We start from the raw sequence: 72,089 nt of genomic DNA on the forward strand, positions 1-72,089 counted from the left end.
CAATGTTCAACTGGCCTTGTTTCAAATTTTCAAACTCGGCTCCCTTGTCCTTCCTATATGAAACTGGAAAGAACCGTAGATAAACTTCAGTTTTAAACACATTCCAGGTAATGGCCGTACCTCGTAATTCCAAAGCCCGTTTTGTCGTATTCCACCAGTGTTTAGCAACATCATGCATCTGGTGTCCGATCAGTTTCACCCTCTTTTCCTCAGTATACTCCAAAGAGTTAAACAGTGATTCAATGTCGTCCAACCAACTTTCACATTCCACGGAATTCTCCGTTCCTTTCAAAGTCGGTGGATGAAATGACTGAAATCTTTTCAACAATTGCTCCATTGGAGTAGGGGTCACATCCATGGGAGGATTCGATGTACTTCCCTGTTCTGGTATCCTTCTCGGAGGCATATCTGATAATCGAAGAGGTTAGTAATTCCAAATACCACTTACCAGTTTCAATCCTCCTCGGATCATCTTACAGCTGATCCATTCCAATAATATACAATACCATATCAATATCAGATAATTCAGGTAGCATATATTAAAACAGGAATCATGCTCGCAATCAAAAGCAGGAAAGAAAATCAATCTACCCCGCTCACTAGCTTCTATCTCAGTCTAAGGGATCTATCACTCTGATACCACCTGTTGTGGGGACCCGGACGCTAATCCAGTTCTAAATCATCTTTGGGACTAATTAATCAATTATAAAACAGGGTCTAAAGTTTTTTTTTTTTTTAAAGTGCGGAATGGAGTGAAATTAAAACATATATACATATCAGTATATAAAATACAAATCCTGTATTTCAACATTTATTCCAACTAGGGTTTAAACTAAAGTCAAGTGTTTAACCCTACACCTAGTCCAAGTCCGGTGCCACCACTCTAATCACGATCTAGCTCTTCATCTCCTCGACCCTGGACCTGTCCCACCTGTTGTCAAGTACACATACAGACAAGACAACAGCCGGATATACCGGTGAGAATATAATTCCCAGTATAAATCAATGAAACATGCAATCATATAAACAATATAAAGCATATAATCAGGTAACATGAATATGTATCAAAATCTGAAACATAAACAATCTCAAATCAAACTGTCGACATCAATCATAATTCAGACTAGACTCAATCCTAGTCTAGGGATCCCGGTTTCCAGATGTTGGCATGTGTATATCGACTAACAGTGATAGAAAAGACTCCAGTTCTATCCACGCCGATATGGTATCGATCAACAGTAATAGAAAAGACTCCAGTTCTATTCACATCGATACAGTATCGATCACCAGTAATAGAGGAAGCTGTTATTCTATCCACATCAATATAGTACCGATTAACAGTAATAGAAGCAACTCTAATTCTATCCACATCGATATGACATCGATTAACAGTAATAGAAGAGCTACAATCTATCCACATCGATACAATACTGATTAACAGTAATAGAAAAAGCCACCATCCTATCCACATCGATAGCCAAACATCCAGTGACAGACTCTGGCACATCCGCCAATACACCATCTTATGACATCGTGCAATGTGCCCGTGGTAATCCCACCACTAACGGCACTTCTGTCATAAGATGACTCCTCTAATACCTGCTGTCTAAAATCAAGAGAACAAGTATATCAATCAACTCAATGCAAATATCCATGCAATAAAGTAAAGTATGTGATTTAGGGAAACCCAAGTCTAAACCGACTCAAGTCCATCTCCCAATACCACATTGACTTATACCTTTCGTTGCAGTCTCGGTTTCCCGCTCAGTCAAAGTCCTGAACTCAAAGCATGTCTGGTACTGACAATATCAATAGTCTCATATCAATATACTAGTCAATTCCATAACAATCTTGATCAATCTGGAGTTAATTCACAATTGACGGCATAACTATACAATCTCAATATTCCCGTCAATACAACATCACGAGATAACAGTTACACTCCATAACCTATATCCCATTCAATCTATAATCAATCCATAATCCATATCTGTCCAATAGCAACTGATTATAATCAGAAAATCATAACAATTCCATAATCAGTCTATTTCTTAATCTGACTTCGCTTCTACGATGTCTAACATGTCAAGAACATCATATATGAATCCTATTTAATTCTGACAATAGTATAGTTTCAAAGCATGTCAAAACGTAGCAAAACTTATGTCAAGTTGTAGCCTACGTCAATAGGATTACCGTGTCGAAGTCGGATTACGATTTGGACGGACGGATTTCTCGCGAATCGAATTTTCCTAACAAAAGTCGAAGCTTTCCCTGGATTCTCGTTTTCCTTCCTATTTCATTTCTGAAGATTCATTTTGCATGTATATATATATATATATATATATATATATATATATATATATATATATATATATATATATATATATATATATATCTCGCACATGCAATGAGCCAAGTGGCCGAGTGTGCCTATTGCACGTCTCGCGCATATGCGCGATTCATTGCAGCGCATATGCGCGAGAACAACATCTCCGCGCGTGTCTTGCACACTGCCTCGCGCATATGCGCGCACACTATCGGCGCATATGCGCGGGGCCAATCAAAATTTAGGGGGGCTACTGTCCCCTTTGCGCATATGCGCGCCATCACTCGCGCATATGCGCGAACCCTTCTGTTCGATGCGCGCATGTGCGCGCATTGTCCGCGCATGTGCGTGCTATTTCCTTTGCACATACACACACTTTTCACACATACGTGTATTTCGTGTCCCGATTAATCCTTTCATAATCATATCAAATTATAATTCAATAATTACGGATTAACAGGATTAAATTTCCGGACATTACAATTATATACTGTCTTTTGGATTTTTTTAAAAATATTTCCTTGAATTTGGAGGAATCCAGAACTATTTATATGAATCTAGTATTTTAAACTATATTTTACCTTAATAATCTTAATAGTTCCTAACCTTGATTAGATTTTTTGTTTTAAATATTCTAAAATATTATAATAAAATCTGAAAAATAATAAATATCGAATATATGTTCAGATCCATAATTTGAAAAATATCTTCTCCTCAAACAAGTGAGTTAACAACAACAACAACATCAACAATATGTCTAAAAAATTCAACCTAGGCTCTGATTTCATTTCATGACAAATTTCTAGTGATTTTCTAATAATAATCAAACCATGGTTATTTTGGATAATTTTAAAAAATATTTATACTCAAAGAACCAAATTAAACAAATTTTTTAAAAGATGAAAATTAATTTAGAAACATGCAAAGAAAAAGGATCTAATTAGAATTTTGTTAAACAATTTATATCAAATTGAATTTGTACCCGTATATCAATAATCGCTCCATATAATATATAGGTCTACCTATATACTATAATTGCAATTAAATTTTGAAGGTAGCAATATGTATATAATGTAGACACATGTGATTACAATGTTGGAAGGGATAAGGAGGCAAGTCATCAAAGTTTGATGCGACCATCTACCCAAATTAAATTTTATAATAAATAAATAATTGTCTCCTCCATTATATCATACATAATTTCCCACTAAACATATAATATTCATTTCTAATATTGGAATTCTAAGTGAAGGGATCACAATGATATCATCATTGCAAGAATAAGATCAGGAAGAGCCATGTCTAGAGTTCAAAAAAAAAAAACACAAAAAAATTCGATATAAATATTACATTTATCAAAATCTGATAATAAATTCAATGCAAAATCTTATGAGACATATCTCTTAACTAACTCGATTCATGAAATCTTACTATTTTTTATATTAAAAATATTCTTTTTCACTTCAAATATGTAGCAGATCGACTCGTCTTAACCATACTTTATTTATTTATTTTAGTTTCAATTTCTTTCTTTATCCTTTATTTTTTTTAGTTTCGGTTTCTTTTCTTTCTTTTTTTGAATATTACATATTTTTCACTATCTAAATTGTATATTTCTGTATTCCCATAAATTCTAAATTTATAGTTATTCTCGTACATTTTATAATTTTTTTGAATATTAGCAAACTTGTTGGTGAACTTTTTTTGTTCAAATATTTTTATATTCTAATTAAATAAAAATCGACCAGTATAAATTTTACCACTTTCATTAAATTAAATATTAGTCATAATTTTGGTTTGTTTTATCATGTCTAAGTCTTCTCTGATCATGATTAGTAGTTAAGAAACATTAGGAAAATGTAATTTTCAAATCATAATTTATTAGCGTTCATCATGACTTTTCTCGATTCAAACGGTCAAGGAAAAAAAAAAGAACTTACGAGTTGTCTTGGCCATTTTTATTAATATATTTTGGTTGGAGTAGAATTTTTTGTTCCTAATTAAGAATTATTTTGTAAATATTTAATTATATATCAAATAATCCCTTTTTCAAAAAAAATAATATTGAGTTATTTCAACTAATTAGGTCATTTGTTCCCCTCATATATATATAACTTGGGAAATAAATCTACATTGTATCACCAATGACGGTGGGTGGGGATGGCATTGTACAAACTATTCCCTTCTGTTTGCCAACTATTATAGATGGTGATAAGTCAAGTCCACCTTCGTCCTCCTAACCTATTTTCATATTTTAGGTAAGATCATTTTTTTAATCCAATGTAAAAAAAATCTGGCAAAAACTTCTCTGAGACGGTCTCACGGATCGTATTTTATGAGACGGATCTCTTATTTGGTCATCCATGAAAAAATATTATTTTTTATGCTAAGAGTATTACTTTTTATTTTGAATATCGGTAGGGTTAACCCGTCTCACAAATAAAGATTCATGAGATCATCTCACACGAGACTTACTGTATATTGTTGATTTTAGTATTAGTTCTATATTTTTTTAATTTTGATAATGTATTTTTTTGTAAGAATGATGACATAAAGAAAAAGTAGACAGCGAGCCACAACATGATATTTGATAACATAAATAATTAAAATCTAAAAAAAAGTATACATGAATAAATTTTTCTTTTTTTTTTAATTAGTTACTGAAAATTTCGTTCTTATATCAGATGATTCTAGTTAAAATCAATAAATAAAACGTTTACTTTTTTCAAAAAAAAATAAACATTAGCCAACAGACAATTAATTTTAGAAATTGAATTGTATATTTTCAAAGGATGAATATCATTACTTCAGCATCATGCATTTAATTGTAATAATTTAAAAACGTGTCTGCGTTTCCTTTTTAATTTGTATGATTAGTCACGTAATTTAATTAATTGGTCTAATCAATCATTCATCGCCTCTCCCTTTTTATCATTAGCCACGAAATTAACTCGTACGTACGATACAAAAATCATTATTTTCTCAGAAATTTCCATTGATTAAAAAGTGGCCTGACTTTCTGTTATTACACGAAAATGGATGGTAAGTAAATTTTATGTACATGAATTTTATGTAAAAAATATGAGGAAGATTGCTAGCATTTTAATTTCTTAATAATGCAAAAAATATTCAATGCACTGGTATTATTCAATACGTACGTACCGGGACAAAAACACTGCACAAATTAATTTATGAGAGTGGTGGTTGTCGTATAATTTCTGGGTTCACACATCTTTTCCGAATCAAATAATTAAATTTCTGATCTATTTTTCCAATAAATCATAAATGAAAAAATAATAAAATTTGGCAGCCCTCTAAAATGTGGTTTGGTCATAAAATCTGCATGATCTGTGGGAGACTGTGCGAGAAGAAAAACAAAGAAACTTTTGAATCTTAGGCCCCCCACCTCCCCCTCTCTTTTTTGTTTTCTTTTCATTTTATTTACATAAAATAAATCTTATAAATTCAATCCCCACATAAATTATTGATTTTCTGTTAGAAAATAAATTGCCTTTGTCTACTTATGGGTATAAATGAAAAAGGATAATATTTTTTTTCCCAAACAATATTTAAATTATATAAATTAATTGATTTTCTTGTCTTATTTTTGGTATTACATTTAAAAATTATGAATTTATTACTTAAATCGTGATTTTTTTTTTTTTAAAAAAAGATGAAGTGGTGTTGATGCTTCGATTGTTTCCTTTTGCATCACAAGCTTCGATGCTACAATGTCACCTTAGTTTAATCAATACGATTATTTGTCATATTGGCAACAATTTTTTTCTTAATTTTAATTGGGATAATACAAAAGATAATTTATATTAATTTTGTCACGATAACCCCAAGTCTTTAATTTGCTAAATTAATAAATGATATCATGATTAGGATAGTATATATATATATAATGCAACTATATAATTATTATAATAAATTTTTGTTTTTGTTTTTTAATTTAGAATAGTTTCAAATTTTATATTATTTCATAGATATACTTCGTTCAATATTTTATATGTATTAAATATATGTATAGCCTCGATCGCTCACCAATATAAATACCCAAGCCAACCCCGATTTCTTATTTTTATCACTACTTTCCGTAAAGCATTCATCACCTGTCGCCGATCGGACCCGAAAATATTTTATCATAGCTTTTGCCAAACGAAAGTTTGATTTTCTTGTTCTTGTATCTAGTTTCCTCCATTTGTCTTAATTTGTAGTTGTGTTCGAAAGAAATCTCCCAATACAAAATAGTGGACAAGGGATTTGTTTTGCTCCAAATTCAATGGCGATTGAAGCGCAGATGTATGCAGAAAATCTTGGTTTTGCTTTGAAGGGTCCTCAGGAATTGTTCACGGAAAACGCTTGTGGATTCTTCGATCCTCAAAAAAGGAGTACTTTATACGATCATCAAGAAAATCTCAACTATTTGCCCGATTATTCTTCCAGTCAATTACTCCCAAATCACAGCTGGAAAGATCAGCAATCGACGCCTTTTTCTCAGAACTTTTCAACACACACCGAGAAGCAAAGAATGGAGATTGATCAGTTCATCAGAATAAAGGTCTTTTTCTTTTTTCACATTTATCAACGTTTTTTTGTTCAAATATTTCATTTGGGATTTTTAATATACATCAGATTCGAGAAGGATTTTGATCCATTTTACATTTCTTGAAACAGAACGAGAGATTGGGACTCGCATTACAAGAACAAAAGAAACAGCATACGGCGCTGATCATAAACAAATGCGAGGCAAGAACCAAACTTTTATTCAACCAGAAAGAAGAGCAAATGGCAGAAGCATCCAACAGAACATTTCAACTGGAGAATATGTTGACAAGAATGGAGATCGAGAGCCAAACATGGCAGAGAGTGGCTAAAGAGAAGGAAGCCATGGTTGCATCACTGAACAACGCAATCCAACGCCTGAAAGAGACTCTGAATCCACCACCAAATGGTGTTGATGATGCAGAATCTTGCTGCCAAAACATTGATGGAGAAAAGACAGAAACTGGGAAGTTGGGGAACATGAAAAAGATGGTGTGCAAATGCTGCAATTATCGGAATTCGTGTGTAATCATTCTGCCATGCAGACATCTTTGTTCATGCAGGGATTGCGAGGTTTTTCTTTATTCTTGTCCTGTTTGTAGAAACGTGAAAAAATCAACCATCGAGGTATCGGTTTAATTTTTTTTTTTTTAAATATTGATATAATTTGAGGAAGTTGAAGGATTCTTCCCGTATCAAGAATTTGATGGCTTCGTTTTCTTATTCTGAAAATTTTTTTGTTTCTTTGTCAGTTAAAAAAAGAGGCGCAGTAAAATATTTTTTTCACCTTTTTATAAATATAAGTTAAGACAACGTATTGAGGAGGTTATGCTTAAAATTGGAAATTGTGGGAAGTCAAGGACCAAAATTTTCTAATAATAATTAATAATAATTTGATGAATGAATTTTTTTCCTAATAATATAATTGTGGCAAAGTCTATTTATGGGGTTAAATCTATTTTAACTCACGCGTTAATGCGTCACATGAAAATAACAAGTATGATTCGTAGAATTGTCATTATGAAGATTTTTAATTTGTTCGTTCTTATTCTAAAAAATCTTTAATTTTTCCATCATAAATGTGTTTTTAATAATGTAATATGGTTTTTTTAAACCCTCTCATAAATTTATATTCGATAGAATGGTCCATTCGATCTATAACTATTATGAAAAATGATAATTTGGATATAAAAAAATAATATTTTTTATGTTAAAAAGATTCGTTATTTACGCAAGTGTATATATATATATATATATATATAAAATGATAATAAATTTAAAATATTTTAAAAATATAATTCAAATGAAATTACACCTTCTATATATGGTTGTGCATATATCCTCAAATAAAATGTCATTATCGAATTTTTTTATTAATAATAAAACGACTAAATTTTCGGATCATCTCGAATTCAGAAACGTCCAACAGAAGAAGCGAACTCAAAGGAAACTTCTTCGTAAGGGTCACAGCTGTGTGCGCCAAAGATTTCACTTACAGCATTATTCTCGTCAAACTATAAAAAAAAAAAATTAAATTAATACTCCTTATAAAAACAAGGAAAACAAGAAATCAAAAATTCATTAAAAAAAGATTTAAATCAAATTAAATAAAAAGTAAAGGAAATTTTATTTTTGTTAAATATTTACTGTGTAAAAAATACACTCTAAATACACACAACCAAATATCCTACGCTTTTTTTTATTATAAGAATATTAATTGAATTCTTTGTATTCCATTTTCAAAATTCAATTTTGAAACTTGTGAAAATAACCTCAAAGCTTGGACCCATCCGAGCAGAAACGCAAGTTGATTCTTTGTATTTTCTCTTACCCACCTATGTTTTTAGTGAGATAATCTCATATAACTATATTTGTGAGACCAAGACGAATTGACTCAGTTTATATATGTAGTAAAAGTAATATTTTTAGCATAAAAATAATATTTTTTCATGGTTTAAATTAGATATCTGTCTAATAATTTTTTTTGATAAATAATAATAAAAAAAGTCGAATTAACCCCATCGTCAACTGGGCTAGCTAGCCCATATGTATAAACATAATTGAAACCCAATTTTGTGGATTACCCACAGGAAGAAAATATTGGGTTTACATTTTCGTCAAGACGACATTCAAAATTTCAAATAACTTGGTCTTAGATTTTTATTAGATACATTTTTTATGCAGACAATTTTATTTTTATTTTTATTTATTTTTTACTCATCGCAGTTCAATTATTCTACAATGGTAGTCTGAACCCAATGGAGAAATCATGTTAGAGGATGCAATAACTAATTTTTTAAATTATTTTCCCTTCTACTTTTGTTTTTTGTTTTTTTTTTAACAAATGTAATTGGCACCTTTTAGACAAAAACACGAATATTCACGGCATTCATCCATCATATATGCTCGCACTAGCTCGTTATCTATACATGGCCGGACCTTTTATGAGACCAAGGAGGCTACCGTCTCAAGACCCGGTTCTTAAAGAAGTTCAACATATATATTTTGAGTTGATAACCTACTAAAATAATTTTTTTTTGCCTAATATTAAATAATAAAGAAGAGTAATTTGAATTTTTTTTTTTATAATTGATCAAACTAGATCTTTTCTTCAAGTTCGGTTTAAAATATTTAAAAAATATCAAGAGACTTTGGGGCATTTATTGAGTTTGGAGAAGTTAACGAGTTAGTTTCTGACTAGCATGATGAAGTATTGTATAGAGTTTCAACAATTCTTTGATATTCTACCGTGTTTGGCAAAACTGAATGATTTATTCTCAAATACTTATATTGTCTATAAGATTTTGTTAACTATACTAGTGACAGTTGCATAAGCAGAAAAAAGCTTATCGAATGTGAAGTTAATAATTAAACACTTATCTTTGATCAATAATATCACAATAGATTAAATGAGCTAGTTGTGTTGTTGATTGACAAATAAATTATCTGAAACTGGATTATACAAATTATATATATATATTTTCCTAATAGCTAGACGGTTATTATTTATGTAATTATTTCAAATATTTATTGACTTGTTTTTCATGCAATATATATTGTTTCTTGTCTATTTATGTACTATTTGTTTTATTTATTATTTGCTAATTGAATTTTAACATTATTTATAACAACAAAAAAACCCAATTTTTAATTTTCGCCTCAGGCCCGATCGGATTCAGATAAGGCCATGTATTGACACAAGACAAGCAACAAATGGAAGTATAGTCGGAGGCTCGGATGTTTCGTGGAACGAATGATACATCGAAAAATGGCACGGGTTGAACTTGTGAGACGAGTTGGAGAATTATACTGTTGATATCCCGAATAAATATATAATATATGGAGAAGTATGGATCGTAAATATTTGAAATATTGAATACTCATTGTTTATATATTGATTTTTGTTTTTAAGTCCAACCAAATATGTGAATTTCTAATTTCTCCTTCTTTATTATTATTATTATTATTATTATTATTGAAAGGAATATTTTATTCCTTTATTATTTTGCTAAATTGATATTATCAATTTATGATTTTGCCTTTCTAGATTATCAAATATTGCTTCATTTAATTTAAATGATAATATCTTGGTTTACTTATTTGTAGATTATGAGATCTTGCTTGATTTAATTCTAGATGATAATAACTTGATTGATTTATATCTAGATATTATATGATTTGTTTTTAATATGATTTATATCTCCAAGATATTCTATCCATGTTTAAAAGAGTGTTATCCCTAATGAAAATATGTTTTCCATATTTTGTAGGACTCTTCTATTGAATAACTTTTAGGTCAAGCCATCTATTTAAATATGAGAAGTCTTGCAGCCGTACAGTGGGGTTCTGAGAGTGCTTTTAGAGAGAGAGAAAAAAGGCTTTAGAGTGAGAAGAGACTTTTGGTGAGAGAGGCTTTTCAGTGTGTTGGACAGTGTGCTTTTCACAGAGAAAAATCAGAAGAGTCCAACATTTATTTGTTCTACAGTTTTTTGTGTGATCGTGTGATCACTTTGTTGTGGAGAGGAGGTGTTGGAGTTTTCAGAGTGCACATAAAGGTCGGCACAAGAGTTCTCGCTTAGAAGAAAAATACGAGAGCCGAGCCTTTCCTTGTGAGAAGTTTTCGTGCGATCGGTTGATCACTTTACAGCGTAGGAGAGCTGCTGGATTTCTCTGAACACACACAGAGTTCAGATATTGAAGATTTTCGTGTTGAAGATTTTGTGTGATTGATTCACATATACAGTGTTGCCGATTGGTGTTGCCAACACTCAAGAACAACACTGACGCAGAGTGTTGATCGAAGAGTGGTTTCGTTTGGTTTAAGCAACACACTTTTTTTTATTTAATGCATCTAGTTTTTATGTGGTTTGTTTTGATGCATTTTTAATCCTTGGAGTGTCAAGGAATTTGGTTTTGTTTTCTCACTAGTATTGTTTTGGTGTAAACGATTTACATAATTTTTCTAGTGAATTTTTTGCCATGAGGCATCGCACAAGTATTCGTACTTGTGAATAATTTAAATCTGGTGTTAATTTATTAAAGTTATATTTGTGTGTTAAATACTTAACTTCCGCTGCCGTGTTGCGTACAGTGTTGACAACACCGGACACAACACTAACTTCTGATACACACATTATAATAATGTTTTTATATTTATTTCCTGCACAACAACAATTCCTTACAAGTGGTATCAGAGCCAACGCTTGATACACTAAGTGATTGATTCTGGTTTATTGTTGTTTTTGTTTGCAGGAAACTTTATAAAATCTCAATGGACGTTTTATCCACAAACACTGCTGTTTTGAAGGAAAATTTCTGGATGCAAGTCAACCCTCACGGTGTTGCCTCTGGTGTTGCAACACCGGGCCGCAACACCACTTCAAAATCCTTGTGTCTCAATGCTAAATCTCACGGTGACTCAGGTAATCATGAAATTCAGGATAATGATTCTGATGAACTCACATTTGAATGTGTGCAGGCTATGTATGAGGAGCTATACGAAGATTGGATCAAAAGAAATAAAATAAATTCCATCCTCTCTAAGGATAATGCTGATCTGAAAGAATCTGTGTCTCGACTTGAAGTTGTGCTTAGCAAGAAGGATCTTGAATTGTGCAAAGTCAAGGAGGAGCTTGAGAAGGCCTCAAAGACTCTTGCAAAATTCAACTCAAGTTCGTCAAAACTTGACTCAATGCTAACTATGGGAAAGGACACCATAACTGGTCTTGGATATGTTGAAAGCACATATGAACATGGTGAAACTTCCAATTCTAAATCAAAATCAACCATGTTTGTAAAGGCAAGCGAAGACTGCTCTGTCCCCTTAACAGTGAAACCTCCCATGAAGACTCTGTCAATCTCAAAGCAAGCCTCGGAACAAATGCTGAAACAAAATAGAGCTTCCTCTTCTCATTTGAAAGTTGACCCGCCAGTGAAGATACCACAAACCAAGAAGCAAATGTCAACTTGTAAATCAAAGCAAAGAAAGCGACATTTTATTTGCCACTACTGTCATAAATCAGGTCACATCAAACCTTTCTGTTTTAAACTGAGAAATGACTATATGAATTGGCATGCAAATCTGGTGTTTCCCACTGTGTTGCCCACGGTGTTGCCCAACACCAGGCGCAACACAACATCAAGAAACCTCCTGTGAAGAAAGTTTGGGTACCAAAAGCTGTTATTCATTGCAATATCATTTATACTTCTTTAAAAACTAACATTGCAGGTGCATGGTACTTTGACAGTGGGTGCTCACACCACATGACAGGATCTAAAGCACGCCTCACGGATTATGTTGAAGTAAAAAGTGGGTGTGTAACCTATGGTGGTGGTGCCAAAGGAAGAATTGTAGGCAAAGGAACCCTGAATGTTGATGGGCTTCCTGAACTTCATAATGTTCTACATGTTGAAGGACTTAACTCAAACTTAATAAGCATAAGTCAACTTTGTGATGATGATTTACATGTTAAGTTCAATAAAAATAATTGTGAAGTTTTTAATGATGCCAATGTTTGTGTAATGTCAGGTACTCGTTCAGCTGACAATTGTTATCAATTGGGAGAAGGCGATGGTTGCCGAAGTGCCAAGGTGAGTGATTTAGACATATGGCATCAAAAACTGGGACACGTGAGTATCAATACCTTGAAGAATCTGCGTAAGTTTGATGCTGTGAGAGGTATGCCCAATTTAAATTTAGGTGTTGTGTATGTCTGTGGTCCATGCCAGAAAAGTAAACAAACCCGTGTTGCACACCCGGTGTTGCAACACTTTGGGACAACACAGTGCTTTGAACTTTTGCATATGGATATACTGGGTCCAATGGATGTTGAGAGCTTGGGTGGTAAGAAATATTCGTTTCTTTGTGTTGATGATTTTTCGCATTTTACTTGGGTAAGTTTTCTTAGAGAAAAATCTGATATATTTGATGCTTTTAAGAAGTTGCATGCTAGGATAACAAATCTGTTTGATATGAGGGTGGTTAAAATAAGAACCGATCATGGTGAGGAGTTTGAAAATTCTCATTTTATTTCTTTGTGCCATAAGAAAGGTATCACTCATGATTATTCATCTCCGAAGACCCCTCAAAAATTCGGCATAGCTGAAAGGAAAAATCGAACCCTCCTAGAAATGGCTCGGGTCATGCTTAGTTCTAAAAATGTGTCAAAATATTTTTGGGCCGAAGCTTTAAATACGGCATGTCACATTTCCAACCGTGTTTATTTAAGGAGTGGTTCTACAATGACCTCATATGAGATTATAATGGGAAGAAAACCAAACCTTAAATATTTTCATATTTTTGGATGTGTAGGTTATGTGTTGAATGATAGAGATCATCTAGCTAAATTTGATTCAAAAAGTGATAAATGTCTTTTTCTTGGATACTCTACAAATGGTCATGCTTATCGTGTATTTAATCTGAGAACTAGGACTACAATGGAATCAATTAACGCTGTGTCTGATGATCTTGCAGATCTGACAGTTAAAACACCGGAGGCTGATGTAGAAGAATTGCTGGATATAAGTGAGGCACTGACCAGAAACAGTGTTGAGTCTGGTGTTGAGACCAGTGAAGCAACACCAAGCACAACACCGCCTCTGAACCAACCAGAAACTGTGGATAATGATAACAATGATAATGATGATGTGGTGATTAATCGTGAAAGAGAAATTCCCAGCAAGATTCAGAAGAATCATCCATCATCACAAATCATTGGTGAATTACATGATGGTGTGCAAACAAGAAACAAAGAAAAGGTGGACTACCGCAAAATGATTGGTTTAATCTGCATGAGCTCCACGTTTTCCCAGGTAAGTCACTCGTGTTTTGTGTCTCAAATTGAACCCAACAATAATAATGATGGTACATTGTGTCAACTCAAGTGTTATAGACATTTCTAAGAATCCTATTCAACACACTCGAACAAAACACATAGATATAAGACGACACTTTATTCGAGATTTGGTTGAAAAGGCATAATTCGACTGGAATTTGTTAGGACTGAGAATCAACTGACTGATATATTCACGAAACCTTTGGATTTTGAGAAATTTTCCAATCTTCGGAAATCTCTCAGCATGTGTGTACTTTAAACATTTGTTCAGTGTTGTCCATGGTGTTGCCAACACCAGAGACAACATCCGTTTGTGCATGACTATTTTTAGGATGTTAGGCATACTGCATAATCATCCTATTTGTGTAATGACTGAACAGTGAAGGCAAATTTCTGAAAGGTACCCTATGAGTGTTCATACTTCCAATCGTATGTTGAGAAATAATTTTTGCTCAAATCCAAGGCATTGAGTAGTTGAGGACTTTCATAAAAATCGTGATCTTGGCTAAAGTGAAAAGATGACTTGGAAAATGTGAGCAAAAGGAGAAAAACAGAAAAGAGGTAAATAAAAAAATTGTTTAGAAGAATATGGAAAAAGCTACCTAGAGGGGTCCATTGAAGACCGTTCTTCTAGTGTGGGAGCTACCACTTCTAAGTAAAAAGTAATGGAAAAAGCTACCTAGGGGAGTCCTTTGAAGACCGTTCTTCTAGTGTGGGAGCTACCATTTCTGATTCAAAAGATTTTTATGGAAGTTTGAATAAAACTAAGAAGTGTTGCCTGGAGGTGTTGCCAACACCAAGTTCAGACACAACACAATTTATACACTGTCTGACATTTCGATATCTCATCATATTGGAGGCATATTTAGGACATGCATATTGATTTTTGTTTCGTGAATTCATCATGTGCAGTGACATATCAGTATTGACTCATGACGGTTGATGAAAACCTTGATTACCTAGATTTTGAATTTATGTGTATACTTGTGTCAGTGAGTTATAATCGACGTGGGTTTTACTGGATTTTCTTTTGAAATCGTCGTAACACGAGTTTGAATCAATTTTACTGTTTGATTTTGGGATAGAATCGTTATGAGTGTTTTGGGTAAATTTCGGAAATATTACATTCACCATGCGGTTTTTTTTGGAGCTGAAGGATTGAATCGGTGTATTGTTTTTGTTAGAGTAAGAGCACATATGTTTTGTTATAGTCTGATTTTGGAACTTGGCTTACATTCTGGCCAAAAAGGGGGAGTATGAGGACCAAAAATGCAAAAGAATGATGCTGAGTATCTGGAGTTGCTGAGCTTGAATGAATACTTATACTCTGTCTTTAATGCTCTTTTTAGGTTGCTTTACATGATTAATGAATTTCTCATTCGTATGACTTCTTATGTTTTCAGGTGTTCTAATAATGATGTTGACAACACTGTCAACAACACCAGTGCTCTAACATGTTTAATTCAGGGGGAGATGAACTTTGACTCAGGGGGAGACACACTCCAATGCAGGGGGAGCTTAACTGACTGCGATGCTAACCAAGATTATCATTTTTGGATGTTTTGTCCAGAAAGGCAAAAAGGGGGAGATTGAAAGGAATATTTTATTCCTTTATTATTTTGCTAAATTGATATTATCAATTTATGATTTTGCCTTTCTAGATTATCAAATATTGCTTCATTTAATTTAAATGATAATATCTTGGTTTACTTATTTGTAGATTATGAGATCTTGCTTGATTTAATTCTAGATGATAATAACTTGATTGATTTATATCTAGATATTATATGATTTGTTTTTAATATGATTTATATCTCCAAGATATTCTATCCATGTTTAAAAGAGTGTATCCCTAATGAAAATATGTTTTCCATATTTTGTAGGACTCTTCTATTGAATAACTTTTAGGTCAAGCCATCTATTTAAATATGAGAAGTCTTGCAGCCGTACAGTGGGGTTCTGAGAGTGCTTTTAGAGAGAGAGAAAAAAGGCTTTAGAGTGAGAAGAGACTTTTGGTGAGAGAGGCTTTTCAGTGTGTTGGACAGTGTGCTTTTCACATAGAAAAATCAGAAGAGTCCAACATTTATTTGTTCTACAGTTTTTTGTGTGATCGTGTGATCACTTTGTTGTGGAGAGGAGGTGTTGGAGTTTTCAGAGTGCACATAAAGGTCGGCACAAGAGTTCTCGCTTAGAAGAAAAATACGAGAGCCGAGCCTTTCCTTGTGAGAAGTTTTCGTGCGATCGGTTGATCACTTTACAGCGTAGGAGAGCTGTTGGATTTCTCTGAACACACACAGAGTTCAGATATTGAAGATTTTCGTGTTGAAGATTTTGTGTGATTGATTCACATATACAGTGTTGCCGATTGGTGTTGCCAACACTCAAGAACAACACTGACGCAGAGTGTTGATCGAAGAGTGGTTTCGTTTGGTTTAAGCAACACACTTTTTTTTATTTAATGCATCTAGTTTTTATGTGGTTTGTTTTGATGCATTTTTAATCCTTGGAGTGTCAAGGAATTTGGTTTTGTTTTCTCACTAGTATTGTTTTGGTGTAAACGATTTACATAATTTTTCTAGTGAATTTTTTGCCATGAGGCATCGCACAAGTATTCGTACTTGTGAATAATTTAAATCTGGTGTTAATTTATTAAAGTTATATTTGTGTGTTAAATACTTAACTTCCGCTGCCGTGTTGCGTACAGTGTTGACAACACCGGACACAACACTAACTTCTGATACACACATTATAATAATGTTTTTATATTTATTTCCTGCACAACAACAATTCTTTACAATTATTATTATTATTAAAATACATGGCTGGGCATCATACTGGACCCTTTCCTCAAATAGGTTTATATCTCCGTACCATCGGCCAGCGGGAGAGAGTCATCCAAGTTTCTCCCAATTAGTTTGCAAGTTTTTGGATAAAAGTTTCTGTATTTTATATTTTTAAATTATTATTTGTTGAAATAACAACAAAAAATATTATTTAATTAATTTTTATGACGAAAAACCTGCCGTTACTACCCATCAAGTGAATCCAAAATATATACAATAGCCTGAAAATCACACACGCTAAGTAAACATGTAGATAGGCTCAACTAAATAAGACTTTCTTGAGATTCAAATTTAGTAACTTGGCTTGTTCATCCACCGGAGAGCACAAGTTATTTGAAAACTAGTTGAGTCAAACTCGAAAATGTGTACCTCGTGGAACTGGAATTCTATATATTTTTCGAGTTCGGCTTGAGTATAATACACATCAGAAAGTCCGATTTGATTTATATCAGCGAATGCACATGTCAAGAAATCTTTTATGAAATAATTAAAAGCTCTTAGGCAATCAAAAAATGAAAAATGGGAAAAACATAGAGAGAAAATCAAGGCAAGTGAAAAGATATGACATGGAAATATTTGTGTTGATGCAACTTTTAGACCAAAAGGCATAAAATCGGGAGTCACCTGTTTGTGCAAGTTGTTCAGAAATAAGGACATGTGGGCCAAAACTCACGTGAATTGAGCCCAAATACTGAACGACATTGGGCCCAACTTCCGGGTCGGATCCCCAGGCCACACGTTGTTTCTAACATCGTTAATTTTGAAATTGGAACCTTCCTTGATAATTTAGTCAACTTCCATGCAAAGTATTGCGTATTAATATTTATATTTTTTCTAATGCATTTATATTTATATTTTTGTATTTTATACATGAATCAATAACAGTTTCAATTAGTCATTTCTATCATTTCTATTTTAATTTAAAATAAAATTTATCAATTTTTTGAAATTAAAACGGTAGAAGATAATAGAAACGATAAAAAGAGATTTTTTAATACAAAATAATATCATAAAACTCGGCAAAAAATTGCGTGAGACGGTCTACGGATCGTATTTTGTGAGACAAATATCTTATTTGGGTCATCCATGAAAAAGTATTACCTTTTTATGCTAAAAGTATTACTTTTTATTGTGAACATAGGTAGGGTTGACCCGTCTCACAGATAAAAATTTGTGAGACCGTCTCACAAGAAAATTACTCATAAAACTTTGCTTAGTTCGATAACATGAAGGGTATTTTTTCAAATTAAATATCTATTTTGTTTTCCAAGTAAATAAACCAAACCTAAGTCTTTCATTGACCAATTGTTAGAATTTTCTTAAACAAGGGATGTGAAATGTCGTATATCTGTTTGGTACCACTGAACATACTTAAATTCATTGTAGGTTTCATTAATTTACATATAATATCTCAAATCCATCAATTTAATCCATGAAATAACAAACTTTTATCCTTAATTCAATTTAAGGAACAATATTAAATTAACCTCAAAAAATTAACTAACAATATATATAGGTACGCAGATATTTTGATGAAATGGGAATATTTATACATGAAATATTCAGAGAATAAATAAATATTTAATTTAATTTATATAAAGAATGTGGGCTAAAAGGGGAAAAAAAGACGATGAATTAATTGAGGAAGTAAGGCAGATATATTCATGTGGCTGAGACGAAAGAAGTAATGAGGAAGGGAAGGACCGATCACATGCGCCTTCATTCTCTACTGGTCCTATTCAATTTTGTTTTTCATTAATATCAAAGATTTTTCAGATTCATGCCGTGACCAAACCGATGGCGAATCTAGCTACTAGGAGAAGGAATTAATAATTTATTTATTATTTTTGAGAAAAATAGGTTTAATTTCTTTAGAAAATAAATATTTCCGTCGTCGTCGGGTCGCCGATCTCCGGTCAAGGATAATATTTTTTTCCCTTTAAAATTTATCAATGGGAGGGGCATAATATTATGATATGATTAAAGTTACATATTACAATGTAAAAAAAAAATATCTTGTTTAAGTCAATTATTTCTAGAATCAAATACCATGCCGTCCAATCCATGCATGTAATTAAGTTTTTTTGTTGAATGCATATTGATGACCTGTCCAGTCATATATTTGGATTATACAAACAACCTTAAAAAAAATTTAATTAATTTTAGTCGGATCAGTTGTCATGTTTTAAATTTTTATCTCAAAACTTGGTAAAATTTGTTTTCATTCACTAACTTAATTTTCTTTTTAGTTTGATGATTTCTTCCTTCGAAGTCACTAAACACACCGAATATTTATTATTTGACATTGATTCTCTCATACGTGACTTATGTAATGAGAATTAAGCAAATATTACACAAAATTAAGATTCATCCAAACCAAATTAAGATTAAAAATAAAACAAAACGTCAACCAATATTTCAAATTGACGGAAAATTTTTTAGATGTATTTTCACATATAATCTAACATAAGCTTGACTATCGATACATGCGTTACATAGAAGAGCATTGATATTGAATAAGTTATTCTCGAGGAATTTAGTGGTTTAGACTTTAAAAATGACCAAGACCGAGTTTGCATATTGGCTTGGGACGTATGAGTAGTCACGTATATTGATTAAGGTAAAGTTTACCTACATCTTTCTTAGTATATAATATGCAACTTTTCATATTCTAAAGTGACATCGAAGGAAAACTAGTCGGGGAAAACTCCCCACGTCCTACATATAATTATTTTTTTGTCCTTCACTGACGACCCGAGTATATAAAAGACATCAAAGTCACTAGTATTGGCTCGTCATATATATATATATATATATATATATATATATATATCATTTTAACCAACATCAATACATACAAATTGCGTGATGGACCAAAAACTAGCTAGCTATAACTAAATTACAGTTTCCTGCCCATTTGAAATACTTAAATTCTGGATTTTTTTTATTGACTAGTATTTAACCCGTGCGATGCACGGGATGATATTATTAAAAATTACTGAAAATGAATAGATATTTAAATTAAAAAAATAATATAATTCCAAAAAAAAAATTATTTTTTCGCTAATTTTAAAAAACTTTCATAAATATAACGCATGTCGATTAAATTTTTTGGCTAATAATCACAATCATATATCAAAATTTTATATTGTATTAGCCTAAGGCAATGACATGATGCTTATCATGTTTAGTGTATTGATGTCGACCATCAACCTTAATACATATTTAATTTTTTTAATTTTCGAGAAGCTATATATTATTATTTTTTAACATATGATAAAAAATATTTTCAAATCACATTCAATAAAATTAATGAGAAATGTTTTTTTTAAAAAAACAAAAAATCAGTAATTTCATCTAAATCCACATTGATAAACAATTTTGTGACATAACACGACACATTTGAATGATAACAATAATTGTTTCATCAATATCTTTATCCAAATGAGTTGTGATTTTATCTACAAAATTTCTTCATAATATACACAACAACTTATTATTCCCAAAGAAAAATGAAACATGTGATCATAAGTAAATTATGTACAAATCAGAAAAGTTATTTTATTAACATTTTTTATGTGTATTTCAAAACAATGTCAATAAATTATATAAAGTGTCTTCTAATAAGATGCGTATTTTCTTTAGAATTGGTTTAATCATTTTCATTACGGGATATTTTATACTATCATGTATCCGTGAACTTTGTAATATTGAAGAAAATTATCAAATAAGACATCCTAAGGGACAAAAAATTATACATTGGATACTTTTGACAGAATTATAACATACATTAACTATTTCAAATTATGAAAATCTCGAATTACATGCATTGAGTGTCAAACATTTCTGATTATTGAGGGTAATATACATGTTTATTGAGAGTGATTTAATGTCAGCTTGAAACTCTTCTGAATCTATCTCTTTTAATTTTTTGTGCTCTCTTATTTGAATTTTTAAGAAGACAATTCAAGATATATAATATACATATGCTTTTGGAAGACAACTACAATGCATTAATTCTTTCAAATTAAGGTAATTTCGAAATAATATGCATTTGAGATAAAAAAAATTATGATTATTAAATGGTAATTTAATGTCTATTGAAAAACCTTGTTATAGTGATAACTTTTAACACTCAATCAATTTTATTTTTAGAAAAATTAAATAAAAGAATTAAATATTGTATTTATTTTTTAGTAAGTAATTTGTGCAATAAATTACTTAAAATAGCAAAATATATTTTTAAATGATTTACCTCATGAATGATACTGACCATTGCAATCATTTGTATTTTAAATTTATTTATACAGTTTTTAATTAAATTGATTGATATAGTCAATGTAAAAATTTTAATATAGTTTATGTTTTCAATAGAGTTTAGTTTCAATTTGAGTAAAAAAATAAAAAAAAACATATAATACATAAATTACATTTGAATTAAAATAAAAAATAATTAGATTTAAAATTGAATTAAATAAATTGATATAATCAATACAAACAATATATTTTAGCGCTAAATGTATTTTTGAATGATTTAAAAGTAGTTAATGTTTTCAATTGAGTTCAGTTTCAATTTGAATAAAGAATAAAAAACACATAATTCATAGATTATATTTAAATTGATATAAAAATGAATTAAATTTAAACTAATAAAAAAAATTATATAACCAATTCAACCAATAATTGAAGCTTATATTTTCAAATTTATTCAATTCACATTTGATTTTTTTTAAAAAGAAAATATATAATTCTTTATTACAAAAATATTAATAAAAATCGCATAAAATTAAATGTTTTCCATCATTTAGGCGGGAACTTAGTATTTTAGGTGAAAACTCACCTTATATGTATTTTTTAATTCAAATTATATTCAGCACAATTTCGTTGGTATGAATCATGTGATGGAACCAAGATATTAAATCATTTGATGGAATCGATGTCAAATTTTAGAATGCTATTTATTTTTTCAAGATATTTAGATTTAAATTTGAAATTAAAAGTGAAATTTATATTCTCAAAAAATTCAATTTAAAACTGAAATTTAAAAAAGAATTTGATGTGTATTACGACAATTTTATTAATTTTTATACTTTAATCAATTATCAAATATTTCAAATAGTGTTATCCAATAGGCGTGGGAACTTCGAAAAGAAACTTTGAAAAAATAACCTATTTTATTGTTATTTTCAATTGAAAATTGTAATATTATTCAATATATTAAGAAATAATTTTTATTTATTTTTCATTTAGTAACAAATTTGACAGGAACTTACTAAATATAACAGACAACTATGCTTTTATATATATAGATATAGAATTAAATATAAAAATAAAAAACATAAAATTTATAAATTATATTTAAATTGATATAAAATAATAAATTCAAATTTGAATTAATAAAAGAATTGATATAATCAATGCAACCAATAATTGAAGTTATCAGTTATTACAGTATACTTATTTCGAGATTCATTAAATTAATATTTTTTTTGAATAATCATTTTGACGGGAAGTTACTATTTTAAGCAAAACAATGCTTATATATATATATTTAAATAAAAAATAAAAAACATATAATTTATAAATTACATTTAAATTGATATAAAAATAATAAAATTCAAATTTGAATTAATAAAAAAAATTGATATAATCAATACAAACAATAATTAAAGTTATCATTTATTGTGTACACTTATTTCGAGATTCATTATATTTATATATTTTTTTTAGAAATGATATTTTGGCGGGAAACTACTATTTTTAGTAAAAACTCTGTTTTTACACACACACAAATATATATATATATATATATATATATATATATATATATATATATATATATATATAGATTATAGAATCAGATTTTTACATCATAGTGTTAATATTTAATTAATATAAAGAAATCTTGGGTTATAAAGTATATATCTTGTGAGACGGTCTCACATATATATTTTGGGATATCAATTTCTCGCACATAAAACGTAGCGGAAGTTTAAAATATTTACGTTTCGACATTCGAAACGGTCCTTGGACATCGTATGTTTAAAACCATTCACTGGATATTAAAATTTTATGCCTTTTCGTATAATACACATGGCTCCAAATTTTTCTGGTTTTTAAGCAGAGATAGTCTTTCTTGTAACTACCATGAACGGGTCACCAGATTTGATCGTCTAATCAGGTCCACGATCGAAGACTATATTCTTCCCTTGGATTGCACTAGAAATCGCAAGCGATTAATATGTTGAAACTATATCCTCCGAATTTCCAAAATCCGGAGACGGTGCAACGATGACGGCACGGCGTTGGAAGAAACAGTTTGGTTGAATATTTTCTCGAAAACCTTGGAGGTGGCCGAGATGTTTATTTCAAGGGAGGAAAGTTTTTCTTTGTGAATTTTGGGTGCAAGAGTTTCGATATAAATTATGACCCTTGATGATATATTTATAGAGCGTGACTTCTGATCCCATCAGAAGTCCCTCTTCCACAATAATTCTTAATCATTGTCCCACGAGGACTCTATATTTCATTATATTAAAATTCTCACAGTATTAATATATAATGTATTTATCAACTTTTGATAATACATGATACATTACTACCATATATACACATAATTTATATCACCATATAAAATTTAATACATACATAGATATATTAATTAAATTAAATAACCATTATTTAATTTATGTGATTAACTCATTAGTTAATTTAATTTTAGAGTATTCCTCTAGAACATTTATAGAATTTGTACATGTTAGCAGTCATCACTATTGGTACAATCATTTAACTAGTAAATTTTCAATTCACTAAATAAATTATCACGAACTAATTATAACCCCAATCGACGATCCGAGAGCGCCGATGTATCAACGATACAAATCTTATTCATATAATGAAAAACGAAAATTTCGAAGATCAAAATTTTCACTTACCATATTGGGCAGCTGCCAGTTAATAAAATCCTTCACCAAAACAGACAGTTCCGTTGGAACATTTCATGTTCGCAATCTTGATTTTGATGTTAACACAACTTGTGATTTTGTTTCTACTGAATTTACCTAAGTGCGTAGAAAGATGAACTGATCAGGCTTCGAAATGATCAGTTACCGACCCAAAACTGAAGCTATCGAGACGCAAACTGAATTACCAACTGATTGTCCAAACTGAACCAGTCTAACTGATATATCAAAGACCAGTTCAGTTGATAGGTGATTCAGCAGAAGACATTCAGAAGCCCCGCGAGCTGATGAAGATTTCAACTGATGAAGAGCCCAACTGATCAGTTCAACTGAATCAGTGAAATCAGCTCAGATGACGAGCCAACTGATTTCACCACACCAGTTTAAGACCAGTTTAAAGCATCGGTTAGGAGCCGACCAGTTTACAGAACTCGACAAGATTATCTAAAATGAAATCTTGCTGTGCACAACGGTATAAAAGAAACTGTCCAAACAAAGGACAATAATGAACGTTGCAGCAGAGATTAAAGTCAACACATTCCAGAATAGCTGTCAGATAGTAAAAAACACAAATTTTGAGGAACAAATTCAAACTGCAACAAACATATTTGATGAGTCTTGATGTACTGTCACATTGCCCCTATATTTAAAAGATCAAGACCATCAACAAATGTAACGTATGTGAAGAAAGGTTGTGGAAAAAACAGGGTGGAAGAAGATAAGGCACACTCAATTCATATCAGCTTACAAGAAGCAATCAATCCAGATTTGAGGAACCACTTCATAGTGTTATCAGCTTAGATTAGAAGCACAATTCATTCAGTTTGTGAAAACACTTTCGTGTTGTATTCATAGATCAGTTCTCACACACGCACACACAATCACTCATATATACAGAGGTTAAATTTATTGAATATATGAGTGAGTCTTGCACAAAGACGTTAAACTTGTGTATGTATTATATGAATGTGAGACGTTAAACAATGTGCTGACTAAGAGATGCAGCCTTCAGTTTATTAGTGGAACCTACTCGAGGTGGTATAATGGGTGACGTAAGAGCAGTTGAAATATCTGAATATCCATAAACATATCTTGTGTATTTAACTGTTTAACTGTTGTTCTAAACTGATTTGATCAGTTTGAGCTGATATCAGTTCTGTTCTCACAATAACTAAACTCATGCAAGCAAGAATTGATCCCCTTTATTTCAGTTAATCAATTTACACAAGCTAAAAGCCTTAAAATGATCAGCTTTCTTAATGAAGGATTACTTCGAGTATTTTCCGCTTGGTTTAAAACCAAACTCGATTTAATTCATCGGTATTAACATTCTTAGAATACAAGCTATTGCAGCTCATTGAGAATATTATGTTTGAAGTACCTTCATATGTGCCGAGAACCAATCCCATCAAATTCCACTCTCTTTCTTTAACTAGCAATGAAGCCAACTTTTATTTCTTCCATCTTATGCAATCAACTTATAAACTCTTTATGAACATCCTGCTTGATCTCCAGAAAACTATAAGTCGCCAAATTCAACTCCTTGAACTTTGACTTTCTCAACGAGAACACAACATCTGATATTCGTGTGATCCTCAATGGTTTAGGGATGCAGCTTGCTGTGTGTTTATATCTCCATGTGATTCAGAATAATATTTATTCTTATTCGGACTTACCCTAATAATCCCCATTCTTTCATCAACTCCTTGATAAAAAATGTCAGAACTCATTTCTGATTGCGCCCATCAAATCATAGTAAGAACATCTAATAGCATCGCCCCATTATCCCCTAGGTATCATTGATAGTGCATGCAAGAATCTTAAGTCATGATTAACGTATATTATGGTTCTTTCAACTCATATATCCCGATCGAATCTGCAACCATTGGTATATCGAGAGTTGCATATGAATTCAATAACGACGTGATTTATATTTGAGTACTAATAGTGGCACAGTTTGTGCAACCAAGAAAACACCTTCCCCTATAACACATTTCTTACTTTGGCCAGAGACTCCTTACACTATTAAATCATCAGATCACATAGGATAACTTCACATGTAGGCAAACGGTGAATCCCCAACTATAATGCATTTTTTCCTACATATTTCGAATTACACCCAACTTCGCCACCTAATGACCCTCAATGGAGTCGGTAAACGGATCAAAGCACATGCTAGTACGTATAGCCCCTACATTGTCCTAGGTCAAAGGATTAATAGTGTACAATCATAATCGTAGACTATTTCACTCGATAACTGAGAACCACTTGGACAGTTCGATAGAGTGTTGTTCAGTGCATTATCATATGATCAACTATATGTGTAAATGGACATCTCCATGCCCTTGTCAATAGAATATGACATTTACATTACAAATGTTAATCTCAAGATCAAGCCACCTTCATCCTTATTTTAGGCGGCTGATTCGACTAGGAACTCGTTTAGAATATACAATACACTTCCTAATGAGTTTCATGATCTTACGTTGAGAGGTAGACCATGTATATTCCAGGACTTTATCTATGCAACTTGCATAAATATACAAATAAAGCATAATGTTATAATTAAGTAAAATCATAAAATATTATTAAAATAAAGATTTTTTTTAAATTAGAGTTAATAAAAGCCCAAGCCACAAGTTGGCTTGCTGGGAACATATCTAACATATATATCTATAATGAAATAATATTTTTGACATAAAATTAATAACTTATCATGAGTCGGGTAGAGCAGGAGATCTATTTAACAAAATTGATCAGTGAAACGATCTGATAAATTTTTTTTTGTAATTTTATCTTATGGAGGAATGAGTATGTAATACTTGATATTTCAAAAGTTAGTAGTTGTACCTTGAAGGTACATTTATTGTACCAAGAGGAAAGTAATTAAACCCTAATTTAATGGGGTGAAATGAGCATGTACTTGTGTATACGTACAGTATAATATATAAATATATATATATATATATATATATATATATATATAAATAAATAAATATATATATATATATATATATATATATATATATATATATATATATATATATATATATATATATATATATATATAAAACTGAAATACTTGTTTTTTTGTTATTAAATCCTATCTGATACCATGGCAAGTGCCAAGTGTACAATTCAGTACAATAATTCATTTAGTAGGCTTGGCCCTACTGTTTTTGTATATATACACGTGACACAGTCTATACAGATCAATTTTGTGAAAAAAATATATTCTATTTGAGTCACTCGTAAAAAAATATTGTTTTTTTTTTCTATTAATTTGATTATATATATACTGATTATTTATATGTATAAATAAATATGTATGCATATCTCTAGTTTAAGGATTAACTTCTACATATTTTGTTCCGTTAACTTTATTGTACATACATATGGATTGGGCAAATAACATTTAGCACGAATATGAAAAATAAAAACCACACCAACTCCTTATATGTAATTAATGAACTTTTAAATCTTTTATTTTAAAAAATTAGACATAAAACTCCTTGCAAATGCACTTGATTTTTAAAAACGTTCGTAAAATATATTTAATTTAACAATAATGCTGCAATTAATTGACCCTCTATATATATTTCACATGGTGAAAATGTTATTTATCCCATATTAATTATCTTGATGAATTATTAAGATTATATCACTTTGGTAGTCAATTCAACTACACAAATTAATCATTCCTTTAATCCCCAGCTATTATATCAAATAATTGTATCATTTTGCCAACCTGTAAACAATTAATTATTCCACTATTTTTTTTATAAAATAATCCACTCAATTAATTGCAGTATTATCTTGCCCCCTCAATAATTAATTACTCCATTTATTAATTTTTTTAAAAGTTAACCTAAATAATTAAAAAAAGTAATAATATATATGCACAATTATATATACAAAGATACTTATTGTGATTATTGAAAGATGAGAAAATATTAATCAATTTTTTTTAATTATTTTGAAACCATTTTTTAAATAGTAAATAAAGACCGAACGCTGATTTGTCATTTCATATATACATTATTTAGTCAAATAATTCGTTTAAATGAATAAGTTTTTATTTATTTATTTTTATTTTATGATTATAAATTTGGCCATGGTAATTAATTATTGATAATATATCACAAGAGATACAATTACCGTATGTTTGGCAACCAGGATTTGAGAGGATTTTGTGGGATTTGGAATTGGATTTGGAATTGGATTTGGAAATTCAAGTATTTGAAATTCCATTTGGTGTTTGGTTTAAAATTTAAAAATGGTATTTACAAATCCATTTCTTGTTTGGAGAAAAAAATATTCGAATTTGGAATTTTAAAATTTTACTAAACTACCCTTATAAACTTTTGGTGGAGAATGATGTGTTGGATAAAAAAGTAATTTTATGTTTTTAAAATCCAAATCCCACCAAATCTCATCAAATTTGATGGGATTTGGATATACTTGTTGAAATCTCATGAAATCCCATGAAATCCTAAGCAAATCCAAATCCTTTTTTTTTTAATATATTGTCAAACAGTAAAAATAGGATTTTAAAATCCAAATCCCATGAAATACTCCCAAATCCGGGTTGCCAAACACACTGTTAATGGTGTTATATCGTATCGTACCATATCAAAAAATATATACTGTATATCATATAAAAATTTACGATATTAAAAATATTTATTGTAATATGGTATACAAAAATTTTTGGTATTGATACTACACGATATCGCATATTTCGATAAATTCGATATTTTTCGGTATAGTCACCTCGATATACCGAAAACTCTGTATTTTTTTCATGTACATGGAATATAGTAAGGCTAGGTAGACGAGTATTTGAGTAAAATTGTTCAATTACTAATTGGAACAATGGAATAATCTGATCATCTCAGGGTGTAATATTAAACACCTCTGCGGTGAAAATTACAAATACTTTAATTACAAATCCAAACCCACAAAAAAAAAATCATTAACTTCGTCATGGGTTGGTTCCAAGTTAGGATCACCAAACACAGGTTTCCCCGAAAACAAGAATACTGAGAAGGAAAAAAAATCAAGAAAGATGTTAAAAAAAGACTGGAACCAGTACTGCTTCCAAATCTTGGATCATCTATCTCGATCAGAAAACTACACTGCTGCTCATCTGAGCATGGAAGTTAGTGATCTGAAAACAACTTCTTCACATGGAATAGTGATTCCCATTTCATGATCGAACCCGAATTCTTCCTCCGCTCGTCGCAGAAGGCACTGGAACTCGGGGTGGCTCAAGAAGGAAATGGGGACGATGTATCGGGTTCGGTTCTCGCCCACGTACACAGCGAAGTGACCCTTGGGGACGTCCATCGGCAGGTCGTCTTCGTCGTCGTAGCCGTGTTTCTTGCCTAAGCTGGAGCATCTTTTCAGGATTTGCTTTAGGGTTGCTGCCTGTGGGAGCTTGTTTGATTTCTTGAGGGCCATTTTTTGCTGTTGTTGCAGATGATTAGAGTCTAAAGATTTGGTTGCTCAGGCAAGAAAAAGAGATGTGGAGTTTGGTGGTTTGAAGATGAAGCTGGTGGAGGTGGTGAAGATATCGAGTGTGTGGAGGTATTTATTAAGAAAACTTGTGGGGATATGGGGTTCTTGTGGGGTGCAACAGGCAAAGTACTTGTCCCATTTTAAATAGTATATCTATTTCGTTAATATAGTTACGTTTTAAAATTTTCACACACACATATTATATATGAGTAGATTTATTGTGATACAGTCTCATGAATCTTTATCTGTGAGACATGTCAACTTAACGATATTTACAATAAAAAAAATAATTCTCTTAGACCATTTCATAAAATACGACCCGTGAGACCATCTCACACGAGTTTTTGCTTATATATACTCTTTCTGCCCCAATTAGATAAATTTTATTTCTTTTTTATTTGTGCCAAAAAATATAGTCCAATTTTTACCTTTAGTGATTTTTTTTTTCTTTTTTTACTAACATGAACACTATTAACTAATTTTGAAAAACATGTATATATTTTTTATGAATTAAATAAGGATAAAATAAGAAATTTGTTTGTAAACTTTACTTTTCCAATGAATTTTTTTATTATGTACGAAAAAAATAAGCAGACTGCATAGAATTTGAGACAAGTTTATGTAATGGTGTTCGGAGAATGAAGAATATATTTTTTTAACGATACCATTTATGTAAATTAATACTCCATTTTCTCTGATTTGTTATCGGAAAAAATTATGAAATTCCTTCTCTAAGTTTGCTTCTTTTGGTTTCTGTTATTGTGAGTTTTCGATGTTTACTATTAGTCCAATATTACGGTCTTTTTTTTTTACATTTTTAATGGACGACGTTACACCGAATATTGTTGATATGCATTATCACTTCGGGTGTGTTTGGTTGAGTGAATTAGATAAGGATAGATTAATAGTCAAATATTTATCGTTAAAATTTTAAGATGTTTTAATAATCATTTTGACTCGATTTAAGATCCAATTTTATTAATCAAATAGTTATCTATAAAATTGGATCTTAAACCGGGTCAAAATATTATTAAAACAACTTAAAATTTTAACGATAAATATTTGACTATTAATCCATCCTTATTTAATCCACTCAACCAACATGTATTACTAAACGTGGAATTAGATATCGAATATGTGTTTGACACCATGCCGTGATAGCATTAGATAAAAGAATAGAATGTATTGTACATTTGCAGAATTATAAGCAAAAACATGTCAATTAATTATATGACGAATAATATAATTTTTTTCTCCTAATTGAAAATCATAGTACTGTTGAACAGACAATTTAATTTATCTTAATTTATTTTATAATATTAGTTACTTTAAATACAGATTAAGCTACTTATAAAATACAAATTTTTAATATTATGTAGTAGTAAATATTAGAGAATATAGATATTTCTACTTAACCTACAAACTAAAATATGAAAAATGATGTGTAAATAAATATTTTATTTAGAAAAAAAACCGGATTAATATCATGGACTGTTTTGGGCTTGGGGAAATAGGAAATGACAGTGGGGCCCAAGCCCATAATGAATAGTCCAACATGTTGGTCCTAGCGACACTATGGACCCTATCTACATGTGAAATTTAACTTAAATTTCCTTAAATCAATAAAATCTTTATTAATATATTGGTATTGGATAGAACATAAGACATAAACAAATGCCCACTTAGGTCTTTATCATGTTAAGTTTATTTCTTTCTTTAATTTGATAAAATTAGTTATAATGTATATCATAATTATTGGTACCTAAAATGCAAGTTGTTAGTTGATTTATAATTTATTATATTTTCAATAAAAACTTACTGCGACATCAATTACACTCCATTTTATGTTACATACGCTCCGTTAATAAAAAAAAAGAGTAAGTCTCTTGAATCTTTATCCATGAGACGAGTCAATACTACTGATATTCACAATAAAAATTAATATTCTTAGCATAAAAAGTAATATTTTTTCATAGATGACTAAAAGAAGAGATTTGTCTCACAAAATACGACCCGCGAGACCGTCTCACACAAGTTTTTGCATATAAAAAATCATCATATTTTTGTGCACAAAATAGACCGTCGATGACCGAAATTGGAGTTTGAATAACATAACATTGCCTTATTCTTTCTCTCTTTTTCTTTTCTTTTTTTTTTTAAAAAAAACATTGAGTTTAATCGATTAGTTGGGAAAAAAAATATCAATTTGGTCTAGCTCGTTATCGAAATTTCTTAATTATGAAATATAGTGATAGAGATAATGTTTTTCTTGTTAGATTAGTGTTTAGGCAAATGTGGTAGAACAAGAAAATGTATTTCTAGATGATTGCCTCACGCTTAGCTTTCATTGTTTGGAGTCGGTTTCATGTCTCAACATCATGCTCACCACTCTATTTTTTTCTATTACTCAAAATTTTGAGCATTTTGCAACCCTAAAAATTTGCTCTAATTCATCATATATATAGTCCCAACTCCCGAGTTCGGCGAATCGGAGCGGCTACCTATTTTTTATTTTTTTATCTTTATTTTACGATTATAAAGACATGACCGTTGTGTTAGTCTGTATTTAAGGAAACAAAATAAACTTTTTGTATAAATTTTGAGTGAACTATAAATGAGCAAGCAACTGATACATTTGAAATTTTGTATGGGAGAAATTAAATACAATTCAAATATGTATCCCAAAAAGCATTTGTGGCGAATCACGGACTCGAACTATTGTGTACTATACTAGTACGAATCGTGACGAGGGGTTTGGTTTTTTCTCAATGTTGGAATTGTGATTCTTGAAATAATACATTGTCAGAAAAGGAAAAAAAAAATAGAAAATATGCAATATTAGTGAATCCATGTGATACTTTTCAGGTTTGACTCTTTGTTTCGAGCCAACAGATTACAAATATGTCCAAACAAATGTAGTTTACTGATATTCTTATAAGTTTTATACTGATACTCACAGAAAATTTAAGGTTCGATTCCAGCAAGTATCACTAATCCAAACCCATATTTCGAAATTACCTTGAGCCTGAAATCACGAATAAGACCGTTAGAAGGGGGCAAGAGGGTGTTCCAGCGTAGTCCCTCCGACGCTCAAATCAGATACTGATCATATAAGGGAGAGAGTTAATCCATTAATTAGACACCCAAAACTCGTATTTATAGGAGAATATCTGGGTTTGTGATGTGGCTTCTCTCTTGGTTGGGGATGAACCAGGGGTCCAAAATCTGGTTTGAGCCTGATCTTAGTGGGCTCATCCATGAAGTATCATATAGGTATTTATTGATATTGAATTTTTTTTTTTTTGAAATATATTCTAAGTTTTTGTGAGAAAATATTCTCGAATAATCTGGAAATTGTTTACAACAATAACGGGTGGAGTTTAAAAATTTGAAAATCGACTCTGAATTTTCTTGTTTTTTAGTGACTGCCCCCCTTCTTCATATACATTCAAGAACTTGGATCAAGGTTTATTTATGAAACCTAATAAGGATCAACATGAAAATTCAAAGGAAAACAATAACAACGTACTTTTTATTCACATGGAATCGTCTCAAATGCAATAACGTAGTACGTCGAACTGAGATTTTTTAGGTTTGCGTTGACTTTCAAAATTTGGTCCATCAAAAATATCAGCTAAGCTTGCACAATCAAGATATATTCAACTATTGTTTTCTCCGGCTCTTCAATCTCCCTCGCGACATAATTAACCGAATATTTTCTTTTTTTGAGCAAAAATGGATGCCAGTTTTGATAAACTTCAACTTGGAGGAACTTCTTCCTTTTCGGATCTACGTTGATATTACATTGTGGTCCAGAAACCATAAATCCCAAAGAGGTGTGAATTGGCCAACTGCACAGTATTTCGATCGGGCCCGGTCGGCCTCGCCACATGGGAATGGAAGCACCACAGATATCATGATGGTACCAGCCAGGGACACAATTCATATTTGCATGTTCTAAGGCTGAGAGAGCCGTACAAGTAAACTACACCAATTAATGCTCGAGAAACCAAACCAGATAAGCAGACAGCACTTGTGCGTATAAACGTAAATACTCCTAAAAGTTACAACCTATTTAGTTACGTACGTTGTTTAAATAGAAACATATATCCCTCTAAAGAAAAAATTAAAATACGAATCACCCCCGTAATATATATGCTATCAGCGATAGCACCTGCCTATTAAACGCGCACACACATATATATACGAAGAGTCGAGGAGTCGAGGGCATGGCCGATGCTCGGTCCGCAAGGTCACTTGGAGCCGAGAAAAGAAGAGATGAAGCTAGCTGCCGGAAATTTAATATTGTTTAATTAGTGTATTTTTTTTTTTAATATAGAGGTATTGTTCTAGTCTTCCTCCAAAGCACTTCCCGTACTGTCTTGTTTTTATATACACATATTTGGCAAATAACTACCCTTAATTTATGGGATGGCATGTGCCCTAGTCAATATCCAAGTTCTCTTTTTCTTTTCTTTTTCGACATGACATTTAATTTGATACAGCTAGGCATAAATGTACAGAAGGACAGGTGAAGGGGAAGATGGTTGGATATAGTAATATTTACTACACTTTACCATCTCTGAATGCGACCCAGAAATAGCAAATATATTATTATAATAATAATAAAAATAAATTATTCGTACGGGTCCCATGAAATTTAGTACCAAAATCGCGGTGGTTCGCAGCAGTAGGAGGGTGACTGAGCATTCGGTGTTGCACATGAACCCCATGTTACTCTTCCCCACAGTTTTTAACTCTCGATTTCCACTTTTATCTATGTAATAATTTACTCGTCCACGAGTCGAGCGATGTCTTGTGGTATATTTTTTGATCTGTTGCAAAATATTTATGTAGAATAAATATATTTTAAATTTTAGTTTATTGAATTGTTTTTTCGTTTTAAAAATTGTGTTTTAGAAGGTAATCTTGTTAAAAAATATTGATTATCAAGACTCTAAGGACGTCACATTTGTATTTACTTGTCGAGTTATTCCACCTAGATTTTGGTTTTATATATTCATAAAATCTCATATGAGACCGTTTCACGAATCAATTTTAGTATCATATTTATATATTTTTGTAATAAATTTATAAGACCAGTGTAACATAAGATCTATTGATATTAGGGTATGATGCAAAACAGTCAATATAGTCGGTCAGCTGAAAAATTGGACTCAAAAGTCAGTTGACAAATATACGTTATTATTGATCTCGAGTCTTTTATCTTATTATTTATAATTTTATTTTCACCCAAAATACGACGTGTAATTAAAACCAAGTTATCTCACTTTAAACTCTACCAAAAAAAGTTTTATAAAATACTATGGTTATACTTTCAAAATAGACACAACTTTCAGAGCATAAAAGTTGAACTGAATGACATAGTAAATAAATTTAACGACAAATTGCATTTTGGCATTGTATGTTTTTTTTCGTAATTTTGGTCCTCCATATTGAGTTTTAGTCATATATCTTTCAATTTTTGGCAATTTTGGTCGTTTTTCATTAGGAATACAAATGTGACACTACGCACGTCAACGACACATCAACATAGAGAAAAAGACTAAAATTGCCACACAGCAAAAAACAAAGATATCATACTAAAGCTGAAATTTGAACAATATAGATGATTAAAATTACAAATCGGAAAACATACGGACCAAAAAAACAATTTTCCCAAAACTCTAGACGAAAACTGAGTTATTTTAAGCGAGTAGTCGGTCCAAATATAAATGAAATACATACACAAAGGATTATAAGTAAAAAAAATAAATAAATCTGAATTCTATATTACATTACAGGAATATCGCAAACTCTTATAACTTGAAAAAATTAAATACGTCTAACTCATGACTTATCACTTCCCTTGTTAATTACCACCTGACCTTGTTGTCAAGCGAAACACTCAAAAAAATTCTCAGGAATCCTAATTAATTGTGAAAACCAGATATGCATGTAAATATCATATATGTGAGCTGATTTCCAAAGCTGTTATTACCATTTTCAGTCTGTATTGTATCTTACTCTAGCGATTCGGCTAGACTCTGGATCGAGTCGCCCTTTAATCGTTTCTCATAGCCATTTATCCAAGTATTGATTGCTACTTATTAACTAATTACTCGGCTGTTCGGCAAAGTGAATATATAATTTCCATGCTCGACCTTAAAATTTTGTATCAACTAAGACAATTATAAGACCATCTTCAACTCAAAACTCTATTTTAAAGCAACTCTATTTTCAAATAGTGTAATTTCTGCATCAAATACAATATTCATATCCAACTCATCTACTTCAAATCTTATTCTAAAAAAGAATATTCTCGGAATATTTTTTTTATTTGATTTATTTAAAATTATTTTATTTTTTGAACCAAATGTGGACATTCTTCAACCAATCTATTTGATTTATTTTAATTTTTATGTTTAAATATCTAATTATTAAAATAACATAATAAATATTATACTATTATTTAAATATATCAAATAATATTGATAATATTTAATATAAATATTTATAATAAATAAATACAAAAAAATTTACCAAAAAAAAAGAACTCTGCGCCAATTTCCTCTGCGCCAAATTTGGGGCAGAGGAAATGGAGTTGGGAAGGAAAACCTATGCCAAAATGGTGTGAACAATTTTTGTCAGAGTCATGCATAGGTATGACACACCCAATGGCATCGAAATGAGTCAAGGCAAGAAAATTTTGATAACATAAATTATATAAAATGTACCGTTGCTGAATAGAAACTAATTATAAATTAAGAATAGTAATTGTAAGGTTTGAGGAACTATTTTGTTTAACAGTTAATCATGAATATAATCGTATGTGATAGTAAATTTGTGTTTTATCAGAATTAAGTGTTGTGCGAAATGTTACGATATTTCAGCAATATGCAGCGGAAATATAAATACCTTCTTAAGATTTTCGTGTAAACTCGTTGGTTTTTACTATCACATACGATTATATTCGTGTTTCGTAAACTTCTTAAGATATATCGTTGGTTTCTTAAGATAACACTCGTTTCGTAACATTTCGCACAACACTCGTTTCGTAACATTTCGTAACGTTGGTTTTTATTAGAATTATCTGATAAAATCACTAGTTTTGGTTTTCGTGTAAACTCGTTGGTTTTTTAGTGATTATTTTTGCCTTGAGGCACCGTACAAATATAAATACCTTCTTAAGATTTACAAAAAAAATTTGAATTGAATAATAAAAAGAACAACAAAGCTAGCTTATCATTTCAGAGATGACCACTCAGCTGAAATTCTTGGATCAATATAGGAAAATCATGCATTTAATTTCCAGCTGTTTTGTCTTAATTTATGTCACATTATTGGATTGTTTTTCAGAAAATTCTTTCTTCACAAACATTAAACCACGATTTCAATATGATATTCTACTTCGGATTTTAGATAATTGTCTTAATTATTTTTCAACATCGTCGACATGGATGACGGAATGTCCAATTTTCATAACGGGTTTGGTGGCTACTGATACAAAGTTCCAAGTTGCCAAGGATGAATTTTTGGATGGATGCATGTTTTTTGTACAAAAAATCCAGCAGAGAACGTGGCCCGATCGAGCTCCTATAAACCCGAGGCCAGATCAACCTCAAACGATCCGACATGGGTCACTGTTACGGAAGGGAATGTTTAGATAGCTGCCGGAAACACAGCTAAGAAAATTTTCGAAGAGCATAAACACATGGTCTAGAGTATTCGCAACAAAACATGATGGAGATATTAATATGCTCATACGATCGATCCTATATAGGGATATCATGTATAAATGCTGCTATAGAAAAATTAGTTTAGCTTTCCTTAGCGAATTTTGATGATTAATTTTCATCTGTAAAGTAATCGATCATATGAGCATTAGGAGAAAATACACGTGAATAGTGAAAATTGCAATTTTAGTTGGTAAATTGTTCGGTTTTTGGTTTTAATCATTTGATTTGTTAAGGTTTGATTTTCATATAGTAACTTGGATTTTGTTTTGGTTTTATTTTTTTATTTTTACTCGAAACTATTAAATCCATCGAATATATTTTATTTAAGACTGATTCTCTCTTACGTGACACATATGATGGGAATTAATTACATATTACTCAAATAAAAAATCATCATATAAAAAAAGAAAGAAAAAAATAAAGGAAAATGATCTCGGTGCTTCAAAATGAGAATAAAAAGTTTATTGTTTTCTTTTATTTTGTTTATGTATATTTTTATAAGTGTAATTGTAACCAATTAAATTTATTGATCCTGAAATTATGACAATTACAAAATAACATTAAATATCAATGTGATTTTTCTATTTATTTGGAATCTAATTCCTAAAAAATAATAGTTAAGTAATTGATATTATAATATATTTTGTGATCAAATAGAAGAAAATAATAATATTTTAGTATTTAAAATCAAATCTTTTAGTATTTGAAATAAAATCTTATGATTAACGGAAAATAATCACAAAATAAATCATGTGGAGCTAACCAAATTACGACATCTCATCAAATGAAAAGGTAAAAAATTTCATCATTCGACTATATATAAGGGCAGATGACAAAGAAAGAAGACACAATACATACGACAAAAGAAGTAGAGGAGAGAAGTCAAGGCATAAATTTTCTCAACTCAAGTTCTTCAAATTCAAGAAGATCAACGAAGTTCAAGGCATGATTCAAGGTGTTCATCGTGTTCTTTTTCAAATTATTCAAATTCAAGAAGATCGTGTTATTCATCAAATTCAAGAAGATCAACAAAAGCGTTCACCGTGGTCTTCTTCAAATTCATCAAATTCAAGACCAACAAACTTCAAAGCAGGAACAAAAGCGTTCATCAAGTTCTTCCCTAATTTTGAAGGTTAATTTGATATTAAGACGTGGATTTAAGGTCCCTTTCGTCCAGTGGTTAGGACATCGTCTTTTCATGTCGAAGACACGGGTTCGATACCCGTAAGGGATAGGTAGCTTTGTGGTTATTGCTGAGTGATCGCTGGCTGGAAAAGGTGGTCCGGAAGCTTCCTCTCTCCCAGTAAGCAAGACGAGATCACCATTTCTTTCAGTAATGGACTTCCTTGAGTTATTTTCTTCCTTAGCTTTAGATGTCACTAATCGAAGTGGAAAGACAATCAAATAATCCTTCATCAGAGGATTATCCAAGCAAGACGCAAGATAAGTTATTGAAAAAAACAAGGAAACACATAATAAATACAAGGAATTTTGGATTAATTGGTTCAGAAATCCAAATCATTTTTTGGTATGGATAAAAGAACTTCCTGTGTTATACTATTCAAGTCTCGACTACGAGCTGATTTGATAGATCAAATATTTTTATTCTTGATATTGATCCCATTCAAGATCATCGAAAGGTAATTCATTCATTGAATTTACAGACGAAAGATTTATCATCTCTATGGAATTAAATCACAATAATATGATATCGAATCTTGGAAATACAACATCCCGCTTTTTTTTTACTACCCAAGGCTTCGATACATTTTGAAATCGAGAAATCTCTACTGGTGCAGGTGCTATTCGAGAACAATTAGCCGATCTAGATTTACGAATTATTCTAGATAATTCGTTGGTAGAATGAAAAGAATTAGGGGAAGAAAGACCCACAGGAAATAAATGGGACGATCAAAAGGTTGGAAGAAGAACGGATTTTTTGGTTAGACGCATGGAATTAGCTAAGCATTTTCTTCGAACAAATATAGACCTAGAATGGAAGGTTTTGTGGCTATTACCAGTTCTTTTTCCTGAGTTGAGACTAATCATTCAGATCGATGGGGGTAAATTTTCTTAGTACTATGGCCAAAATGAACTCCTGCCTCCAGCATCCTCTTCCAAGGTGATGTTCCAATATCTTCTTATCATTTTTCCCCTCCCCCTTTTCAAAAAAAGACGAGAAACTCTGAATTGAAATAAATAATTGTTTCGATGAAACCTTTTCTTCTACCAGACATATACTGGCCGTAGATAGACGAACAAACCATTATCCTTTTCTATTCCTTCTATTTTTTTTATCATCAAATCAAATGACTGCAAGTATAGTCATCCACTTTTAGGAATCATTAAATCCTATAAACGATTGTGTTCTGATGTAATCATTTTTTGTGGTGAAACAAAATATCTCTCATTTCCCCCTCGAATAGGTTTTTTATTTTTATTTTTTGTTTCCAAAGGGCTCTTGTTATGTTGTTTTGAAGGGGGCACTAATCCTTTCAATCTGGTACCGACATGTGAATAATAAGGCCAATTTTTTTGTTGACCATCGTAAATAAAAACGGTAAAGGGAGAAATCACTAAAAAAGACAAATCACTATCTAGTACATACCTCTATTTCCCCTAATCCATACCCCCTTCCCGATTATCTCTGAGGGGTAGGGGGCTTGGCTAGGGGTTATAAAAAAAAATTCTTTCTTTTTTCTATAAAAAAAGGATTATCCATCGAATCTAATATTGATTGGATATCCAAGCGTTCATCTCGCAAGTCCATTAACCCTTTCCAAAATTATAAATAGAATCATAAAGTTTTCATTCTGTACATGCCATTCTGTACATACCAGATCATGAATTAGTAACTGCTTCCAATTTAAAAAAAATAATCCCAATCGTGTCGAACTTTTCATTTTTGGAATGGAATAGGATCAAGATCAAACCTTATTCCATAGTATTTACATGAGGTTCCTCTTTAAGAAAGTCCCCGAGAGGGCTTAGTTGATCCATGATTTATGTTTCATCAATACCCTCTTATATTCCCAAATGGAGAATGTGATTGGCATCGAAACATTAAAGATAGATCAAAAACAAAAAAAAAAATACATCCTAGACCAACTTGTGATGGCGAAAACACCAATTGCATAGAAAACTTTGCAACTGCAGAATTTTTTATAAGCACTGAAACTCAAGGTAAAGTTATGATGGTTTACACTTAGAAATCTGTTTTCTCTGTGTAGCTTCGGGAAAAAGCGGCACAAAAACGTCTACGGTTTCATGTCGTGAATACTACTGTTACAAGTTGCAAATAAGAAAAAAATGACAAGTCTTTCTTACTACATATTGGTAGGCTTTTGCAACAATATATAGTAGACATGTATATTAAAATTTAAACATCAAGATTAGAATTTTTTAGGACTCCAAGCATGAAAAACCATTTGCGAAATGAAGCCTATAATGGGTTATTAGATAGCATTACACAAGGTTGTGAGATAGGTTATGAAACATCTACTAATTTTAAAGTGCGGAATTTTTTTTAAAGCTCATAAGTACGAAATAACATTTAAAATGATCGTATTTATTTGGCAATAAAATATCCAAAACCATAACTCAAAATGCGGAAAAACGTGCGGTCCTCGGGTTATGTCATCGCACTAGGACTGCCTACTCAGAGTTCAGCACCTCCTGTCTCCTGCTCAAAATGCTCACCTGCATCATTCACGCCTAGTGAGTCTAAAGACTCAACACACATGTACCAGTAATAACAAATACATATACGTAGCACACAACAATGACAAGTAACATAATGAATATACATTTCATGTCTGCAGTAAAATCGTATACATAAACGTGTCCTGTCAAAGCATGGTAAAAATCATAACATGTATAATCGTATCAGCATATACGTGTTAAATTTCTTAATTTGAATTCCGTTCGTTAGATGTGACTTTCGTATCATTATGTTAGTCGATGGATCCATCTACGTGTAACTGCGGTACCCGGCGGCATTTCCTGCCCACTGAGTCCGGGCCTTACATTTCATCGTGTCATTGTGTTAGTCACAACTAAATCAATTCCTTCAAAACGTGTGTTCATGTTCATCACTTAAATAAAAGCATGCATGCATATACGTAATTTTTTCTTTAAACCAAGCATGCACCATAATTATCATGATAGCGTAAAAATCGTAAACATGATGCATAGACATTTGAAATATCATGAATTTGTGCTCAGGGCGCTGCCAGGACCAAAATCTCACCCCGGGTGCAAAATGACCATTTTGCCCCTGGTAACCCAAATATTATCGTTCCAACCCTAGAGCTCTAAAACAGATCCGAAGCTTACCAAACTCCTTAAAATGTCCCAAAACATTTTTAAAAGAATTCCAAACGTAAATTTAAGCCCGTAATAAAACTTAACCAATTCGTTTTAAAACTTGAACCAGGGTCTCGGTTTTAACCCGAATTGACTCGAAATTTAACCGAATTTTTCCCAACCTTTTGTCATACCTTAAAAACACTAAAATGGTCCTAACATCTGAAAATCGGCCTAAAATCTTACGGTTAAAAATTCCAAAAAAGCTCCCCAAGTTCGGCCCCTTTCATATTTTTGCACACTATTATCCTCAGTTCCACCAACTGACGCCCCTAGTCTACCCGACGGCTCCAGCCCTGGCTCGGCTCCTCCTGGACAATCCTAGGACCCCCCTGACTCACTTGCATAGAATCTACCGCCCCATGCAGGACTACTCAACAACACCGAACCCAAACTCCCACACCTCTCTACCCGAGATCCTCCCTCGATCTCCCATCCTACAGCCTCGGCACCTGTTTACTTCCTCAAACCACATCTTGCCCCTTACAAAATAAAAAAAGAAAGAACGAGAGCTGCAAGAGTAATAATGCAAGAGACACAAGAAAAATCGATTTTTCCTTTCCACTCATGCATGGATCGAGAGTTACACGAACACACAAGCATATATATCGTGTATGATGCAGGAAGAAAGATACAAAAGCGTGCCTTGGTGAAAACTCTTGGGCAAATGATCGAGGGACACGGCCGAAGGGAGGAGGTGTTTGCTTGAAGGAGAAATGGTGCCACCGAAAGCTTGGATGCAGTAAATCACGAAAAGGTTGCTGATAGGAAGAGGGTGTCGGCTGTGGGAATTGTTTATGTTTAGGTTAAAGGGTAATATATATACTAATTACATGGTTAACAAATAATTTAAATGGGTCTTAATTTGATTAATTAAAAGCTTAAGAGTTTTAGGCCCAATAATTCCAAAAGTGGGCCCATTAATTCCAAACGCACTCCCGAAAAATATTTCCTGATGAAAAAATTTTGAAAATATTAGCCGAACCATTCTCTCGATTCGATAAATTTGTGTACCATTAAAAATAAAGTCATGCGGGTAAAATTACCCAATAAAATCCATTTTCGAAAAATACCCTTAAAAATAAATCGTGAAATATAATAATTTTCCTGAAAATTCTCCGGTCTTCGTTCCTCGATCGGACGTGAAATGCACTTAGAAACCATAATGCACAAATTTTTAAAATTTCATGAAATAAATCATATCATGCATGAATTATGCATAAAATGCATAAAAATAATTAAGCACATAATTAAAAATAAAAATCCTAGATTGCATGCACTTGGGTTACGCGAATTAAATTCCTGGACATTACAGGTTCTGATGTTGAAAAACGCGTAATATTACCTACGTCGTTCATTGGAGGTCCTAGATATATGCGTAAAAGATACATGGATGCTATTGCATTATGTTAGGATCGATTGGGGGAGTAAATCGATGAGCTACAATAGCTCGGTTCTTGAAATATTGAAAACCGATGAATTAAATCGAGTTTGGTTATGAATACTCGAAATAATCCTTCGTAGAAACCGAATAAATATTTTTTAAACCATTTAAAATATATGCACATTGAATGAGTGAAAGTATTTCAGTTGAAGCATTTTATCAAACACTTGGTATACAATATTTTGGTATTTGAAGAAGACATAAAATGCTTCAACAATGCATCTTTAAAACTATGGAAATGATAAGTAAATGCAATAAACAAATAGACACGAATTTGTTTGTGGATGTTCGGAGATTTCAAACACTCCTACGTCACCCCTTCTTCCCCTTGGGAAGGATCCACTAGAAGACTTTGATTTATACAACACCTTGTACAAACTCATTCAGCTAGGACTTACCCATTGCCTAAACTGAACTCCTAGCACTCACGATGGTAGGCAGCACCTCACAATCAGCATATTGTTTAATGTCTCATATGCAAAGACTACATACACAAGTTTTACGTCTTTGTGCAAGACTCACTCAACTAAACTTTGATGCTCAACTCTCTCGTATATGTGTGAGTGATCGTGTGTGAGGAATATATCAGTTACAGTGTCCTCACACAAGGACTTGTGCTCTCAACTAGCAGATTTCTTCATGCTAACTGCCCATGCTTTGAATCCCACTTCAAAGCTCTTGTTTGATCTTCAAGATGTTTGTATTTATAGGCTCCAACACTGATACATACGTTAGACACAAGAATATGACCGTTTGAAAAGTTTCTGTACTGTTTCTGGAATTGCAACGGTCAAATTCGTCTTGCTGGACATTTTCTCGACTGGTCAACTCTAGTCAACTCAATTGGTCGTTCAGTTCAACTGGTCAGCAGCTGAAGCAGCTGGTTCAGTTTCAGTTCAGCTGGTGTGCTGAAATCAGCTAGATTTCAGTTTGTGCAGAACCAGTAGCTTCATCGTCATTTATCAGCATCGTAAGCTTCGATTCAGACTTTGACTTCTCAGAATGATTTGTAGATCTTTGTCTTATCTTTCCAACGCATACTGAATCGCTTCGTTTCGATAACCGAGCTGAGAGATATGACCAAAATACGGCAGCTGCTCAAACACAACTGATTGCTGTTTTCGTGTGATCAGTTTGGTAATCGAGCGATCAGTTAGACCATGATAACATCCGATTTTGCCCAACTGACGTGAAATTCGATTTGTTCCAAATTGAGTTTTCTAAATGGTCCAGTTGGCGGATTGTCATTTGGATAATCCAGTTGAGAGATATCATCAAAATACCGAAGCTCGCCAGAAATTCAGTTTCAGCTCGCTTCTTGTGTTTGCAACTTCACACTTGAGTAAATATGTTAGAAACACAATAACAAGTTTTGTTAACATCAAAATCAAGATTGCGAACTTGAAAAGTTCCAACAATCAAACTAACATATTTCTCCCCCTTTTTGTGATCATGATTGATTGTTGGAACTTTTCAAGTTCGCAATCTTGATTTTGATGTTAACAAAACTTGTTATTGTGTTTCTAACATATGTACTCAAGTGTGAAGTTGCAAACACAAGAAGCAAGCTGAAACTGAGTTTTGCACAAACTGAATTTCTGGCGAGCTTCGGTATTTTGATGATATCTCTCAACTGGATTATCCAAATGACAATCCGCCAACTGGACTATTTAGAAAACTCAATTTGGAACAAATCGTATTTCACGTCAGTTGGACAAAATCGGATGTTATCATGGTCTAACTGATCGCTCAATTACCAAACTGATCACACTAAAACAGCAATCAGTTGTATTCTGAAACTCAAAGGACTGGTAGCTAACAATGCCGAAAAATTCTCCAAATTCAAGATATTCACTGCCAAGAATATATTGCCACCAAAAACCAAGATGGATCTCTCGCCTAAACAATTCGTAAAAGTCAAGAAGGAGATTGGGATACAGCAAGCTGCTCCTAAATCAGTCAAAAAAGCCAAGACGCTGGCCCAACTGAAGGCTACAAAGTGAAAACTGATTCTCAGTGAAACAGATTCTGAGAAAACTCCATCTCCCAAACTTATCAAGAAACCGAGAACACAAAGAACCAAAACAATATCAGCAGTGGAACCAACCATTACTGAGAAACTATCTCAGTCAGCTGCTGAAACACCTATTCAGGCTATTCCATTGCAGGTCATCCCTCCTGATGATACAATTCCAACTGAAAAGATACCCACGAGAGTAAAAGCTCCCTTCACTAGTGTAAATCAACCCACTATTTTACTTCAAGCTAGACCAAAAGGCGTCACATTGAAGGAACCAGCGGAGTCTACAAAATCTGGCTTACAAATTCCTCATATTCTAACCACGGAGAAGGGAAAAGGCAAGCTTGAGGAGGAACCAAGGCCATCTCACTCCATTCAAACTCATATCGATCTAATTTGGGAAGAGGTAAATACATTTGCCACATCAAAACTCACAGCCTTTGACCGTTGGAAAAGCTTCGGGACCGAAATTTTTGCCAAGAAACTGAAGCACAAATCCAAATTGAAGATGTTTATTAAACTAGAAAAGATAGTTTTGAGGGTAGTTAAAGCTGCTACCATTCTTCAAGCACTGAAAAGGAGACAGTATTTCTTTGATCAAATACGGGCTAATCAACTGACTAAGATGGTTAGACAGTTGAAAGAAAACTACAACCCCACAGGGCCAACTGCATATCAAGATAGAGCTGTGTTCACTCAACTGGATGGATGCAGATCTTAGTGGTCTACAAAGGGAAATAAGGTTTTGGGAACAAGATCAAGAACTTGTTTTTCCAGAAAATCTTCAGGAACAAAGGAATACAAATCTTTATCACCTCAGAAGAATGAATTTTCTGAAGAACTCATTGCTGAAAAATCAGCCCAGTAGGTTCCACAAACAACAGCCGGTGATCAACATTTGTACTCTGAGACTGAACTTACCTTCGCCAATATCGATGAAATCATTCAGTCAGTTGCTCAGGAAGCTCAAACTGAAGCACATAATCTTGAATCAGTTGATCCTCTGACTGAACAAAAAGAACAAGAAGTTCTGATTACATCTGAAGACCCAGTTCAAACTTTTATTGCTGAAGAACATATTCAATTATCTGATAATGCAGAACCAACTCAATTTTTTGTTGATCCAGAAACAGTTCAGCAAGTAACATCTGAAACTGAAGAGGAAACTGAAGTGCTCACTCAGAACCAAGAGGAAACATTCACTAAATCTGTGGAAGAGCAATTGCCTAATGTTGGAAACCTTCAAACTAGAGAACCCCCTCAAGTTTCAGCTGTTGATCAAACAGAAGAACAAGGCCATGACTCTTCAACAGCAGTTCCCACAGATAACCCTGTTATTATAGAACAAAGTGTTTCTGATGCTCAGAAGCAACCTTCTTCATCTCAAGGTCAAGATGAGGCAGTTGATCGCACTATGATAATTTTCACTCCTCCAGAACAAGTGCCAGATCAGGAAGATATAGGAGTCATGTCTCCTGAAATCTCAAATTCAGAAGCACTGTTCAATGAAATCAACACCATCAAGACAAATATGAATCAAATAATGGATGCCATCAAATCCATTAAGTCAACCCAATACTATCATTCTGTAAAGATGAATGGATCCGAAGATTTTGTTTTTGCAAAGCTGAAGAATATTCAAGAATTTGTAACTGAACTTTCAGTTGCCATAGAACACAAGCCGAACAAAGCAACAACTGCTGCTCTTTTCGTTGCTCAAGATGTGATCAATCAACGAGTTGAAAGACTAGAAACATCTGTTCAAAATAGACTCACTGCAAACCTCAGTTCTTACTGCCATCTCCAGTATTTCAGCCGATGTCGGCATCTTATCTACTGAAGTTCGACAATTATCTCTTCACATGACTCAGTTTGACAAAAAGGGGGAAGTGTAGTATGACTCAGATTCAGCAGTTCATTTTGAGACAGTTTTTGAGAAGCAGTCTATAAAAGTTCAATCCTTCAGTTAATATATGCTTATTTTGTCAAACACCAAAAAGGGGGAAATTGTTGGAAATCAAATTTCGGAGTTTGACAAACTGAAGAAATTAACTGAACTATGAGACAACTGAACATTTGAAGAAAACTGATCAGATGGAAACCGATCAGTTAATACACTCAGCCGCAAACATATCTCAACTGAATGGTTCTCGGGAAAGAACAATCAACGACAAAAAGACACAGTAAACAGCAAATGAATATGGAAAGCCACACCTCAATCATTACAGCATAGAACAACGTATTTCAGCTATTGCAATTAAGACGCCGTATGACAATCAATGAAGAGGACATTGCCCAACAAATTATGAAGTGGTAATCAACGGATACTAGAATACAAATTTATATCGAAGTGACCGTTGAAAGAAAAGTATAAATATGACTGAAGAATAGCAGAAGAAGAAGAGACGATTACTCAATCTTAAGCTTGCTGTTACTCTGTCAAAATCTTAGCTCACTTTCATTTGAATTACTTGTAGCAATCAAGGCTACAATCTGAGCTTGTTAGCACTATCTAAAAGCTGTTAGATTCAATTGTGCTAATATCAGTTACGTACTGAAAATATTGTGTAGAACTAAGAGTTTCAGTTTTGGCAGTTGTAAGTCCAAACTGAAGTGGGTCTGTACAAGTGTTGTATTTGATCAGTCTTTTAGTATATATCCTATCCTTGCGATAGAATGGGTGACGTAGGAGTAATTAAATTCTCCGAACATCCAGAAACAACTCTTGCATATTTCTTTCAGTTTCGTATTCTATCTCTCAATCAGTTACTTTCCGCAACTACTCCAGTTTAACTGATTGTTATTGACTAACAAGATTCCGAGATTCAGAGAACTCAAGTATCGTTAAAGAACAAATTTTAAGTGTGTGTGTTTATTCAACCCCCCTTCTAAACACTCTTGTTACGACAACCGATCCTATCAAGTGGTATCAGAGCGGGTTGTTCTTGAAATAACATTGGAAATTTCAGATTTTTTACACATATATATGCAAAACTGAATTTTCGCGCAGCTTGCAGCGACCGTAGGAAAAATGACATATCTCCTTGCTCGAGTGTCCAAATGACGAACCGTTTTTTGTGTTGCAAACTAGACTCATAGAGGTTTACAGCGGTATAAAATTTGGTGCCTAATTATGCCCTAGAAAATACAGTTTATTTGTTGAAGATAGAGCATATGTGCTGCAACAGAAAATGAGCAATGGAGAAAATTGGTTAGTTATCCATCTTTTTTTACGTTTTTCAAAATTTCAAAAATATAGGGGGAGAACTCATTATAGCTTTAATGAGTAGATTATTTTTAGATATTGAGGGGGAGAAAATTTTGTTTAAAATGTTTTGAAAATATGAATTTTTGATTCACACAAAAAAGGGGAGAAATATGTTAGTTGAGTTGATTGTTTATCCAAGTTTTGTTATCATCAAAAAGGGAAAGATTGTTGGAACTTTTCAAGTTCGCAATCTTGATTTTGATGTTAACAAAACTTGTTATTGTGTTTCTAACATATTTACTCAAGTGTGAAGTTGCAAACACAAGAAGCAAGCTGAAACTGAATTTTGCACAAACTGAATTTCTGGCGAGCTTCGGTATTTTGATGATATCTCTTAACTGGATTATCCAAATGACAATCCGCCGAATAGACTACTTAGAAAACGCAATTTGGAACAAATCGTATTTCACGTCAGTTGGGCAAAATCGGATGTTATCATGGTCTAACGGATCGCTCAATTACCGAACTGATCACACGAAAACATCAATCAGTTGTGTTTGAGCAGCTGCCGTATGTTGGTCATATCTCTCAGCTCGGTTATCGAAACGAATCAATTCAGTATGCGTTGGAAAGATAAGACAAAGATCTACAAATCATTCTGAGAAGTCAAAGTCTGAATCGAAGCTTACGATGCTGATAAATGACGATGAAGCTACTGATTCTGCACAAACTGAAATCAGTTAGGCTGATTTCAGCTGCTGACCAGCTGAACTAAAACTGAACTAGCTGCTGACCAGTTGAACTGAACGACCAGTTGAGTTGACTAGAGTTGACTAGTTGACCAGTCGAGAAAATGTCCAGCAAGACGAATTTGACTGTTGCAATTCCAGAAACAGTACAGAAACTTTTCAAACAGGTAATATTCTTGTGTCTAACGTATATATCAGTGTTGGAGCCTATAAATACAAACATCTTGAAGATCAAACAAGAGCTTTGGAAGTGGATTCAAAGCATGGGCAGTTAGCATGAAGAAATCAGCTAGTTGAGAGCACAAGCCCTTGTGTAAGGATACACTTGAGATACACACTGTAAATGATAAATTCCTCACACACAATCACTCACACATATACAAGAGATTTGAAGTTCAAAGAATTAGTTGAGTGAGTCGTGGACAAAGACGTAAAACTTGTGTATGTAGTCTTTGCATATGAGACATTAAACAATATGCTGATTGTGAGGTGCTGCCTGTGAGAACCCGAATTTTCAGCAGCTAGCAACTTCAGTAGCAAATGAAAATTCCAGCAGAAGCTAGAAATTCCAGCATTAAGCTAATATTTCAGAAGTTTATATTTTTCAGCAGACATGTATTTTCCAGCAGACAGAATCCAGCAGCAGAAGAGCGAGAAAGCAGAAGAGCAAAGAAGCAGCAGACAGTTACCAATTCAGCCATGACTTGTAACTGAAGCATTTAAACGGAATAAAGATTGTTAATGGCAGATTATAGCCATTAATAGGGAGCCTAACAGTCAGATTGTGGCCTATAAATAACACCTCAAGTCTCTGAAATTGGTGTTACACAAATCCTGAGTTATCTCTTGAATTTTCAAGTTAAGAGGGTGCTGAATTTCGAGCAGTAGAAACCAGTAGCGAGAGAAGCATTTTTCCAGACTTCAACCGAAACCTCTAAGCAAATTATTGTAAGTGGACTTATGTATAAATATCTTGAAAACCCGTTTGATGATTTCTGTTTCAAAGCAAAGTATATTCTCGATTTCTGATATCTGATTTTGAAGCACTGAAACTTGGTGAACTAATGGTAGGAATATATATTCTGAACATTACTGAATTCTGATTACTAATTACTGGCCTCACCCCTTAGAGGAGAGAACATATAGGGGACTGATATCAGTTTAGCCATGAAATTCACGAACGTGCTCAGTGCTTACTTGTTAAACTTCTGATTACTGATTACTGATTACTGATTTCTGAATACTGATTCCTGTTCTGAAAGTAAGAGTTTCTGTATATTCTTGAAATACTGTTCTGTATTAAAATGATTTTCGAAAACTGGGAGTTATTCCCGCCCCTGCTTACTGAGTGACAATCATATCACTCACTCACCAAACCCATCTCAGATAAGAGTACTGAAGAAATGTTAGAGGAAGAGGAACAGATCCAGTTCTGGGGCTGGTGAAGAAGACTGTTGTTCTCAGTTTATGTTTATTTTTATTCTGCTGCATCTGTTAAGATACTGTAATATTTGGTATGAATAAAAGACTGGTTTATGAGATTCTGTACTTCTGAGGCTTGTTGTTTTCGAATGTAATATTTGAGAGCAACGCCGGTGTCAACCCACCCCTGTCCCGGGGCGTGACATTGAAGTGGTATCAGAGCAGAACAAAACCCGGGGAGGAGGAACTAGAAATAATGAGTTCTTATAGACTTCTGAGAATAAGTTCTGAAGGTTACTGAAATAGACTACTGAAAATACACTACTGTAATAGACTACTTAAACGAGTTTAAAAAAAAAAAAATCAGCAGGCCAAAACCAGTAGATGAAAAACAGTAGGATAAGACCAGTAGCCTGAAACCAGAACCAGTAGAAGGAAACCAGTAGGTCTGAATGCAGAAGACTGGGTCAGTAGACTCAGAATGCAGCATACAATGCTGGAAAAGCAGCAGACTGATTGCAGTAGCATCAGAATTGCAGTAGACAGTGTATTACAGAAATGATGATATTACTATCTAAACGATGGATGAGTTTTAAACTTTGAGGAATTTATATTTTCAATTGACTTAGTATTTTTGCACCAAACTTGGTACCATTCATGTTCTTGATGTGAAGGATTTTTAGTAAAATTTTCACACCATTCTGAGACCGAAAATTTTTGAGCTATTTCTTCTGTTAATTGTATAGGCAGTACTGATTTTGTTCATTCCAGTATTTGTCTATAACTCGACCTATATTCTTGAGATCATTTCTGAACCTTTACCCTTATGCTTTTGGATGTAGGATATGGCGGACCAAAGTAGCTACATTAAGAGCTTAGAAAGGAAACTAGAAAAGCTCAAGGGGAATAACTATTGTCTAAAGTTGGACAAAGATGAGTTAGAGCGTCGAGCAGAGCACTTAGAGGGTGATGTTCAACGTTATGCTCACTATCTGCATGAAGCAGAAGAGAGGAATAGGAAGATTCAAGAGGCCTAGGTTTACAAACAACCAATTTACCAGTGCTCCATCCAAGGGAACCACTTCTTCTCAATCAAACAAAGAAGGAGTCAAGTGCCAAACTTGCGGATTCACACACACTGGTGAATGTCGTAGGAATTCTGGAGCTTGTTTCCGTTGTGGGAAGATGGACCATCGCATTGCTCAATGTCCTATGCCAGATCCAAGGAATGGTCTAGCAGGTGGAACAACTCCAAATAAACCTAAGGAGAACAAGCCCAATGCTCGAGTCTATGCTATCACTCAAGAAGAGGCGAACAACTCGAATGATGCCGTAGCTGGTACCATTCTAATCGATAATATACCTGCTTATGTGTTATTTGATTGTGGTGCTACGCATTCATTCATGTCTAAGAGATTTGCCAAGAAGCTAGGAGCTAAGCCTGATAACTTAGAAGAACCATATAGAGTAGCCACTCCTGCAAATCGAATTTTAGAAACTCGCACTCTATATCGGGATATGAGTGTTCTCACAGAAGATCAGAATTTCAAGGCAAACCTGATTCAACTAAACATGATGGAGTTCGACGTAATTCTTGGAATGGATTGGTTAGCCAAGAATCATGCTTTAGTAGACTGTAATGGAAAGACGGTAACTATCCAAGCTCCACACCAAGAGAAACTATTATTTCGTGGCAAGACCAAAGAACGAAAGACTCTTCTTTCTGCTTCTCAAACTTGGAAAGCCATGAAAAGTGGAGAAGAAGTTTACCTAGCTATGCTAAGCGAGGTAAAGAAAGAAACCACACTCACGCTTGAAGAGATTCCAGTAGTACAAGATTTTCCAGATGTCTTTCCTGAAGAACTCCCTGGCAAACTTCCCGATCGCGAAGTGGAATTTGAGATTAACCTAGTGCCCAATGCTATACTAATCTCAAAAGCACCATACCGAATGGCTCCAGCAGAGTTAAAAGAACTCAAAGAGCAACTTCAAGAGTTGTTGGACAAGAAGCAAATCCGACCAAGCGCATCTCCGTGGGGAGGTCCTGTCCTATTTGTAAAGAAGAAGGACGGAAGCATGAGGATGTGTATCGATTACAGAGAGCTGAACAAGATCACAATCAAAAACAAGTATCCGCTTCCAAGGATAGATGACTTGTTTGACCAACTCAAAGGAGCTTCAGTCTTTTCCAAGCTCGACTTAAGGTCAGGCTATCACCAACGCAAGGTCAAATCGGATGATATTCCAAAGACAGCCTTCAGAACAAGGTACGGACACTATGAGTTCACAGTGATGCCGTTCGGATTAACAAACGCTCCGGCAGTATTCATGGATTTGATGAATAGAGTGATTAAACCATTTCTTGACAAGTTTGTTGTGGTATTCATCGACGACATTCTAGCATATTCGTCAAGTGAAGAAGACCACAAAGAACATCTTCGCCTCACCCTCCAGAAGCTGAGAGAAAAGGAACTATACGCCAAGTTCAAGAAATGCGAATTCTGGCTGGAGAGCATCGCATTCTTGGGACACATAATATCAGCAGCAGGAGTATCTGTGGACCCTAAGAAAGTAGAGGCAATCTCGGATTGGCCTAGACCAAAGAGTGTGACAGAAATACGAAGCTTCTTGGGATTAGCAGGCTATTATCGAAAATTTGTTGAAAGATTTTCCTCAATAGCCATACCTCTCACCAAGTTCACACAGAAGAAATCTAAATTTCAACGGAGTGAAAAGTGTGAGCAAAGCTTCGAGACTTTGAAGAAGAAGCTTACATCCACCCCTGTACTAGTATTACCTATGGAAGGTAAGGACTACACCGTCTACAGTGATGCATCCAAAGAAGGGTTGGGATGTGTACTCATGTAGGAGGGAAGGGTGATTGCATACACATCAAGGCAGTTGAAGCCGTATGAACAAAATTACCCAACGCATGACCTCGAACTAGCTGCAGTGGTATTCGCACTAAAGATTTGGAGACATTATCTTTATGGAGCCAAGTGTGAGATTTTCACCGATCAACAAAGTCTCAAATATTTGTTCACTCAAAAGGAACTAAATATGAGACAAAGACGGTGGATTGAACTCATAAAAGATTACGACTTGACGATAAGCTACCATCCAGGCAAAGCCAACAAGGTAGCAGATGCTTTAAGTCGAAAGAATATGAGTAAGATAATCCTTACATCACTTGCAGCACAACCATGTCTTCGAGAGACAATCAAGATAAGTCAAGATAAAAATTCCGCTTTTGTGAAACTGAAAGAGCAAGCCAAAGAAGGGAAATCACAAGATTTCGAGATAGACAACAAAGGAATCTTGTGGATGAAAGGACGATTGTGTGTACCAGACGTTGATAACCTTCGACAAGAAGTAATATCTGAAGCACATAAGTCAAAGTTTTCAGTTCATCCTGGCAGTACCAAGATGTACAGGGACTTGAAGAAGAATTTCTGGTGGAGTGGAATGAAGAAGGACGTGGCGATGTTTGTTTCCAAATGTCACGTATGCCAACAAGTAAAAGCAGAACACCAAAAACTTGGAGGACTACTGCAACCTCTAGAAATTCCAGATTGGAAATGGGAGCATATTTCTATGGATTTCGTTGTGGTTTTACCGAAGACGAGACAAGGGCATGACGGGATATGGGTAATCGTAGATAGACTCACAAAATCTGTGCATTTCTTACCTGTCCGCATGAACTATAATTTGGATAAGCTAGCCACATTGTACATGAATGAGATCGTAATATTGCATGGAGTTCCAGCTAGCATACTGTCAGACAGAGATCCTAGATTTAGATCTCGATTTTGGAAGAGCTTTCAACAAGCTATGGGGACTAAGGTTACTCTTAGCACGGCCTACCAACCGCAGACTGATGGCCAAACTGAGAGGACAATACAAACTCTAGAAGATATGCTGAGAGCATGTGCCTTGGACTTCAGTGGTACTTGGAGCGAACATCTGCCCTTAATCGAGTTCGCATACAATAATAGTTACCACAGCAGCATTGGAATGGCACCATACGAAGCTCTGTATGGACGAAAATGTCGATCACCACTGTATTGGGATGAAGTAGGGGAAAAATCCATCGTTGGACCCGAACTAATCCAAGAAACAGTGGATAAAGTTGCTATGATCAGGGAGCGATTAAAGGCTGCACAAGATCGACAGAAAAGCTGGGCTGACATGAACAGAAGACCCATGGAATTTGAAGTTGGAGAGAAAGCATATGTCAAAGTGTCACCCATGAAGGGTGTATTCCGATTCAATAAGGCTGGGAAACTTAACCCCAGATACGTCGGACCATTTGAGATTCTTGAGAAAGTGGGAACACTTGCTTACAAATTAGCACTTCCACCCGATATGTCAAGGATCCACAACGTTTTTCACGTATCGCAGTTGAGAAGATATATCTCTGATCCAAGTCACATTCTGGAAGCTGGACCACTTCTGGCGGAGAGTAATCTAAATGAAGAGCTGAAATATGAAGAGATTCCGATTCGAATTGTGGATCACAAAGACCAAGTACTGAGGCGACGAACTATTCCATATGTCAAGGTACAATGGTCCAACCACACCGAAAGAGAAGCTACTTGGGAGTTGGAAGAAAAGATGCGAACACAATATCCCTATCTCTTTGAAGATCAAGTATAGCCAAGTTTCGAGGACGAAACTTTTCATAAGGAGGGAGGGATGTGAGAACCCGAATTTTCAGCAGCTAGCAACTTCAGTAGCAAATGAAAATTCCAGCAGAAGCTAGCAATTCCAGCATCAAGCTAATATTTCGGAAGTTTATATTTTCCAGCAGACATGTATTTTCCAGCAGACAGAATCCAGCAGCAGACAGTTACCAATTCAGCCATGACTTGTAACTGAAGCATTTAAATGGAATAAAGATTGTTAATGACAGATTATGACCATTAATAGGGAGCCTAACAGTCAGATTGTGGCATATAAATAACACCTCAAGTCTCTGAAATTGGTGTTACACAAATCCTGAGTTATCTCTTGAATTTTCAAGTTAAGAGGGTGCTGAATTTCGAGCAGTAGAAACCAGTAGCGAGAGAAGCATTTTTCCAGACTTCAACCGAAACCTCTAAGCAAATTACTGTAAGTGGGCTTATGTATAAATATCTTGAAAACCCGTTTGATGATTTCATTTCAAAGCAAAGTATATTCTCGATTTCTGATATCTGATTTTGAAGCACTGAAACTTGGTGAACTAACGGTAGGAATATATATTCTGAACATTACTGAATTCTGATTACTGATTACTGGCCTCACCCCTTAGAGGAGAGAACATATAGGGGACTGATATCAGTTTAGCCATGAAATTCACGAACGTGCTCAGTGCTTACTTGTTAAACTTCTGATTACTGATTACTGATTACTGATTTCTGAATACTGATTCCTGTTCTGAAAGTAAGAGTTTCTGTATATTCTTGAAATACTGTTCTGTATTAAAATGATTTTCGAAAACTGGGAGTTATTCCCGCCACTGCTTACTGAGTGACAATCCTATCACTCACCCACCAAACCCATCTCAGATAAGAGTACTGAAGAAATGTTAGAGGAAGAGGAACAAATCCAGTTCTGGGGCTGGTGAAAAAGACTGTTGTTCTCAGTTTATGTTTATTTTTATTCCGCTGCATCTGTTAAGATACTGTAATATTTGGTTTTACATTTCCGCTGTAAAACATCAGTTTTCGAGTTGTAACAGACAATTGATTTATTTCGTATTATGAATAAAAGACTGGTTTATGAGATTCTGTACTTCTGAGACTTGTTGTTTTCGAATGTAATATTTGAGAGCAACGCCGGTGTCAACGTGCTAGGAGTTCTAGTTGGGTGCTGCCCTTCCGGAATGGGTTTGTACAAGTAGTCGTGTAAATCAAAGTCTTCTAGTGGATCCTTCCTAAGGGGAAGAAGGGGTGACGTAGGAGTGTTTGAAATCTCCGAACATCCATAAACAAATTCGTGTCTATTTGTACTTATCATTTCCATAGTTTTAAAGATGCATTGTTGAAGCATTTTATGTCTTCTTCAAATACCAAGTGTTTGATAAAATGCTTCAACTGAAATACTTTCACTCATTCAACGTGCATATATTTTAGATGGTTTACAAAATATTTATTCGGTTTCTACGAAAAATTATTTCGAGTATTTTCCGCTTGGTTTTTAACCAAACTCGATTTAATTCATCGGTGTTCAATATTTCAAGAACCGAGCTATTGTAGCTCAACGATTACCCCCCTAAACGATCCCAACACATTAGTTCAACGTTATCGGAAGCCTGACATCTTTCTGACAATAACCTCGAATCCAAATTGGGCTGAAGTAAAATTTCTCTGCCTACCATCTGATGAAATCTAGAATAGACCTGATTTGATCTCTAAGATTTTTTGCGCAAAGCTTCAAGTTTTAAGAGATGAACTATTCAAGAAAGATATATTTAGGCACATTATTGCCTATACTAGCGTGATAAAATTCCAAAAAATAGGCTTACCCCATGCCCATTTTCTGCTTATTTTAAATCAAGCTTCAAAAATGTTTCATCTTGAGGCATTCGACAGAATTATTCGTTATTTGTGCAGAATTGCCTGATGCACACACTGAGCCATATTTGTTTTCACTTGTGGTAAAACATGTGATGTATGGTCCATGTGGTTTACTTAATCCAACATGTCCTTGCATGAAAAAGAACTTCTATAGTAAATATAGCTATCCTAAAGAATACTCAGAAAACACTAAATATGGAACAAATTCATACCCAATATATCGTCGGCGAGATGACAAGCGTGTTATTACTATAAGGGGTTCGCAACTTGATAATCGTTGGGTTGTTCCTTACAATCCATATTTGCTTGCTAAATTTAATTGTCATATTAATGTTGAAATATGTTCAACAATTCAAGCCGTAAAATATATCTACAAATACATATATAAGAGTCATGACAAGATTTTGTATACATTACTTGGAGATGAACACAATTAGAGATGTAAATGAACCAAACCGTTTGTAAGCTATTCGAAGCTTGATTTGATAAAAGATCGTTTGAGCTCGTTTAATGAGGCTAGTTAAGATAAACAAACCAAACTCAAGTTTTGCAGTATTCGGCTCGTTAGCTCGTTAACATGTTCGTTGGTAAGTTTATTAATAATCTTTTAGATGAAAATTAATAGATTTGATATTTGATTTATTGTTTTTGCATATTATTTATGAAATGTATAGAAAAATCTATTAAATTTATTTATTATAATAAATTTACAAGAATAACATATTTTTCTATAAAAATATATAATTTTATTTAATTAATTTAATGAAAATTTAAATATATAATTCATATTTATTAAACTTGTTTAGCAAGCTGTAAAATATATCTACAAATACATATATAAGAGTCATGACAAGATTTTGTATACATTACTTGGAGATGAACATAATTAGGGATGTAAATGAACCAAGCCGTTTGTAAGCTATTCGAAGCTCGATTTGATAAAAGATCGTTTGAGCTCGTTTAACGAGGCTCGTTAAGATAAACAAACCAAACTCAAGCTTTGCAGTATTCGGCTCGTTAGCTCGTGAACATGTTAGTTGGTAAGTTCATTAATAATCTTTTAGATGAAAATTAATAGTTTTGATATTTGATTTATTGTTTTTGCAAATTATTTATGAAATATATAGAAAAATCTATTAAATTTATTTATTATAATAAATTTACAAGAATAACATATTTTTCTATAAATATATAATTTATTTTTAATTAATTTAATGAAAATTTAAATGTATAATTCATATTTTTATTAAACTTGTTTAGGCTCGATAAATGTTTGAATAAGCTCGTGAGCCATTTATATATTCTTTAAATGAAGCTCGAGCTCAGCTCGATTATAAACAAGCCAGGCTCAAACATTCAAGAATTCGGCTCAGCTCGAATCGATTACATCCCTAAACACAATCACATTATTGACGAAGCAAAAAATTTCCAAGCTGCAAGATGGATTTCACCCCCTGAATACATCTGGCGCATTTTTGGATTATGACTGTGATATGCTTACCAATTCATTTAGAAAATGAACATATTGTGACATTTTCTGCCAATCAGGCGTTGTATAGCACTGTTAACAATCCAACATTTAAAAAACTATGTCAACACAATTTTTCCGCATGAACATATACAATAGCTACGCTCAAAGCCTGAATTGTTTATATGTTGAGTTTCCTGAATATTTTACTTGGCAAAACGATTCTAAAGAGTGGGAACCACGTAGAGAAAAAGAGGTCATAGGCCGAATTTTTAGCTGTCGGCCTTCGGATTGCGAAAAATTTTATTTTAAGTTGTTGCTAATGCATGTAAGAAAACCAACTTCTTAATATTTGAGGACGATCAATGAGGTGACTTTTACAACATTCAGAGAAGCAACACTAACATTAGGCTTTAATCGAAAGTGATAACACTGCTGATTTGTGTATCAAAGAAGCTGCTTGTTATTTAATGTCTCATGCTTTACGACAATTATTTGCTATTATTCTCGTTTTTTGTTGCCCAAAAAATCCCATTCAGCTATGGTTAAAATTCAAAGATTTCCTCTCAGAAGATTTTTCTTGAAATAAAGCTCCAAAAATGATTAGTCACATAGTTTAGACATAGTTGACAACTACCTTCATTCTATGGGCGAAAAATTGGAAGACTTCTTTCATCCAGACAAAGATGTGAACTTTAAATTTAACGATAGATTGGCAAAAAATTTACAAACCGAGCGTGACATTTATATACCGGCAGAAGATCTATTAGTTGTTGAACAATTAAATATAGAACAAAAAAATGCTTACGATCAAATCTTATATCATGTTCTTAATGATTTACCAAATGCTTTTTTTTATTGATGGTCTTGAAGGTACTGAAAAAACTTTTTTATATAGAGCACTTCTTGCTACAATTCGATCAAATGATGATATGCAATTGCAACCGCAACTTCAGGAGTTGCAGCATCTTTGCTTCCAGGAGGCCGCACTTCACATTCGAGATTTAAAATTCTTTTAGAGGAAAGCAATATTAAATCTTGTAGCATTAGTATGCAACACATTAGCGACTTTAATAAAACTATCAAAACTCATTATTTGGGATGAGTCTACTATGGCTAGGCGTAAGGTCATTGAAAAATTCAACGAAATGTTACAAGACATAATGGATTCAAATTTTACTGTTTGGAGGTAAAATTGTTGTATTCGGAGGAGATTTTCGTCAAACATTACCAGTTATTTTAAAAAGTACGAAAGAAAATATCATAGATTCTTCAATTGTCATGTCACCGTTGTGGAACAAGTTAAATAAGATAAAACTCCAAAAAAATATGCGTGCATCATCTGATTCTTTCTTCTCATCTTGGCTGTTGAAAATTGGTGATGGAGTTGAAAATGCTAATGAAAACAATGAAATTCAAATCCCATCTCACATTAACATTTCATTTACAGATGACTTAACTTCTTTGAATACGTTAATAAAACATGATTTTCCCAAACATTAATTATTCAAATTTAGATTTTTCTTCATTTGTAAAACGCTCCATACAACAAGAAACGAATTTGTCAATGAAATAAATTATGTCTTTATTAACAAATTTCCTGGAGAAAAAACAATGTATTATATTTGTGATGAAAACACAAGCGATTGTGTTATACCAGATCAAGAAGCTTTATTACATTGTTTAACTCTTCAAGGACTTCCCCACACAAACTAACCTTGAAAATAAATTCACCAATCATATTTTTAAGAAAATATTTGTAAAGGCCCTAAAATTCGTGCTTGAAAATTTGCGGAAAAATTAAAAATTTTCTTTTAAACTAAACGGAGAATCAAATTCACAAAATAAACTGTTAAATAATGTTGACTGTTTTTTTTAAAAAATAGCAGCGGAAGAATTCTAATGTTTGCAAAGTAACAATTTAAAATAATTGAACAAGAGATAAAAATGTTTGAGCATAAAAATCGTAAGTGCTGAAAATGAGGTCCTCGGGTTCCACTACTGCCGACTCGAGCTGGCTCACTGGTCCCCGCCCTCGATCCTGACATCATCAGTACCTACAACAATCAAGTCTAGTGAGTCTAAAGACTCAGCATGCATATATCGTAAATAACAAGTAAATAATATAGTAAAATTTGAATGGGATAAGATGTCGTATCAGGAGTCATAAAGTGAAAATACTTCGCCATAAACAATTATAATACGTGCATAACTAAACTGAACATCGTAGTAAAAATGGTTGCTCCATCGAGCTCTGTCATAAATATCAAGTAATAATTTTCTGGTGAGATTATGGTATCTGCAAGTGGCCACTGCACTAATATAAACTGCAAAATGACCGGTGACTGGCGACCGGACCGATAACTGGCGATCGGATTTAAATATGCTCGTCTGATCAGACAAAATGCCACAGTATACTGGGTGGTACAAACTGAAACTGACCGGTAACTGGCGACCGGACCGATAACTGGCGATCGGATTTACAAAGTCTCCCATGATAGTGCTACGGCCACAAGCAATATCGCATAAATCTCAAAAATGAACATTTTAAATTTCTATGCACGTAATATAATTAAATGGCATCATCAAATCTGAAAAATTTCAATCTCATGTATTAAAATCGTTTACTTGCGATAATTTAAAAAAATATCTATATGACTTGATTGAAGAGTCAAAGGAGATATAAACATGCCTTGGTTTGTTTTGACAGAAAACAAACAAAATAACGACGCGGCGCGGCGGAGACGGAGTGCTCTTCTCTTCCTCACTTAATTCCTTTAAATTAAGCATGCACCATAATTATTATAATAGCGTAAAAATCGTAAACGTGATGCATGAACATTTAAAAATATCATGATTTGTGCTCAGGGCGCTGCTAGGACCAAAATCTCTCCCCGGGTGCAAAATGATCATTTTGCCCCTGGAAACCCAAATATTATCGTTTCAACCCTGGACCTCTAAAATTGACCCGAAACTTACCAAACTCCCTAAAATGTCTCAAAACATTTTTAAAAGTATTCCTAGACTTAAATTCGAGCCCAATTTTCAACTTAACCGATTCGTTTTAAAACTTGGACCGGAGTCCCGGTTTTATCCCGAATCGAACCAAAAATTAACTAAAGCTTTCCCAACTTTTTGCCATAATTTACAAACATTATAATACTCCTAAACCAATATCATTATGCCCCTAACTCACGGCTGAAATCCTCACCATACCATCAAAGCTCTCGGCCCCTCTTGCAAACTCATATCCCAACACATCACAATCCCTTAAATCATTCGGTCCACTCCTATCACCCATCACGTGTCCATCATTTAAGGGCCACCATTAAGACCTTATTTAGCCTCCTAAACTAACCCCACAAAGCTGCTGATAAATTCCAGGAGTTGTCCCAAAGTTCTCGGCTCTACCTTTTTATGCCACTCTTTGCATTATTCTTCCTCATATCTCACGTTTCTACCTCTTCCTACTAGACCAGCCCTGAACTCACCAACCATAGCCCTAGAATAGACCCTAAAGAACCTACCTTGACCACCCAATCATCCCCATGCAGTTTACAACACAGCACCCAACGCTAGCACCCAAGATGAGCCACCCGATGATCAATACCCCTCTCTCGGCTGTCACCAAAATCACCACCAGCCCTCCTAACAATCTCATAACTCCAACTTACCACCAAGAACAGCCCCTTAGCATCAACTACTGGCAGCCCTTCGCACAGATCAAAGAAACCGTGAGCAACACCACACAGAAATGTAATAATATAGTGCAAAACCGAAGGATCTCTCGAGTCCCTAATTATATCGGATGATTTCCTGAAGATATGCACACACAACATTAATATGGATGTTCATGATGCAGAAACAAAATAACAAGCATGCCTGATGAGTTTGTAGAACCAGAGCGTGGGAGGAGATCCGGGAGAAGTTTTCTTTGCAAAACAAACCAACAACTCAAGCTTTCGGCTGCTGGGTCTGAAACCGAGGGTGAGAGGTTCTGAATGGGAGTGTCGGCTATGCAAAATAATTAGGTTTAGGTTTAGATGATAATTAGGCAATATTTAAATAGCTAACACTCCATTAATGGGCCTTAAATTAACAATTAAAGTTTTAAAAAGATAATTAAGCCCAATAAGCTTAGAATAGGCCCATTAAATCCAAACACGCTCCCGAAAAATATATCGAGTTGAAAATGTTTTGAAAATAATAGCCGAACCAATAAAAAGTCTCCCGATTCGATAAAATTTGCGTACCGTTAAAAAATAAAGTCACGCGGGTAAAAATACCCCAAAAATTCTCCTTTTTGTAAAATACAGTTAAAAATGCTTTAACTTAATTTATAAAAACAAATCATGTAATAAAATAATTTTCTGAAAATTCTCCGGCCTCTGATCCTCGCTCGAACGTGAAATGCAACTTAAAATTCTAATGCACGAACTTTTAAAATTTCGTGAAGCAAATCCTATCATGCATGAATTATGCATAAAATAATTAAACATGACTTTATTAATTTATCTCAATACTCCATCTCCAGTCCGGCCTCACTTATTTAACTGAAAAGGTAGCAACTAAACTACTGCATGAAATAAATAAATTTAAAGAAAAGGATTTACATACTCATGAAATAAAATCATTTTAATTTTTAAATACTAGAATTATGCATGACTTATATGTAGTCTGATTTACGGGTTCTACAATCCTTCCCCCCTTAAAAGAAATTTCGTCCTCGAAATTCGCTTATCCTTGATAAACAAAAAGTTTAGACTCTTGATTCTAGAATCTTAATAATCCACGCTTCCGATGCGCTACTCTGATAAGATAAATACTCTGATAAGATAAATATTAAGATGTCCTTACGTCTCCTCAATCCTAAATAAATTTGTCTATCAAAATCCTCGTTTGTCAATCGCAACTTAAAACAACTTATGGTGACTTAGTTCTATTCGATGATAGCCCCGAATTTTGACTTATCCCGCAATCCCTCATACTAGAGATGGATGTCCAAATTTAACACACTTTACTTTCCTTATAATATACCCAAGATGTTCATTGACGTATTATACTCCAATATTGAAATCTTAACAACATCATTTCTTAACTTTATTGAACTCAAGATACGTTAAAGCTTTAAGTCCAAGTATTGGCATTCATGCAGTTCGACTTAGGAGATGTTAGCACCAGAATTTTTTTATCGACTTCTGTCCTGGGGTAAAACACTTAAAAGTTAAACCTTATCTCAATCTCATAATAATATTAGACTAAGACACTTGAATCGAGTCTTTATCTTACGGCACTAAACTTACGTAACTTATTATTTACAAGTGCATCCCGGATGTAAAATTGTTGTAAATCTTAAACCTCGAATAAAGTTAATCCATAAAACTCGATTATACAACATCGACCTTCTACCTGAATAACAACATTTCTAGCATCAAATACCTGCTCAAACTATTCTCTTCCCAATTACAATATAGTTGAGGCCTAGAACTCTGGACTTCCTCATTGGAACAAGTGTCTCATTCTTATGTGTCCTTAATGCTTACTTAATTCTAGCATATAAACTTAATAAGTTAGCCCATGGTCGCATTATACTAACTTTAATAAATCAATTTCAGTTATAAACCATAGAATTCTAGAATCCCCATATCAAGCTTTTAGATTTCTTACTTGATAAAAAAAATCTTAATATTCATCAATTGATAACTTATATTGAACACAACTAATTCCCTTTTGTTTTTATTTCACTCAAAATTTCCGTATGAACAAATATTCCATAAATTTGAAATTCAAACTTACCTAATCTAAATAGCTTTGAATAAAATAATTCCAATACGCATATCCGTTTAGTCCCAAGTTTGTTAATGACTTCCAAAATTTCTCAAGACAGGGTGTCCACCTCACCTCTTACGTGCGTCTACCAATTAAACTAACCATCATCGTACCCAACTTTCCTAAAAAAAAAAATTTTAAATTCTCACAAGGTATAATCTTAACTGTTAAGATCATGACTAAACTTATGATACATCAAACTTATGTTCCCAAAAAAAAAAATTACTAACTCAATGTTTATCCTTATAACTTAACTAACCGATCAAATTTACCTTAAATCGTCATCACTTTAAATTTCTTAATTTGCCACAACATTATTTCACTAACGCTTAAATTTTCACGCCTAAGATTGATTCATCCTACGATGTCCTTGGTTACCATTCATTATAACATTATAACCCAAATATCTAAATATTCTACATTTCCTTCGAGCATAAATAACCGAAAATTCCTATCATTTAAACTGTTCAATTCTCATTTACTACTAAATAAATTCTCAAATTTCTTAAAATTGTAGAATTAATTCTTACTTTCCTCGAATATCATCCAATTTTTCCCTAAATCTCGAAATTCCACAATTACCCATTAGTTCTCAGTATTCTCAATTTCATTTTATAGATTTCCGGCATCATAAGGATCAATAGCCTTAAGTTTATTAAACCCAAAATTAATTCCCATAACACATCTTCCATTTCTATAAATACTTAAAATCCCAAGTGTTCTTCAAAAATTCGCATTTAATCCTTAAAATTTTGCAATATGACCCTTACAGTTCTCCAAATTTACATTTTGGCCCTACAACTCTTCGAAATTTGCATTATTGTTCCCATAAAATTTTCCATGTTTACCTCATTAAACATTTAAATTCTCGAACTCAAAATTAAATCCCAAAATTTGGTAAATTCGAAAATAGTCCCTTAGAATTTTGTTTTAGCACTTAGGTTCTCCAATTATTGGTTATTAAAATTAGATCATTAAGATTCTCAGTTCATGCAATTCAATCCTTAAATCTAACTAGATAGAGCATGCATCCTAAATAAATTCTACGTCTTTATACTTCCAAAGATCGTCGTAGTCTTCGAATCATTAAATCCTCAAAATTTAACTAAACTAGCAACCCCGAACCATCTATATTTTCTTAAAAATCTACATGCCACAAAAGCATTCATAATTGCCAAGTTTAACTTATGGCCCACAAGTAGAACATCGGTACTACTAACCAAAAATCAATATGCTTAAATCGTTATCAACATCTCGTAACGCCCAAGAATACGTCTAGGAGGCATACTGTTCCATACATAACCCATACGTAACTAACATGCATAATTCCATAATTTATTTTAAATAATCACTGAAATACTGAAAATCTGGAAGCATGCTGACAAAATAAATTCATGCTTTAAATAAACTGCTGAACAAAATGCTGAACTGTAAAACTTACAGACCGAAGACGTGACTTCGTGAGCTTCTCGCGGTCAGTAGTAGTGTAACCCTTTACAAGAACATAGGCTCTGATACCAACTGTAAAGGCCCTAAAATTCGTGCTTGAAAATTTGCGGAAAAATTAAAAATTTTCTTTTAAACTAAACGGAGAATCAAATTCACAAAATAAACTGTTAAATAATGTTGACTGTTTTTTTTAAAAAATAACAGCGGAAGAATTCTAATGTTTGCAAAGTAACAATTTAAAATAATTGAACAAGAGATAAAAATGTTTGAGCATAAAAATCGTAAGTGCTGAAAATGAGGTCCTCGGGTTCCACTACTGCCGACTCGAGCTGGCTCACTGGTCCCCGCCCTCGATCCTGACATCATCAGTACCTACAACAATCAAGTCTAGTGAGTCTAAAGACTCAGCATGCATATATCGTAAATAACAAGTAAATAATATAGTAAAATTTGAATGGGATAAGATGTCGTATCAGGAGTCATAAAGTGAAAATACTTCGCCATAAACAATTATAATACGTGCATAACTAAACTGAACATCGTAGTAAAAATGGTTGCTCCATCGAGCTCTGTCATAAATATCAAGTAATAATTTTCTGGTGAGATTATGGTATCTGCAAGTGGCCACTGCACTAATATAAACTGCAAAATGACCGGTGACTGGCGACCGGACCGATAACTGGCGATCGGATTTAAATATGCTCGTCTGATCAGACAAAATGCCACAGTATACTGGGTGGTACAAACTGAAACTGACCGGTAACTGGCGACCGGACCGATAACTGGCGATCGGATTTACAAAGTCTCCCATGATAGTGCTACGGCCACAAGCAATATCGCATAAATCTCAAAAATGAACATTTTAAATTTCTATGCACGTAATATAATTAAATGGCATCATCAAATCTGAAAAATTTCAATCTCATGTATTAAAATCGTTTACTTGCGATAATTTAAAAAAATATCTATATGACTTGATTGAAGAGTCAAAGGAGATATAAACATGCCTTGGTTTGTTTTGACAGAAAACAAACAAAATAACGACGCGGCGCGGCGGAGACGGAGTGCTCTTCTCTTCCTCACTTAATTCCTTTAAATTAAGCATGCACCATAATTATTATAATAGCGTAAAAATCGTAAACGTGATGCATGAACATTTAAAAATATCATGATTTGTGCTCAAGGCGCTGCTAGGACCAAAATCTCTCCCCGGGTGCAAAATGATCATTTTGCCCCTGGAAACCCAAATATTATCGTTTCAACCCTGGACCTCTAAAATTGACCCGAAACTTACCAAACTCCCTAAAATGTCTCAAAACATTTTTAAAAGTATTCCTAGACTTAAATTCGAGCCCAATTTTCAACTTAACCGATTCGTTTTAAAACTTGGACCGGAGTCCCGGTTTTATCCCGAATCGAACCAAAAATTAACTAAAGCTTTCCCAACTTTTTGCCATAATTTACAAACATTATAATACTCCTAAACCAATATCATTATGCCCCTAACTCACGGCTGAAATCCTCACCATACCATCAAAGCTCTCGGCCCCTCTTGCAAACTCATATCCCAACACATCACAATCCCTTAAATCATTCGGTCCACTCCTATCACCCATCACGTGTCCATCATTTAAGGGCCACCATTAAGACCTTATTTAGCCTCCTAAACTAACCCCACAAAGCTGCTGATAAATTCCAGGAGTTGTCCCAAAGTTCTCGGCTCTACCTTTTTATGCCACTCTTTGCATTATTCTTCCTCATATCTCACGTTTCTACCTCTTCCTACTAGACCAGCCCTGAACTCACCAACCATAGCCCTAGAATAGACCCTAAAGAACCTACCTTGACCACCCAATCATCCCCATGCAGTTTACAACACAGCACCCAACGCTAGCACCCAAGATGAGCCACCCGATGATCAATACCCCTCTCTCGGCTGTCACCAAAATCACCACCAGCCCTCCTAACAATCTCATAACTCCAACTTACCACCAAGAACAGCCCCTTAGCATCAACTACTGGCAGCCCTTCGCACAGATCAAAGAAACCGTGAGCAACACCACACAGAAATGTAATAATATAGTGCAAAACCGAAGGATCTCTCGAGTCCCTAATTATATCGGATGATTTCCTGAAGATATGCACACACAACATTAATATGGATGTTCATGATGCAGAAACAAAATAACAAGCATGCCTGATGAGTTTGTAGAACCAGAGCGTGGGAGGGAGATCCGGGAGAAGTTTTCTTTGCAAAACAAACCAACAACTCAAGCTTTCGGCTGCTGGGTCTGAAACCGAGGGTGAGAGGTTCTGAATGGGAGTGTCGGCTATGCAAAATAATTAGGTTTAGGTTTAGATGATAATTAGGCAATATTTAAATAGCTAACACTCCATTAATGGGCCTTAAATTAACAATTAAAGTTTTAAAAAGATAATTAAGCCCCATAAGCTTAGAATAGGCCCATTAAATCCAAACACGCTCCCGAAAAATATATCGAGTTGAAAATGTTTTGAAAATAATAGCCGAACCAATAAAAAGTCTCCCGATTCGATAAAATTTGCGTACCGTTAAAAAATAAAGTCACGCGGGTAAAAATACCCCAAAAATTCTCCTTTTTGTAAAATACAGTTAAAAATGCTTTAACTTAATTTATAAAAACAAATCATGTAATAAAATAATTTTCTGAAAATTCTCCGGCCTCTGATCCTCGCTCGAACGTGAAATGCAACTTAAAATTCTAATGCACGAACTTTTAAAATTTCGTGAAGCAAATCCTATCATGCATGAATTATGCATAAAATAATTAAACATGACTTTATTAATTTATCTCAATACTCCATCTCCAGTCCGGCCTCACTTATTTAACTGAAAAGATAGCAACTAAACTACTGCATGAAATAAATAAATTTAAAGAAAAGGATTTAAATACTCATGAAATAAAATCATTTTAATTTTTAAATACTAGAATTATGCATGACTTATATGTAGTCTGATTTACGGGTTCTACAATATTAATCCAACCGAAGGACTTTGTAATGGTACACGTTTACTTTGCAAGGGGTTTAACAAAAATGTTATTTATGCTGAAATTTCAGTAGGCACACAATAAGGAATACCTGTTTTCATTTCTCGAATAACATTAGAATCTCCACATGATGATTTTTCATCTATTCTATTTAAAAGAAAACAATTTCCAATTCGTTTATGTTGTGCTATGACAATTAACAAAGCACAAGGGCAAACTTTAAATTTTGTAGGTATCTATTTAAAAGAACCAGTTTTCTCACATGACCATCTTTATGTTGCATTATCGAGAGCTAAAAATATAGATCAAATAAAAGTGTTTATTAAACCATCAACACCATTAGTTCAAAATACTAACTACACGAAAAATGTAGTATACCGTGAGGTTTTGGATGTCACACATCCTTATTGACAGGTAAATTCTTATTCTGTTTATCATATTAATGTGAAAATTATTACGTATAAAGGTACATTATATATGTAGATATACATATGGTAAGGTTTGTTAAGATAAAATTATTAGTTTTATATAAAAAAAAATTGTATGCTCCCAACTACACATTTTATTTTTAGAATCGTTTCTTTGCGCAAATATATAGTTTGGTTTCATACTTAGATGGTATTTAAAAAACTTTAATTCGTACAGCGAATTTTAACAAACAAAGAACTTGTAATAATTTTTATTATTTGCCCATACATTATCTTATATATAAATTACTTGTGCTTATTACTTCTCTTTTGTTCTTACGTTCAGGTCATTAGACGACAAATGTACAGCCCTTGTAAATCTAAAACAATATTTCCACAACTGTTTGTCAAAGTGTTGGTTTCTGAAAAAACTCCAATTCGTTTCTAAAATGGAGAAGACAACAAAAGCTTGTTTTTGTTGACAAAGAGGTAAAATACATTGTGTATTCCCAATAGTATTTCAATCTGGAATTGCTTTTTACTTTACCTATTTATCTCCATAGAATGGAAGCATGCAAGGCATAATTTATGACCAAGATGTTGAGCAATTAGACAAATTACTTCAGTTATACAGGACATACTACCTTAAGAATGCCATAATTAAAGAAATAACTAGCAATTCTCCAATTTTTACATCTGTAAAATATCAAATGTTGCTTAGTAGAAGTATTTATGTTAAGCTTGCAAATGAAGAAGAACAAATACCTATCGACCATGCTTACCAACTGACGCCTTTTGCACAATGTCCTGAATTAGCGGATGTATCCACTAAACAAATCAGTTAAGTTCTTGTTCCAACACTCTTTCATAACATGCAACTATATTATATCCAGATTTATTGATGCTCCTTATTTTTCAGATTTATTATGCAGCGTGGTACATGTTTTCCCACCACGGTTTGTTGAAAAAACAAAAAGAATTTACAGGAATTTGTTATCATGAACGAAGAGTAAATTGCTTTAAAAAAAATTCCACAATATTAATTGCTTTTCTTAATCATTTTCCAAGTAATTATGTACCCCAGAAAATAACAAGTTTTTTTATCTCGACAAGCATAGACCATTAATTCTCACTTTATTGGAAGAATTTCTCCAAACCGAAGCACTTTTTTTGACTCAAAATGTTCACACTCTGCCTGTGATCTTAGGGATGCAACTTTCTGTCAACACATTTTACGGTACACTCGGCTTTATTTAATGTTATCTCATAGTTAGAAAAAGTAATTTCTACAAGGTCATACATATTATTTGATATACTTTAGTATGTTTTAGTTAACAAATCTTGTTTAAGCTGATAAAAATTTATTAATACTGTGAGGTTATCAATTGGTACAATACCAAATAACACCATTCTGTTTGACCCTCCAATACAACGGACTGTTCTCCTAAAACGATAGTAATTCGTATTTTTATGTATCTATATTTGTGTTAACAGTAAAATAATATCTTTTTATGTATCTATATTTGTGTTTGCCTAAGGGAAAAATGTCTCAACTAATTTTTTCCAAAACAAAAGTTAATCAAAGAAACTAAAAAAATTTGAAGCAAGAACTTTGCTATTACGTTTGTTTATATTCAAGAAATGTAATATATGCCTATCAAAGCCTAACAACTGATTAGAAATTTTATTTTTAAGATTTGAGTATGTAGGTTTAGAACTACATATTCATAATTCGTAAGGGGATTTTTTTTTTTTTTTTTTTGGAATGTATGGTTTGTAAAGGTGATTGTTGAATGTTTACAAAAAAAAAACATTATTTAACGTGATTTAAAAGTTGGTTCAGTAAAGATCATTCTAAAACTATGTGACAAAATAACGAATAAAAAAAATACGAATTATCATCGTTTTAGGAGGTTAGTCCGTTGTATTGGAGGGTCAAGCAGAATGGTGCTATTTGGTACTGTACCAATTGATAACCCTACAACATTAATAAATTTTTATCAGCTTAAACAAGCTTTGTTAACTAAAACATACTAAAGTATATCAAATAATATGTATGACCTTGTAGAAATTACTTTTTCTAACTATGAGATAACATTAAATAAAGCCGAGTGTACCGTAAAATGTGTTGACAGAAAGTTGCATCCCTAAGATCACAGGCAGAGTGTGAACATTTTGAGTCAAAAAAAGTGCTTCGGTTTGGAGATATTCTTCCCATAAAATGAGAATTAATGGTCTACGTCTGCCAAGATAAGAAACCTGCTATTTCCTGGGATACATAATTATTTGGAAAATGATCAAGAAAAGCAATTAATATTGTAGAATTTTTTAAAAAGCAATTTACTCTTCGTTCATGATAACAAATTCCTGTAAATTCATTTTTGTTTTTTCCACAAACCGTGGTGGGAAAACACGTACCACACTGCATAATAAATCTGAAAAATAAGGATTGTCAGTAAATCTGGATATAATGTAGTTGCATGCTATGAAAGAGTGTTGGAACAAGAGCTTAACTGATTCGTTTAGTGGACATATCCGCTAATTCAAGACATTGTGCAAAAGGCGTCAGTTGGTAAGCATGGCCGATAGGTATTTGCTCTTCTTCATTACAAGTTTAATACAAGTACTTTAAACGACATTTGATATTTTGCAGATGCAAAAATTGGTGCATTGCTAGTTATTTCTTTAATTCGGGCATTCCCAATGTAGCATGTCTTGTATAACTGAAGTAATTTGTCTAATTGCTCAACATCTTGGTCATAAATTATGCCTTGCATGCTTCCATTCTATGGAGATAAATAGGTAAAGTAAAAAGCAATTCCAAATTGAAGTACTATTAGGAATACACAATGTATTTTACCTCT

The 72,089-nt window shown here is 33.2% G+C and overlaps 4 protein-coding genes, 1 long non-coding RNA gene and 1 other non-coding gene across 8 annotated transcripts in view; 4 read left to right on the top strand and 2 right to left on the bottom strand.

The window, feature by feature from the left end:
- Positions 1-6,434: 6,434 nt before the first annotated feature.
- LOC140811172 (probable BOI-related E3 ubiquitin-protein ligase 3) lies at positions 6,435-7,597 on the top strand. Its single transcript, XM_073169043.1, has 2 exons — positions 6,435-6,893; positions 7,010-7,597. The coding sequence occupies exons 1-2, from the start codon at positions 6,615-6,617 to the stop codon at positions 7,514-7,516; spliced, it is 786 nt and encodes a 261-aa protein (XP_073025144.1). The 5' UTR covers positions 6,435-6,614; the 3' UTR covers positions 7,517-7,597.
- A 4,928-nt stretch (positions 7,598-12,525) lies between these two features.
- On the top strand, positions 12,526-15,968 carry LOC140811179 (uncharacterized). Its single transcript, XM_073169050.1, has 3 exons — positions 12,526-13,055; positions 13,851-14,188; positions 15,679-15,968. The coding sequence occupies exons 1-3, from the start codon at positions 12,641-12,643 to the stop codon at positions 15,802-15,804; spliced, it is 879 nt and encodes a 292-aa protein (XP_073025151.1). The 5' UTR covers positions 12,526-12,640; the 3' UTR covers positions 15,805-15,968.
- A 12,929-nt stretch (positions 15,969-28,897) lies between these two features.
- On the bottom strand, positions 28,898-29,598 carry LOC140811184 (auxin-responsive protein SAUR50-like). Its single transcript, XM_073169055.1, has one exon. It carries the CDS (start codon positions 29,477-29,479, stop codon positions 29,162-29,164), a length of 318 nt encoding a protein of 105 aa, XP_073025156.1. The 5' UTR covers positions 29,480-29,598; the 3' UTR covers positions 28,898-29,161.
- Positions 29,599-38,437: 8,839 nt separating this feature from the next.
- Positions 38,438-38,509, top strand: TRNAE-UUC (transfer RNA glutamic acid (anticodon UUC)). The gene has a single exon. It is a non-coding gene; the product is annotated as a tRNA-Glu (tRNA).
- Positions 38,510-40,491: 1,982 nt separating this feature from the next.
- LOC140827325 (uncharacterized) lies at positions 40,492-57,467 on the top strand. The gene is made up of 3 exons (XR_012116952.1): positions 40,492-40,761; positions 42,956-43,048; positions 56,761-57,467. It is a non-coding gene; the product is annotated as an uncharacterized lncRNA (long non-coding RNA).
- Positions 57,468-70,738: 13,271 nt separating this feature from the next.
- LOC140827316 (uncharacterized) overlaps positions 70,739-72,089 on the bottom strand; it is a 5,590-nt gene continuing 4,239 nt past the window's right edge. Inside the window, exons 3-6 of one of the 3 annotated variants that reach the window (XR_012116951.1) lie at positions 72,086-72,089; positions 71,740-72,011; positions 71,343-71,660; positions 70,739-71,203 (exon numbers count right to left, since the gene is read on the bottom strand). The exon at positions 72,086-72,089 is cut by the window's right edge and continues 119 nt beyond it. Coding sequence is in view for 1 of the 3 variants with exons in the window: in XM_073189967.1 (XP_073046068.1) it covers positions 71,124-71,203; positions 71,343-71,467; positions 72,086-72,089 (209 nt within the window). In the remaining 2 variants the exon portion in view is untranslated. Of the gene's footprint in view, positions 71,204-71,342; positions 72,012-72,085 lie in introns of all 3 variants that reach the window. The other 2 variants (XR_012116950.1, XM_073189967.1) reach the window with 2 other exon arrangements.

This window comes from Primulina eburnea, chromosome 1 (genome assembly GCF_022965805.1).
Source record: "Primulina eburnea isolate SZY01 chromosome 1, ASM2296580v1, whole genome shotgun sequence".
Classification (NCBI taxonomy): Eukaryota; Viridiplantae; Streptophyta; class Magnoliopsida; order Lamiales; family Gesneriaceae; genus Primulina; species Primulina eburnea.

Excerpts from the sequence above, each read along its gene's own strand:
- LOC140811184 (XM_073169055.1), bottom strand. The coding sequence starts at position 29,479 with ATGGCCCTCAAGAAATCAAACAAGCTCCCACAGGCAGCAACCCTAAAG.
- LOC140811179 (XM_073169050.1), top strand. The coding sequence starts at position 12,641 with ATGACAGGATCTAAAGCACGCCTCACGGATTATGTTGAAGTAAAAAGT. Across the intron at positions 13,056-13,850 it reads TAAGTTTGATGCTGTGAGAG|ATCTGACAGTTAAAACACCG; the intron begins GTATGCCCAATT and ends ATGATCTTGCAG. Across the intron at positions 14,189-15,678 it reads TGAGCTCCACGTTTTCCCAG|GGGGAGATGAACTTTGACTC; the intron begins GTAAGTCACTCG and ends TGTTTAATTCAG.
- LOC140811172 (XM_073169043.1), top strand. The coding sequence starts at position 6,615 with ATGGCGATTGAAGCGCAGATGTATGCAGAAAATCTTGGTTTTGCTTTG. Across the intron at positions 6,894-7,009 it reads ATCAGTTCATCAGAATAAAG|AACGAGAGATTGGGACTCGC; the intron begins GTCTTTTTCTTT and ends TTCTTGAAACAG.